Below are 67,231 nucleotides of genomic sequence, written 5' to 3'. Positions count from 1 at the left end.
ACTAACTGAAGAGTTTTTATAAACTTTATAAACTTAAACTGTTCAAAGGAGCTTGCTATGAAAAAAGTAAGCTTTTTTTTTTTTTTTTTTTTTTTTAGGTTTAGTTATAGAAGCAGAAGATTTCCTTGTATAACTCAGACAAAAAATCGATGCCTGGTCCAGAGTTTGCAGTCAGAATAAATGACAGAAAAAGCTCAGTAGAAGAAATGGAAGCTACGAGAATGGCAATAACTCACCACAGAGGAGATTTGTGAATAGAATCCTAAAAGATAGCTGAAGTTCTTCTATGCTACTTCCCAAAGCACCATAAAATATTATGTTGCTAATATTAAAATTCTAAAATAATAAATGCTAAAATACTGCGGCAAACTAATACCACACTAATCTGAGAGGTGTACTTGTGTATACTCTGTAGCATGGCCACCAGTCTTTCCATGAATGGTGTAGACGGCAAACCAGGTCTTGAGAACACTTTCACTCTACCCTAACACACTGTACAGCTGTATCAGGGATGTCTCAGTATCCCTAACAGCAAACTGAAGATAAAACAAATGAAGACACCGCTGACATACCGGGTGTTGGCATGAAGACTAATTTGTTAATGTTTTCTCAACACTTTGAAAGCATCATCTGGCTAATAAATAAGTACTCACATAAGCGAGTACTTAGGTTTTTCCTGCAAGAATCATACATCAGGGTATAGTGCAGAACCGCAAAAACTCTGCTGTGGAAGTATTACATACCTCATAAAAATCTAGGCATTTCAGAAGCAATAAACCAGAGTTAATTTATTTATTTCAAAATAGATGAACAGGAGGGGAAATATAGTCAGAATGGACGAAAAATGACATTTGCAGATGGATGCGAACTGTGAAATACAGTGAGGGAATGAACTGCAATAAAACAAGGTTTTATAAGAAGCTATAAAATTGGTTCAGATGATTCCCACAGGTATATTGATTCAGACCTTTTGAAGCACCTGTTGTTATCCCAGAATCCTCAAAGCCAAAGTTGATATCATTCCTTATAAGCTCAGTCTCATCCTGGACGTGTTTGATTATGACTGTATTTAATCCTGATCAAGAAATAGTAACAAGCCGCATGCTTATTTATAGTCTCGGAAAAAGCAGAGTTGGCAATATGCATACTTATATGAAAAGAGTTTCACTGTGTGAAGAATGAAGCCAAATGGAGCGAATATTGCTAATAGGTAGACTATAGGGTTGTGACTTCTTTCTGCTGACATACCAGAACAATTAAGAAATCCCATTTATTGTACAGGCAGAAGATAGCTCCAGCTTACTGCATCCAAGGATAAAAGCATTTCTAAAGGTAGATTAAGGTGCACTAAACCCTAAGGAGAGTGTTAAAATGAGTTAAGAATCCAAAGTTACAAATTACGGGAAATTCTTGGAAAGGTCTGAATGAAAAGCTGGGGACAGCTTGGATAAGTATGCCCCAACTGAAGCTCCCCTTTGGTGAAAGCTAAACCCAGGACAAGCATTTCACTTATGGATCTCAGCCACAAAGCTATGACACCATCTGTCAGCTGGATAGCTGGAGGAAGCAGAGAAAAGCTCAGAGCTGATCTGAAGCACAGCTAGATAAAAGCATGTTCTTAATATATTGCTTCCTGCCTGCCTCTAAATATAGGAGCTGTGTTGTTAATATATGGACTTCCATATGCAGTTTCTTCCTTCATTTTTACCTTCTCTTCATATTGCCTTAGGGATGGTTTCAATGTATTTGGTAAACAGTAAGGTGGTTCCCAGGTAAGGGCATGATATGGTGGTCCTCGAGTCCGCCTGAGTGCTCTATTGCACAGTGCCTGGAGCGACTTCCAGCTCTTACAGGCAGCTCCAACGCTATGGGCACATCGCTATGAAGCTTCACAAAGCAGTTTGGGAGCTGGTAATAGGTGTCGATGTGGAAGAGACGTCTTTCTGTGATTAAATTCAGTGGAAGCTCATTAGCATTCAGCAAGGCAACTGAGATGGTGCCTGCACGCTGAGGGATCACAGCAAATCTGAACCAATTGAGAATTAGTGAAACTGCAGAGGGTAAAACTCATTATTTACAACTGGACTTCTAGCACTTTTGTATAATGAACTATTGCACTAATAATGAGTGGACTTATTCTTTCAGACAAGAGATGCATCTTTTGTCATATGCCTGACCATCTTTCAGTTTTGCAGTCTTAAACTGACACACTTTTGCTCTTTGTTCAGGTTCACCCTGAAGAACCCTCAAAACTTCCAGTTACTTCTGATGTGTGGCCGTTCTTCAAGCATTCCAGTCCCTCAATAAAAAGAAACCTAAACTACACTGCAGCAGGATATTAAAGCTCTCTAGCATTATGCCCTCAAATGTCTGAGTTCTCTGTTTCCTAAGGGTGGCAGCTCTGGCCTCATTTAGATCCTTGCAGCTTTGACAGCTTGGCACACGTACATGAAATGTCTTAGCCATGTAAGTGGAATAAAACTATCTATAAAAATCCGTCAAGGCTACGCTCGCAGGAGATTTGCACTACGGCAGAGAAGTACTTGAAGTGGAATATGCATGGTGGTGAAATCCTGAGATTTACATATAAAATATCAGAATCGTGAATATGCACAAGTGCAGTGGTTAAGCTTATGGCTTACGATCAAAACACTGGAGTCAGCTACGCTCTGTCAGTTATGTACATGGAACTGTTAACAAATGGTAGTTAGAATTTAAAACCTCTAATAAAGTCTAAATAATAAAACAGGTTTCAGATACTTTTTCCTCTTTAAAGGTGTTTAATACGATTACAACATTGGAATAAACTTCACTTATATTGACAAGTACTTATTTCTTCCACCTGTAATAAAGTGGGGCGCAATTTCATAAAGACTATTTCTTGAGCTAAGATGTGTAATTATTAAATGGTCCTATAAAATGGGTGGAATCAACACTGAATGCTAAATAATCCACGTGCCACGGGGAGACTGACACCTGTATTTCAAATGGGAACATTGATGATTCCACTTACAGCATGCATCAGACTAAATGAAAGTGTCCCCAGAGTCATGGAAATCAAACTGAAACCAGAAGTCAGGCTAGAGGTTATAGAAAAGTGACAATACCCTACTCAGTCATAATTTGTAATCAACAATATGAGAAGGTAAAGAACACAAGGAGGGGAGTGCTTCACAGAAGTATATTAAGAGAAAATTAATGGGAAGAAATATGAGAAAAAAATGGGAAAATAGGAGAAGTTTGTGAGGGGAAGAAAAGAGAAACCTTCCCTCAGACTGATATAAAATTAGTTTTGACAAATATGTGCTGAAAGGTGCAGTCCTGATTTGGAGATACTGTTACACTTATTTCTTGAAAAATGTTAACTCCTATTATTCCTAAGACCTTACCTTTAAGCAGCTACACACACATTTGAGGTGCAGTGTGAATTACATTTTGCAGACAAAAAACGAGTGTAAATGAACTATATACTGAAAGGTATGATTGCATTACAAAATTGTCTTTTAGGCTTTCTTCTTAAAAATATGATTTTGTTAACATCACTACACAGACTCAAGCACAAAACCAGATTTTCCACGATGACTTCTCCTGTGTTTTGTAATGGCAAACAGCTCACATGTTATATTAGTATATTGTTGGCTGTTTTACAAGTTATTTAAAACGTATCATATTATTTGTGTTACAAATATCACAGGGCTACAGAACTATCCAACATCCTAACTAGAATGCCAACCACTGAAAAAGATTGTTTAACTTCCCACTTAATATCCACAAACACCCTAATTACCAGTGACTAATGATTTGAAGTATTTCCATTTTTGTTGATTCAAACACTTGAACAGAGCTGGGTAGCATTAACGCTATGCTAAGCATAAATCTCTTGAAAAATTGCACCCCATTACAATGTCTCGAAGACCGGCGAGAAAAAAATAACCCAACCAAAATTAGTAATTAAAAAAAATCCACATCTCAATGAAATATTATGAAGTCACACCGACAGCATATACAACATCATACATAATCAGCAGCATGGTATTTCTTTAATATTATGTGGCTGATGATGGTTTCAGCTTGCTAAGAGGCAATGAAGAATAATTTGATGACTCACTCATGTTTCTGAGGATTCCTTGAGCTTTAAATGCCTCAAGCATTAACATCTTCATGATGTTGTTAGTAAAGAGGCTTACAAAGTAATACCATGAATTTTCCTCAAATAAGGATAGTTTGTTTATGCTTTCCTTCTGTTGTTCTTCAATAGTTTTTTTTTAAATAAGTAATATAGAACAGCTAATTATTTAAACATACACTGAGGATCAGCATCAATATATGAACATTATATACTGTATGAACCTAAAAATAAATTCTCCTGTTTGTTAGTACTGAAAGCAGTGACTAGAGCAGATGGCTAGTCTACAGTGTTAAATGAAAAAATGGAAGATAACACTCCATTTACTCTTAAATGATAGAACATGAAAATAATTTTTTTCATATCAGCACATTTTCCAATAGAGCCTCACTGAGAAAGGAATTGCAAATGTATGTAATGCAATGCATTGAAAAGTAATCAGAGCATTCATTTAACAGCAAACACTGAATTCATTACCAGCTTGATAAGAGACTCAGTCCTGCAACACATGCTAACATAACTGTATCTTTAAAGATATAATCTGCAACTGTGTTTTTGTATCAGCATGAGAGAGGATTTTTAAGCACAGATCTACAGGGAGGGGAAAAACACTCATTAAAGCTCTTGCATGAATTAGTCTCACCAGAAGGCAAATTCTTGTAATTGTCGCAGGGAATTTAATAGGGCTGTGGTGTCTATGGAATGCTGTATGAAAGCTGCTAATAAAGATCGAGGAGCGAATTAATTCATGCATTTAGCCAACAGCCAGCAGTGCTGGTTTGATGAGTACTAAGATGCTCTAATCCTTGCAGCTTCTGGGAAATAGCAGGGGCACCATCACACCCCTCAGCACATCCCATGTTAGGGGATTTCCAGGTGCTAAAGGTATGTCTGGCAAAGGCTGTGGGGAATTCCAGCATTTCAGAGCGAGAAGGCAGCCAACTGATGCAAGCAAAAGCTGCCTATCAGCAAGGTCCACTGAGACCTACTGACACCTGAGGTAACAAATGCTGATGGTTTATTTCCTCTTGAGCATACCTAATGGCTTAAAAAAGAAAGGTGTTATCTTTGCTGTTTGTGCAGTCAGGATAAAATCGGACCTAAACTCATCAGGATGAACCCCATCACAGAACGATCCAGTAGATGGCAGTTAACATAACAAGTTCTGTGGAGCCACAAACCTATCTGGGTACAACAGCACACTTTCTTATAGCTCAAGGAAAGAGCACCTGAACAGCTTAGGGCAGAAGCAAGATCCTGTATTGACACGAAGTCATAGTGGGAATGCCTGCAGGTTTTACAGGCACCAGGTATGCTTGTGTTCAGCACGATCAGCGGCCCTGTTTGTGCGGAGGGCTGCAGAGGGCAGGATCACCAGAAGGATCACCAGCTGTATCACCAGCATGACCTGGGAGGTGAGGACGGGGCTTGTTCAAGCCATAGGGAGCAAAGGCTGAGGGATGATGCAATTGCTGTTTTCAGGTGGATAGTTTCCTATTTCTCAAGAAAGTGCTAGTTCCCTTTCAATTTTTTATCTTTATCAGGGAACATAGAAATACAAAATACTTTTATATTTCATGCCCATCAAATCCTTTCCTATCACTTTGATACCAAGTCCAACATCAGCACATGCAGAGTTGCGCACAAACCAGGTGACATTAAACTGGCCACATAAATTTAAAATAGGAACAACAGAAGTACACTTCCTACACAAGTATGATAATCACTGAGAAGAAAACATATACTTTCAGTCTACACTACACACTTTGTCCTTCTGTACTAAGAAATGACTTTCAGAGACTAAGGGCAGTATTGGAGAAAACACTTAGAAGTATTGTTGCTGGTTTTGCCTATACCATAAATGAATTTGCCTTCTCAGCTCTCCCCATCTCTGTGTTATCTTTCTTCCCCTGCATTTAATATATTTTCTTGTCCCCAGGGGACTGGAAGTATTAACTTTAAATACGAAGCAGATAGTTAAAAAGTCTGATATATTGACATTAATTACTGGCCATGCAGTGTCACCTAATTAACAGTTTGAATTTTAGAAGTTTCAGTGCTTGGTTAAAAATAAGCATTCAGAGAACTGTAACTAGGATACAGTACAATTTACATGTGTTTGAAATTTAAGTCTTGACAGTTAACAAACCTAAAGTCAAAGAAAAAAAACACAGCAAACTTGACCTGAGTGTATGAATGTCAAGAAGATGGAATGTAATACGTCAGCTTATTAATCCCATAAAACAGTCCTTTTATAAATAATACTGTGCCTGGTATACAACTCCTGATTTTCCTGGAAAATGGATAGAGCTTGTTTCTGCTTCAATGTCTAGACACATGCTGATTAAGTCAGGCTTCCGATTAAATAATCTCTGACTTCTACTAACATATGGCCTGGATAGCACCATACTATAACATGTCCCTCTCCACCTAAGAGAATTCAACTATTTTTCCTCTGAACTTCATTAGGCAGGGCAGGCACAGCACCGGGATCTTAGAAAATGCTTCCTCAGACAGCAGTGGTACAGGCACGTGAGGTTCTGGCCTAGAGGAGGCAGCAATGGGATTAGCATCAAAAATTCAGCCAAGCTTCGACATGAACCCAATTGTGCATTTTCTCCCTAACGTGACACACTAGAAGTTGGTAACGAACTTCTCACTGAATTCAGCGTAAGTGTGATTGCCCTTTAATTGTTGCAGGTATCGTAGTTCACTTGCATTCTGGTACCAACTCAAGATCCTTCCTAGGAAGGAGGGAATGCCAAGTGGGTCAGGTGTTTTAATAAACTATAATTAATCCTTGTTTTAACAAGTTTATGCATATTAATTTAGAGATAAAACACGCATAGTGAAAAGGACAAATGTTTAAGGTGTTAGAAATGTAGTTAGCATATATCTGCTGGAAAGCTGCCATGATGCTCTGATAGGACACCGGCACAGAACCTGCCATCCTCTGAGCTTTATGGCACTAAAACGGGTTCTAGCACTCTGTGTCAGACACCTGTGCTGGTATTGGAGTCTCTGCAGTTATGATGCCCATGCTTTCGGACTAGTGGCCTGTCCTCCCAACTAGCTCTTGCCCATATCCTCATTCCACAAGTCATCATCTTGATAGTCTGTAGTTTCCCAACAGATATGCTCTTCAGTTAAGTAATAAAGCACAAAAAGTGTTAAAATTTGCCCCCAGGCATGTTGCAAAATGCTTCTTACTCTGGCTCACCTTTTGTTTAGTGTCTCTGTGTTTTGCTAGCCTAGATGGTCTGCTACTAGACACTTCAGCAGCAATTCCTCTCAGTTTGATGGCAAAGACTCAAACCAGAGCACAGGAAATATTGCCATTTTTTTTCGGTTTTGTCTCTAGAACAGCTGCTACAGATGAATTCTTCCGTCCTCTTCCCCTGTCAAACAGAATAAAAAAATTACATAAACTTCCCAAATATATATATATATCAAATGACAAAAGAGGATGAATTGTTTCTGAAGCCTCACTTCTGGGGAAAAAAAAAAAAAAAAAAAAGGAAGAAAGATTCACATAAATCTAACAATTGGGCCTTTGTATTCAGGAGAAATTCACAGCTACAGATTCAGACTTGGCTAAATCATACCTCTTCTCTGAACCTGCAACTATCCATTTCTACAATAGCTTCCAGTTTCCCATCCCTCAGTTTGTCTTTCAGCTTGTTATCTCTCTGGGTTGTTGCTCATCTTTAATAAAGTCAAAAGACTTACAGTCACCTCCTAGTGAACTGAACAGACTAATACTTCGATTCCCACAATTGAAAGTTTTGTCTGTAATTCAAGATTAGGTTCTGTTTTCGTACTGAATTTTGCTGATATTCAGAGACGCATTTGTAGGTACATTAGGCAAAAGTGAATATACATAAATGTTTATTGCAGCAGATGGCTACACAGACTGCTGCAGTCATTCCACCTTCTCATCAGTTTTGTCTTCTGTTCTCTCTGTGCTACATTTTTAAGTAAGCCACAATCCCACAGTAAGTTCTTGTTAAGTGTTGTTTTAACTCTGCAGAGTTCCTGCAGGTTTGGTTCTCAGTTAAATAGATTGACAAGTTAATTAAGATGTGCCAAGGCTTTGATTTTTTTTTTAAATCCTCTTCTCCTAACAGACATCTGCCTACAAAATTACTGATATACATCCCTTAATTATTGCAGAATCAAAATGTGCAAGTCAAATGAAGGATGTGTGTTTGTGCCTCTTTGTTTAAGGCTCTGCCAGCACTTCCATTACCAGCCCCACTGTCAGGAGTTCACAAATTCATTGTTTAGAAAATATCCTGCCTGAAACTTTGCACGTGAAACATGAGCACAGCTGGTTTTTGCCCTATTGGAAAGTAGCTTACTAAGCCTAGGCTGAGTGTTTATAGACGAAATGATGCAAACCGTCATTTCTGTGTCAGCTTAGTTCAGAATTCCTCATAATTTTCCTCACTTATAAGAGGTCATAGGCAGCATATAGGGCAGGTGCGTAAACTGCTTATATCAGGAATAGTGCAGCCAGCAGGACCAGGGAGGTGATCATCCCCCTGTACTCTGCTCTGGTGAGGCCACACCTTGAGTGCTGTGTTTGGCTTTGGGCCCCTCACTACAAGAAGGACATCGAGGCCCTGCAGCGTGTCCAGAGCAGGGCCACGAAGCTGGTGAAGAGCCTGGGACACAAGTCCTGTGAGGAGCAACTGAGGGACCTGGGGTTGTTTGGTCTGGAGGAGTCTCAGGGGAGACCTTATTGCTCCCTACAAGTACCTGAAAGGAAGGTGTGGGGAGCTGGGGGTCAGCCTCTTCTCACAGGTAACTAGCAATAGGACTGGAGGGAAAGGCCTCAAGTTGTGCCAGGAGAGGTTCAGGTTGGGAATGAGGAGAAATTTCTGTCAGAAAGTGTGGTTAGGTATAGGGACGGGTTGCCCAGGGAGGTGGTGGCGTCACCGTCCCTGGGGGTGTTCAAGGAAAGGTTGGACATGGTGCCTGGGGACATGGGTTGGTGGGTGACACTGGTGGTAGGGGATGGTTGGACCAGATGATCTTGGAGGGCTTTTCTAACCCTAATGATTCTGTGATTCTGCAGTTCTATGAAAGCGCACTACTTTGTGTGGTATTTCATGATCTTCAGCATGGAGCTTCACCTGTGTAAGGCCGTGAAGCAGCAGAGGCTAAACCAGAGTTTACTCCAGCGTATTTGGGGTTAAAATCACCAAAAAGCCCTTTGACAAGCTCCGAACAGGCCAGAGGGACAGGCCAGAGAGGACTCCCCCGAAGCAAAGGCAGGGATTCGGAGAGACAGAGCAGCCCCAGCCCCACTCCTGGGGCAGCCATCACCTCACAGCCACCCCACCCGAGGGCCGGGCAGCGGCGCGGGGCTTCCGCAGGCCCCACAAGGGGCTGGAGGGCCGAGATCGTGAGCTGAAAGCACCGAAAACACCGTGAGGGGGCCATGTGGGGGGGACAAGGGACGGCCGCGGGGACTCCCCGCTCGCCTCAGCCGAGGCCGCGCCGCCAGCAGCGCCCCCCCGCGCCGCTCCCCGCCGCTTGAGCGGCAGCGCGGGCGGCCATTAGGGCGGCGGCGCTCCCCCACGGCCCGCCCTTCGGCGGCGCAAGCCGGGGGCCGGCGCTGAGCACGCGTGGCTGCCTGTGGGGCCGGGGCCCGGCGCATGGAGGCGATGCCGTGCCGCAACCAGCGCCTCGGCCCCGCGCCCGGCCCGCAGGACGAGCAGCAGCCGCCCGTGGTGTTGGCGGCGGCGGCGGGGGCAGGGGGAGGCGGCGGCGGCTGCTCGCGGTTGATCCGCTTCGCCGAGCCCGATGAGGGCGGCGAGAGCAGCCCCAGCCCGGACAGCAGCAGCGGCAGCAATAACGACGGGGGGGTGCTGGTGGAAGCGCGCAGCCCCGCGGCGGAGATCGGGGCGCAGCTGAAGCTGCTGCCGATGAACGACCAGATCCGGGAGCTGCAGACCATCATCAGGGACAAGTGAGCGCCGCGAGGCCTGCCCAGAAACCGGCGGGCAGGGAGCGAGGGAGGGGCGGGCGGCGGGCTCCGGCCGCGCTGAGGCGCTGGGGGGCGCTGAGGGGGGCTCCGAGGGGCTGAGGGGGGCACCGGGAGGCTGAGGGGGGCTCCGAGGGGCTGAGGGGGGTGTGAGGGGGCTGAGGAGGGCTGAGGGGGACACCGGGGGGCTGAGGGGGGCTGAGGGGGTGGTGGGGGGCTGAGGGACGCGGCCCCGGGGAGGGGGGAGCGGGGCGTGAGGGGAGCCCCCCTCACCGGCAGCCCCTGACAGACCGTGCAGTCAGAGAGGGTTTCGGGGTGGAAGGGACCTCAAAAACCATCCGGATCCAGCCGTGGAGAGCGCCCAGGTTGGATCCGGGAGCAGTGTGGTGCTGAGGAGGGTTTGGCTGAGGGGCCCTTAGCTCCGTGGGACGCTGCCCTTCCTGCAGGCGCTGCTTTCCGCGCTTGTCGCTCGCTGTCACCAAAAGCCCGTGCTGCCACCACACCTGGCGGGACACGGAGCTGTCGTCCCGCTTCTGCGGCTCTTAGGGGCAAAAAGCCTTTAAGATTGGGCCCTGCTGCTCAGCACCTCTGACACGAGGTGCTTAAGGCACAGGGAAACCTCAGGTCTCACACTGTGCGTCAGGAGCTCTCCTCCTGCCCGTCCTGTCGGCGTCCGATTGTTCTGCACGTGGAAGGTGATACTACAGCCTGATAAATTTAGCGTGCGACATAACACAAACGCATGTAGAGGGCATCCCTTAAAAGCACAGCTTGCCTCCTGTGATGCGAGGAGCCCCAGCAGGTACAGAGGTGGGAAGCAGTTTGTTGGTGGAGTGTTCCAGGATCCCAATAAACCCTTATTGTCCTGCCACACGCGGGCTTCCTAACACCTGCAGTAACCAACTTGATTCTTCCCCTTATTTCTTCTCTGTTCTACCTGCATAGGCTGCGTTTTGGTATTTCCCAGCTCTTGAGTACTTAACTTTGCAACTGTAATACCACTAATGTATTTTTGTGTAGAAGTAACCATCAAAGACAATACCTACGTTAATTGTACTGGCTTAGATGTGCCTTGTTACCTTAAATTAGGAATTTTTGACTCTTCAAAGTGTGGAAAAAGCTGATCTCATTGCAGGCAGGAGCACATGGAGCTAGTGCTAGCTTGCTGCAAGGAGGGCAGTTGTGGCAAGACCACACAAAAGATCTCTGCAGGTAAAAATGTCTTCTGGCAGCCTTCCTGCAGAGCAGAAAGGGCAGTTTTACCTGGGCCAAGCAGAGAGACAGCCTCCAAACTCTGCTTGTTGCATGGCCTACAGAAGGTTTTAAAGTTAGTGAAAAGGAAACAACATTTAGCTTTGATATCTAGGTGAATACTAGTAATGTAGTTACTGTACCCACCTAGGTATTTTTATTATTGTTGCAAGTAAATTTTTAACTCTTGCAGATCTATTGAACAAGTTTCTGGGTGTATTGAATTTAACCAGAAATCAGCAGCTGATATTTTAACTCAGAGGAGATTTTTTTTTTTTTTTAGAGTTGCATCAGGCCATTGCACAAGACTCCAGTAAGGCAAGGCGTAGAGCAAGCCTTGGAAATAATGAGTCGCTCCTAGCTGCAGTGCCAGCACACCGCGCTTTATTCTGAATGTGTCTCAGAAAGGCAGCAGCATTTCAGTGAAGAAAAGGCCTCAGATGGGACTACTTCAGTGCCCATCGTCCAGAAAGATGGTAAAATGTGTGCTCAGCTGCACAGGTGCGAGCATCTCTTATGCAGGGGTTAGAAACTGTTGCAGTAACCTTTCCTCGAGCAGGTGTAATCTGCCTTACAAGGCCTCTGTCCAACTGCGCCATTCCAACCAAGTGCTACAAGAAGCTCCTCCTCAGACGTTTAATAGTTATGAATAAGGTGCTATGGCTAAGAGGAATTACTGGTCAAAAAATCTGATTTAAACTGACAAAAGGCTGCTTTTGTATACGAAAAGAGGGAAAAGCTATGTCACTGCAGGGCAGTTAGATACCACCAGTGTAGCTCTGTTTCTGGATTAGAAAAAAACAGGCAGCCCCACAGCTGGGAAGGCTCAAGGAGGGCATTGGGAATGCCCCCAATGCTCATGAAGACAGATGTTCCAGGTACAGCAATCAAGGGAAGGGCAGAAATTACAAAGCAAGCTGCTGGGAGAAACACCAAAAGAAGGAGAAAACAGTCAGTTTGGGGCGATTCCTGTGCAGAGAAGAAGGGATAGACATTCTTGGTGCGGTGCCAGCTCACAGCAGGCACTTTTACATCAGCCTAAGGATGCACAGGCTGGGTGCAGAAGACCTTAGGGACTCTGTGTTGCCCATAGAATGAGCCGCACAGAAAAGTGAAAGGAATTCAGGATTTAGAGGGATGCAACACAGCCTTTCAATTGGAGTAACTGTCCAGTAAAAAACAAGACAAAAACCACCTTCATGTTGCTGGGCCCACATCCTGTAGCAGGTTCAGAGACGGCTGACTGAATCAGTGGTGAGCATTTCATAGGCTGAAATTACAGTTTGTGTAATTAACTGCATTTTATGTAGCTGTCACTGCAGTTAATGAGGTCTGGGAGCCAGAATTAGGGAGGCAGAGAGGTGGCCTCGGCTTGTGCGCGTTTTCCCCCGGCTGGCTCAGTTGTGGAGCCTCGGCTGTGCCAAACGGGCAGGCGGGTGCCTGCTAACACTGTCGGGCGTGAATTCTGGAGTCCTCTCTTAAACCGATGAGTTTAAGTACAGAGTGCCCGGGAGCAAACAGTCAGAGCCTCTTCTGAGGAGGGTGTGACCTCGCAGTGGTGTTCGGCCTGCGCAGGTTGGAACCAGTGATCTGGAAGCTGAGATGAGTAGCGTGGCAATCCGCAGCCCAGAGCGCTGGTTTCTGCAGGAGGAAGTTCATTAGCTCAGATGGGTAGTGCCGTTGGAGCTGCCGGTTTAACAACAGATTTAAATGTAGGTATTTAAGGGTTGGCGCGTCTTTTATGGGAGATCATCGTGCCGTGTTCTGCTGCGGCTTCTTACTCCCCAGGGAATGGAGCGAGCAGCAGAGAGGCGCAGGCAGCAGAGCAGCAGGACGCAGTCCTGGCTGCCCTACAGAGCGCGGTGATTCAACTGCCACTCAGCCCTGATGAGCAGAGGTGGCTTTGCTGCAGGCAGGGCAGGATCCCTTTCACATGGCACCCCCATCCCGAGTCCTTACACACAGAGCTCTGGTGCTCCCTCAGAGAGAGGGTGCTCCTGTTCCCAGCTGCCCATTAACGGCACCAGGTTCCGGTGCCTACACTTCTTATAAAGATCTTCTATGAATTCTTCTTTGGGGAAACAGCTTTTTTCCAGCCTTGCCTTCGCAGCAGCCTGCTGTCTCTGGACGATCTCTCGTGCAAGGTGAGCAGGAGAAACAGAAATTACCGAAGTGTGTCAGAGTAGGACCTGCCTCCAGCCCTGGCAGTGGTTGGAACCAGTCCCGGTTACTTTATTAAGAAGTTTGTAGGCTGCTGTAGATCATTGCTTTGTATCCTCCTGATCTGTAAGGTGAGCAGTTCCAGCGTTTTCACATGAACCTTTTTTCTGGCCCCTTAGAAATTAATTTTCTCGTGATGTGGGGCTTGAAACCTGGTCACAGCTTTCCAGCTGAAGGTGTGCACGAGGTCTGTCATTTTCAATATTATTATTATTTGTCTCTAATTTTTATGCATGCCACCACTATTGTTCTCCATCCCCTTAAAAACCAGACAGAACTGACCAAGGGTGTTCTGTGAACAGTGTGTAAAAACATCAGCCTCCCTGTGCGAGGACAGAGTAGTTCATTTAAAACCTCCTAATCTGTATTAATAGCCCACAGTATTCACTCTGAACTTTTATTGCTTTGCAATCAAAAGCGGAGTCGTGACACGGTCAGGTTTGTCTTACCCCGCTCTCATGAAATATGGGTAAGCTTTCTGACACGCCACGCTCTAGTCTGGAAAAACCTAAGAATACACCGCCTACACACTTTGCTACTTGCTGTTATTTTTTTTATATTTGCACACACCACAGTTGGGGATATGAATCCCTTTAAAAATCTCAACAAAATCAGGTTGTGTGATTGCAAGCTTGTTTCTTGGGTATTTGATGGGGCTTTCTTCAGTTCTGGTTTTCTGACGAACATCAAAGTAGCAGAGCACTAAGAGTATCCTGTCATTGCTAGAAAGAGCAAAAAACAAACAGCATTTTGAATAACAAATACCGTGGTGTTAGCACAAGGAAAGAAATCAGATTAGGCTGCCAGTCTTTTAAAACCTCACTTTCTTAATGTGGCAAGGTTGTACTAATAGTACGGGGAGTCGGCAGACAAACATCCTGACTGCCACTCTTGTAAACAGAAGATGTAGCAGAACCTTGGGGATTAAGTGCAAAACTATCCGTGGTATTTCAAGAGACATCCAGAGTATCATAGCGTGGAGATGAGAGAGGGGTAGGCCTAGTGTGATTACCAGAAAGTTTCACTAAAAGCGACCTGTCTGCGATAGTGATTCCTTGTCTGAGGATTTTTAAGGCTAACGTACTGGAAATGTTGTCTCCTTAGTTGGAAGCTTGTCCTGCTGCTGTGTGGTGAGAGTTGGTCTTGACCCGGGAAGCCAGGTGTTCCAACCTGACTTTCCGACGGCAGCCGTCCCCGTGGCGTGTTTGCACAGCAAGGAGCAGGGAGAGGCCAGCCTGCCCTTCCTGCCTTCTGGACGGGCCAGCAGTCGTGGTAGTAAAAAGTTCCACCTAAGCCACTAAGCCAGGAGAGAGGGGTTTGTGTAGTGCTGCTTGCTTGTCCCTGCTCATTTTAGGCTGAGGCTCACCAGGCTTACCACGCAGTGAGTGAATTCCCGATAAGATAGGAGACCCTGCTTGTCAGGTGCGCTGGGTCAGCCTCAGCGCCTGGGATCTGCTTCATCACTGTCCTGGGCTCCGACTGGTTTGAGAACGGGCAAAGCAAAGCTCTCCTGCTTATGGCTGCAGAGAACCCACCAGGCTGGCACAGCTCAGAGCTGCTGAGGTGTTCTGGAAGCGAGCTGGCATGGCGGCACAATGGAAAGCCTGCAGAATATCCTGCAGAATATCCTGCTCGTGTTTTCGTGCTTCAGTTGCTACGCGAGCAGTGCAGCGACGTGGCCAGTGGTACGAGGCAGAGCCCCATGTGAGCTCACTGCAGCTCAGGCTTCCCCAGCTGGTAGGAAACACGCGGTAGGATCTCTGGGGGATAAAGCTGGAACGTGGCAGGAGACCTTTCTCCAAACCGCCTCTGGAAAATATTGTCCTTCGAGTAACATTATATTTAAGCACTGCTCTTAATTATTACCCAATTTAAAATAGAAATTGTTACCTTTTTCAGGACAGCCAGTAGAGGAGACTTCGTATTTTCTGCTGATCGCCTGGTAGGTGAAGAATTTCTTCTTCTTGGTGTCGTGCTGTGTAATTGTTTTATAAAATGGTCTTATGAGCTACAATAATGTTAGCGTGAGGGCAACTTTTCTAAACAAAGGAAATTGCTGTTTGACAGCAACTTTCTGTAAGGGGATTCTGTTCTTTGTTACAGTGTTTTCATCTCAAAGGGTTCCAGAAACTAAGTTACTATCAAATACTTCAGTACAGTGAGAAGTAGCAACATGAGAACGCGATTTAAAAACAGATGCACAGAGGCTGTAGATAATTTAGTGTTAGTTTGAAACAGTACTTTCCATCTTGTCAACAATTTCTTACAGTCTAGATATCAATGACTGATTGCGTGCAGAGCACCTCCCGACACTTACTGCGTGGTAGATGAGCAGCTCTGGGTGCTTCCACCCAGGGAACGGGCCTTTAACCATGTGGTAGCTGCTAGCAGGGACAAAGCAATTAGAAACTTTCACACATCCTGGTAAGTCAGGACAAAGGCTGGTGGGAATGCAGCAGTTATCTCACGTAAATTAAATGCTTAAAGAAGCCCACAACACTTAATGCCACACATGTACTGGATACGCCCTTGTATTCAAGAGGGTGTTTCCTATTTGCGACTCCAGATTTGTTACAGAGGAAAGCCTTTCCTTCTCCCTCTAACAAAGATCAGTCCAGAGAGCACTCAGTCAGCGGCACTATTTGCTAAACCAGCCAGGTTTCCTGTGATGAGCCCAGTCTTAACCCATGCCTGATGCAGGCTTGCTCAGGGCTTACATACAACCCCGACCTGACATGTGACTGCAGTGCTTTTTATCTCTGCAGCTTGTTCCACTTTCCCCCCTGCTTTTCCCTTCCTGAGAATGTTTCTGCCTCTTCCATTCTCCAGGATCGGTGAAAGCCTGAGCCAACAAAACTCGTCCCTGTAACTATTGGGTCAAGTTTCTGACTGCAGTGTCCCTCTTTGCCTTTGTAAGGGACAGGCAGAAAGCCACAGTCCCCCCTTCTTTCTGTGCCAGCAGTTCTCAGCAGACGTAATGTCCTTCATAGTGCTGGACAAGTGGGAACAGCACAGGAAGCATCCACAGCCTGTGCTAAACCAGCTCAGCTGTGGGTCAGTCTTCGTTTTTTTTTTTTAATTTTATTTTTGGTGGTTTCAGCTTTTCATGTGCTTAAATGTGTAGATGAGATTCAGAGAGCCAACATCAGCAACCCCGCATACTTACAGGGTGCAGGTCTCCAGTCCAGTCAGGCCCCTTCCCCACCAGCACTCCTCTCTGGTTAATATTCTTGTTCTACCTTGTAGCAGCTTCCCGTCTTCTCAGGAGCATTCCTTCCGATCAACTTCCTCGAACTAAAGCGAAGCAATAAAGATTCCTGTTCTGCACCTTAAAAATGGGATAAATAATGGCTGTTCTGTCACAGACAGGAGAACCCTTACAGGTCCCAGCTGCACTTTATCACCATTAATTAGTGTGACGGCCTCCCCCACCTACCTTCTCACTCTGTTTGAAGGTGGTCTGCTGGTCTGCTTTTCATTTTGTGAGAGGAATATTATGAGAAACAGTGTGTGACTGCCCCATTTTCTGTGTGGTATCACAGTTGCACGTGGGACGTGGGCTCCAGTAGATGTACAAACATTGTTAAGACACGCTGTGTGTTTTTCATCTGACTAGCAGACAGCTGATTAATGACAAGATGCAGTCTGAAAGCAAACAAGAAACATGCAGAAAACAAGAAACTCAAATGTTGTAGAGTAGCAAAATCTCATTGCAGAGAGAAAATGAGACTGGAGTGAAGGTTGCTACTAGTTTGGCAGTTACTAGGGGCAAATATCTCACAAGGTCACAATAGGAAGAGGGTTCAAGGAGGGGTTTGATGAATTGATAGTGGTACAGTTTTTCCGTCTGGCAGCTTGTTTCTCACAGAAGGAGATGATAAAATAAATGTTCAAAGATATTTGTGGAAGAAAGGAGTTAAGAGATGGTAAAGGTTAGCAGAAAGTTCCTGAAAGCGACTGCTGATGGTGTGGTCCTGCAGCTGCAAGATGCGGGACTGAAATCATGAATAAGGTGACAAACCATCTTGTGTCTGGGAAGGAGAAGAGGCAGGCATGGCAAGTAAGCCTCTAGCACAAGAAAGGATCAATTGTTACAACTCGTGGTAGATATCTGAACAGCTAGAGCAGAAGGGGCTAGGGAGAGCAAGCTGAGAGCCCCCAGCAGAGAACTCTGCAAAAGGCTGAGGGTGAGCCCTTGTGCACGTGCTGCCCTGCGTGCGAAAGGAGACTTCCAGTGATGGCGCCCTGCAGCTCGTCTGTGGAATTAGTGAGGAGCTCACCAAGCCCCGGCATTCATACTGAGACAGCCTGAGAAGTATTTTAGGGCATCCCACTTGGTAGGCAGTACTGGATAAACTGGGTTCAGTCAAGCTGCACGCAGCTGGGTGGGCACCACAGCAGCTTGTTGGGGGCCCAGAGCCCAGGTGAGTGATGGGAAGAGGGGACATGTCCCACAGAGACGCCAGGCATCACGTGCCTCGAGTTTGGGCAAGGACTGAGCACAGTTGCCTTGCAGCCTGGGCTCAGGCAGGGGTTTGTCATCTCCACAACACTGCCCTGCGGCCTCAGCCGACAAGTAGGGTGAAGATAATGTCGGGCACTCTGGAATTTAGACTAGAAAAGTTGGAAGGGACTTTCAAAGATCATCTAGTCCAAGTGATTCTTTAAAAATTCATTTTTAATTTATTTATATTCTAGTTCGTTGGCATTTCATTGCTTCGCCTCTTTCCAAGCTGCAGGCAGGCACAACAGTTGTGACATGCAGCCGCTCGGGATTACAGTTACCTGCTCAGGGGTCTCTAGAAGGGCTCTCCCTTTTCAAGGTTTGTCTGCTCAGAGACGCCATCCCTAACTGCACCTCGGCTGGTTTCCTGAGTTAGTGATTACACCTCCTGTAAACGGGAGTGCTGGCAGCTGCTTTCTCCAGGTGCCTCTATCCTGATTTCTCTGTTCATGGACCCTGAAGGACTGGTCCAGCCTGATTTCTTCAGTGGTATTTGAGAGTGGCAAGGAGACTCGATCCATGAGCTTAACTGGCTGAGAAAGGGTAGGGTCAACACCTTAACATCCTCAAAGCACTTCCGTGGTAGTTAGCTACAGCTGCTCAGACTTGTATTAGCTGTGGCTTTTCCCAGCAGTTCTAACATACCTTGTGCTACTGAAGGTGCAAAGCAAACAGCATTTCCCTTGCTTACTGCAGGGGCAACCTTAAGCATGTAACTGTAATAAACGAGCACATGGACTATATAATTTTGCGTATCAGCATTGAATGCATAACCTGAAGCTTCAGCAGAAGTCTGCGAGCTGTTACAGTTTAACTAGGCCTGCTAGAACTTAACATTGTTTGCTCGCTCCCTCCTCCCAAAACCTCATCAAAGAGGGACATTTAGTTCACTAACTCCTAATGCAGTCTGTGCGTGCTAGGAACTGGGGCAGGATGGAGGAACAGAAAAACTTTCCAGCCTGCCCTGCTTCTGGAGTATCTGAAGCGAGCTCAGTCCCAGGAGCAGTCACCTCATTTCTGCCATCACGCAGTGACTTTTGCTTAATAGGTTTCATCTTGGCTTGGCGGTAGCTTTCCTTGAGCAGTCCTGGCCTTTGACTCTTTGGCTCACCAGCAGAGAGAATCCTGTCTATCTGCAACACCCAGAGCATCTGTCCTGGGCAGTCGTGCTGGGCTGAGATGAAGGCATTTCGTACCTTTGCCTGGGGTACAGCACAGGTTTCCTGCCCTCCGGAGGGACGTGTGACACGCCAGCCACACCTCCAGGATGTCCCCACTGTGGCTGGGCCGTCTGCACCCTGTGAACACACAGGGGCTGAGCAGAGCGTGTGGAGCAATCAGAGCTGCCAGGTGCCAGAGGAAGGGGGTGATAAAGAGAGTTGTAAATCCCCTGACATGTCCTTGGGCACTTGGTAGTGTGCTTACAGCGCTGCAGCTCCTGCAGCTGTTTGGGCAGCCCTGCTGCAGCTTCTTCTTAGAAATATGGATGTTAAAACAGGCCTTAGGGCCTAGCTGATGGGGAACTGAAAGAAGGGGAGTTTTCCTCTTTTCTCACTGATATTTTCTGTCAGCAACATGAAGTTAACATGGGTGGTTCACTTACTTATGAGAAACATTTGTCTCTGATGGCTTTATCTGCCAGGCAGAAGTTAAGCCAGTTTTATGGAGGCATTACAGATGTACCCCTGCCCCCGTTCTGTTTTTTAATGCCTTCATTTGACGTGTGGACAAAACATACACATTGCCCTATAAAAGGTCTTTAAAGTCTATCCCTAACTACTAGTGAAAGAGGATGTTCTTGGCTGTTAGGCATTCACCTAGTACTTGCAGAAACTCCTAACACATTTAGTATCTTATCTGGCTTGATAACAAACCCCTTCAAGCTGCTTTCTCTGGTTCTACAGATCAGACTTGTGGTTGAAGAGGGACTGAACCAACTGCCGTACACGGAATGCACGGTGACCACTCCAACAGGTATGTGGGAAACCACTCGGTCAGGTAGGACTGGGAGTGGAAGCTGATTTAATATAACAATGTGGAACTGTTTGTTACAAGAGGCCGGAACAGCTTAACATTCAGGCTAGAGTATAAAGTTAAGGTCCCCTCAAGGTATTTAAAACAAAAAGCTAGAAGATGTGTGATGACAGGACTGAGCAGAACAGTCATAGAGTTGTCACCTTACTATGGTTTTAAATTGGTCTTGCAAAACTGTGATAAAAACATTAGCAGTGTACGTGCGAGATCACCTTACTTGCCCCTATCACACCATCGAATTAAAACTGATGACATTTCATGTGCCCGTTACAGAAAAAAGTGCTCAGCACAAGGAGTTTTGTCATGCCAGCCTAAATCTGCCTCTGTTGCAACTGTGAGTGATGGTAAGCAGGAAATAAAAAGTGGCTGTGTTGGCGTTAGAGGAAACCCACTGCAGTACTTTGGGTTTGCTCCTATTAACCTTAAAAGATACGTAAGGTTGCATGGGTTACTCAGAGGTAGCGTAGTTGCTGCTCACAGTTGCTGCATCAGCCACGTCTGGGGAGCCTCAAGCACACCCAGGGCACCTGCAGTACCCCTGCAGGACAGGCACCAGCTGAGTCCTCCTCCCCTTGAGGATTTTGCTGGCATTTTCTGCAGCCTGAGAGCAGCTCTGTACATCCTCTCATTCACTCTACCCCTCTGCCCTTCACCATAAATCATCTGTACGTCTTCACCCTACTTTTAGTCACAGAAAAGATGGCCCGAAAACACTCGGTGCTGAAGCTAGCTGGAGTTTAGGAAGGCGCTCAGGTGCCGCAGTCACTTACCTTGGCTCGCTTTTAACTAAAATAGCAGCTGCTTCATGAGGCCTGGCTTCACATCAGTCCCAGGTCAGTCGGGCAGTTTGATGGCTGTTGGCTGTCTGCGTTACCCAGTTTGGCAGGTCCCCGGCGAGTAACGCCCTCCCGAAGCTCTGCAGGTGTTTCTCAGTGAGCCACTCGCCTGCCTGTGGGGAAAGAGTGCCTTGGGCCTGCCCCTCTGGGCACACGTCGCTGTGGTGCACAGGCTGCTGTCTGCTGGCACTGCCAGCCCTGCCATCAGAGCGTCAGCCCTTTCACCCTTACCCCTGCCCAAGGAGGGAGCTAAAACGGCCTCAGGTGCGCCCATTCAACAGGGAGCATGCCCTGAGAACACAGACATGTACCTATGAATCGTTGCTTATTTATACTGAACTCTCCCTCTGAGCATCTGGAAGCTGCTGTCAGCACAGACAATTTGTACTCCTTCAGAAGCAGAACATTCCTCGAGGCCAGCAATGCAATGCCGTGCCAGCTCTCCTTTAAAAGGAGCCTTTGGACCTTTTTCAGCCAGGCAGAATATGCAAAACCCAAAAAAACACTGCCACGTGTTCTCTGCAGTGGTACTGGGCAAGTTCAGGTTGGATCTGAAGAGCTATGAGTGGGCTTACCTTGCTTGGCTGCCTTCGAATCCATAAACTTGAGCTCGCAGTGCTGGCGATCTCTTCCGAACACATACCCTCGCCCACTTCTGTCCTTCGGCGATCAAGAGCGCAATTAGAGTAGCGTCATGCTCTGGCTCTGCCTCTTCACTTGCAGCTCTGGAGTGCATTTACGTGGTTACTTAGGGCACGTACCATTTACCTTTATTTTGGATAACATCCTTCATCTAAAATCATCACCTGAATGTTTGAGTTATAAAACCTCCAGGCAGGATCACGCCTGTACCTCTCTCCTGAAGGAACCGTTAGGAGTAAGTTCCTTCATGGTTCTGGTCCCGTTCCCATGGCTTGTTTGGGGAGTGCGGGATGTGGCGTGCAGGTGGGGCCACGCCACCTGCTGAGACACACAGAGCTCAGCACCGGTCCCTGTGTGGGGGAATCACGTTTCTGTTCACACCAGGGTCACTTAAGGCAGGATGGGGCAGAGGGGAGCAATCACTGCCGCTGAGCCTTGGTTTCTTTGCTTTTTTAGGATACAAGTACGAAGGAGTGAAATTTGAAAAGGGAAACTGCGGAGTCAGCATAATGAGAAGCGGTAGGCAGCTTTTGGTTGTTGAATGGGTGTGAATTAAATGCTTTTGAAACCAGTAACCAGCTTCCTTCTGAAAACGTGCAACAAACTGCCCTACAGCAAAGGTTCCCCCCAGACTGCTAGCTGACATTCTGTAATAAAGGATACCTAAAGAAGAATAGCAAGTAATACGTTTCTTCAACATTTCAGCAGACAAATAGCAGCAGCAGACTACATCTGACCTCTTCTTTAACAACCAATAGCTCTGAGAGGCCAGGCCAACTCTCCTTCCTTGTTTGCCACTAGTTTTTCCTCCTCAAAGATATCTCCCCAAATAAACCATGCTCAGTGGTGCTAGAGGCAGCACTCTTTTGTCCAAAACTATGTAAAGCTTTTTATGATATAAAATCCAGCGGCTCCTAAGGTTCCTGTACTATGTTTTTTACCATGGTGTGGCTATACAGAGCTCAGAGTTGTTTTTCAAACCACATACGAATTATGACATTAGTTGTTTTGATATTTCTACTTCTCTCCTTTGAAAACGTGCTTAGCACTAGAACATGAGAACACAAATACCTGGGAGCCAAATGACACAGAGTAGGCTTGTTTTTCTGTCTAAACAGAGATAAGGAAAATAGCTTAAGGTCTTTTTAAAACTTGAAAGCAAGGAAAAAAAAAAGCTCTGTTCAAGAACTATTCGTAAACACAGTATTTGGACAGTCCATTTAATTGTAACGTCTCGTTGTTGTGCCCTTTGTTATCACGTAATATTTTTTTTCTTCTGCTCATTTTGAGGCGAAGCAATGGAACAAGGTTTACGGGATTGCTGTAGATCGATCCGCATAGGAAAAATCCTGATACAGAGCGATGAGGAGACTCAAAGAGCAAAAGTATACTATGCTAAGTTTCCCCCAGACATTTACAGGAGAAAAGTTCTTCTTATGTACCCAATACTAAGTAAGTGTCTCTATTATTTCCGGTGACTGTTCTGTATTTAAATTAAAGCTTCTGAATTTCCAGGGTTTTTGTTAGATTTTGGCTTGATTTAGGTGACGTAGCAGGGACTTGATCAGGCTGCTCCAGAACATACATCAGTCAGCCCACATCAGCGTGAACGCAGAGCAGATCACTTGGGTTTGGCTGCACTTGTGAGAAAGGCAGCTGCATTCAAGTCCGATGGCAAAATTAAAAAAAAAAAAAAAAAGAACTTATATGAGAAAAGACTTCAAATAGTATTTTCACTATTAAAAGACTTTATGAGGAATAATTCGAAAGTAAATTATTTTAAAGTTAAATGCAATTAAAACCACAAAATATATCAATGCGGTAAGGACTTTGTCAGGATGAAGGAAATTTTCCAGTCTAAGATGTAATTCTGGTTCTGCACATGGAGCTCTTAATTGCTAACTTATTATTTTAGATGAGTTTTCTTGCCTTAGGGCTTTAATAAAATCCACTGACTTCAGTGTTTAAAACCTGGCAGAGTCAGCTATTTGGGTATAAAGATTAAATTCCTTCATCAGGAGACAAAAATTTTCAATAATTAATGCTTGCAGAGGTGACAGTCGACCAGTGGGACAGGACAGAATTGTCGCTCAGCCCCACACCAGGATTGGTGCAGGTATAGCCCCGGCTGGCTTAGGAAGAGTTCTTCCAGCAGGAAAACAAAAATCTCACTTTTTCCCCTTTTAGGTACTGGTAATACTGTAATCGAGGCTGTCAAAGTTCTTATAGAACACGGCGTGCAACCAAGTGTCATTATCCTGCTGAGCCTATTCTCCACACCGCACGGTAAGTCGTGGGGCTGTGCGTGGGGCAGAGGTGCTCGCGCCTCTGCCACCCAGCAGGGAAGGCTTCTGGCAGTCCCGCACTCCAGGCAGCTGCCAAGAGCACTTCCCTTGCGAATAAGGACACCAGCAGCACTCTGCTCAGGAAGGATTTATTTTCCCCTCTGAGTTTTGAAACTGAAAGCGAACACTGGCACGTGTGGCATGGGAAGGGGAGAGGGCTAGCAGAACAAAAAGGGCCTGTTACCCCTCACAGCAAAACTGCAACTGGTGAAGCATTCCTGTCAGCAGGAATAGGTAAAGAAAATGCTGCAACGACCCTAAGTCTTCCTGTTGCTCCAAAGCACAGCAGCCCATGCTGAGTTGGTCAGCCACCAACACCAGTTGTACAGAAAGCACGATGTAAAATAAGCTACAGAACTGGACTGTCTGCACATTAAAGATCTTTTAATTTAAAAGATGACCCTAAAAAGGAATATCTGTTTCTCTAAGTAGGAAAATGGATCTTGTATTTTTATTTTTAAATTGGCCATGGCAGAAATCACTATCAAAAAATCGACCATGGTGCAGAGAGTTATTCCTGGCAGTAACCAAAATAGTAACTGGATCAACTAGGGAATAGTTTAGTTTGGGAAGTTAAATGTATGGTGAAAAAATGAAAAATCCCAGTAAGAAAACCCAGAAGAACAATGTGGAATTCTGGAAGTTCTTCCTCACATGCAAGCAGATAAGCCAGAAATGAAGCAGAAGAATAGAGGCAGACTCAACTGCAGAATTCTGCTTACCTTGATGTAACACGAGGCGCTGAAATACGGCTGCGGTGCGGCATTGATTTCTTTGATTTCTCTTCTCTCTCCCCAAAGGTGCCAAATCGATCATCCAGGAATTCCCAGAGATCACAATTTTAACTACAGAAGTTCATCCTGTTGCGCCAACACACTTTGGACAGAAGTATTTTGGAACGGACTGATGCACTTGGAACAAGGCGATGTGACTGTATGATAGTACAAACGAGGTTTTTTCTACATTTTATTATTATTTGTAGCAGAGTTGGTTGAGGGCATGTTTAAAAAATCTTTTTTGGCCAAAGGGGGAAATACTTGACCTAGATTGCTTCTGGTTGGTTACTGCCTGAACACTGAACCAAGCGCAGTAACAAAGCACTCTGAATCATTGCAAAGTCGAGCATCTTCATGTTGTACTCGTATAAACTGCTGCACTCTCTGCTTTAATTTATTTATTCTTCCATAGCCTGTTTTGTGGCTGCTTGCAAAAGCAAAATAAAACAACTAAATCATGAAGGTGTGTCCTTCATTTCTAGTGCTGACGTTGACATCGCTTCAGGTTAGGCAGCACAGCCACTCTTACTGATTCCAGTACAACAGGTGCACTCGGTAGCAGCCACACTGCATTCCTGGCACAATTTTCAGTCTTGGGATGGTGGCCAAGAACTAAAGATATAACTCTCTGAATTTTGCTCTAAATAGATTGTTTTCAAATGGTAGAACATCTGCAGTTATCTTGATCCATGGTACTGAAGAAAGAATCTTCCTGTTGTAGTGTATGTACCCTGATGGGCTGGGAATTGAGAATGGGAGAAGTGCTGTCTACACAAATTCTGCTCACAGCGTGGTTGAGTTTTGCCTCTTAAAACTTCCGTGGATGAATCAGTATCACCGACCATTGTAAAGAAAAGGAAATGGCAAAAAGCTGGGCTCAAATTCTAGCTCTGTTCACAGGGCTGGAATGTAAGGCCTGGGCTGCTCCAACCAATGCCTTGTAAGACAAGGGGGCAGGATTTAATTAACTTATTTTTTTGGTACAGATGAAGAACCTTCCCCACTCTATACAGTAATTTTGATTAATTCAAGTTCTGTAAGGCTTCCAGAAAGAGTATTTTCCCTTGTCATGGGTTAAGTCATAGGAAATAATCACTCACAAGTATAATAAATTAACCAAAAATGGTTTTAATGCAGTCCTTGCCTGCAGTACAGTATAAACTGTGCAGGCTTTCTAGTATAAACCATAATAGAAAATGACAAAGCAGAATGTACAGTATATCCAGCTGTAGAAACCATACAAACACTCGGAAAATGCTAGTGAAACATACACAAAGCATTCATATTAAAGACAATGTTTGTCAGACGATAAAAACAAGTATCCAAAGCTTTTGTAAAAACCCATTTGATATCAAAAGTCTCAATGCTGGCAACAGCATTAAACTCCTGAACCCTACTAAACATCCCACATGTTGTCAGTGGACCGTTTGCAATGTTCCCTGGAAAACATTTCCTTCCTATTAAATTAAGGGATAAGAAATCAGTATTAAACAACCCAACACTGTGTGTCATGTCCTCTGCCAAGCAGAATAGTGTTGACTGTATGCAAAGTTTGCAGACTCAAGACGTTTATAAATACCAACACCAGGCCATCCTGGTTTCCTGAAACATAACTGAATATAATAATAAATGAAATTGATTTTACTATTTTGAATAATTTAGTAGTTATTGGCACAGAGACCACTAAGCCAGTCTTCCTTGATATGAGAAGCTCTTTATACTACAGTGGTTTACAGTCAAAGTTCTGACCCAGTTGGAGAGAGAGTGTATCGGCTCCCAAACAGAGCTTCCTAATCCAAAACCAGCCTGATTCTCAGCTGAAAAACAGCTGGACAGGTAGAATAATTTATAGCAACCTGATCCTTTCTGTTTATGTTACTAGCAAGAGGGAAGCCGCAATAAATGCTCCTGGCTCCTAACAATGCAATCTGGAATTACTGGGGATAGCTCGAGTCTAGATGATCAGTGAGCACAACAAAAGTTACACATTAACGTAATTATTGCAAAAGAAGAATGCCTGCACACGGAGTTAATTCAGAACAGCACCACACGTTCCACCTACCTCTTCACACAATCTCTGAGTCAGAAATAATATCTTATCTCCTCCTCGTGGAGGCCACGTCTGCACCCGCCTGGGTTTGTTACATCAGCAGGATGCCACGTGCCTATACCAAAACCTCCCGCTTGTACACATCCTGGATCCTCCAGGAACAGGCACAACAAAGAAAACAAAACAATGTTTTCAAGAATCCACTGGATTTTTGTGTCTCTTATAAACTTAGGAAAATGGTGATCTGAGGAGGTGCAGCACACAACCCTAATGCAGAACGGAGATGGGGAGGACAAAGCTTTTTTTTTTCTCCTCTCTCCGGGCTTCCTATGGGATTTAGCCCCAATGAAAAGTTTAAGTCTACTGAGTATTGAAATAGCAGAAATTCCATCAGGTAAAACACCTTTGTGTTACATAAGCTGTTTGATATTAGTGTTTGATGCAATCAGGTTTCTTTGTTGTTTTTTTTTTTTTTAAGCACAATTGGAATAAGCAGCAAGGATAATCCCCTTGTACCTTTTTTTCCTTAACACAAACCTTTTTTTTTTTTTTCTGAACAGTAGCTGTTATCCATTGAAGCTTTACACATGCTGCTGTAAATCTTAACCTTATACAGAAAAAAATAAATCAAGCAGCATGAAGGCGTAACCAGCTTATATGCTCACATCAGAAAAGTAAACTTACGTTGTACTTCACAAGGTTTACATTTCAAACTGAAGCTAGAACATGAAGAATTAAGATTTATAGGAAAGAGAAAAGCAATGCAGAAAGGTGGATCCCACTGCCCTGAGCAAAGCAAGCTGAACCCGAACGATAAAAATCACCAAGCGAAACCTGACAAACATTAAGATTGATTACAAACAAAATACATGGCCCAACTGTTTAAAATGACACCTACTCGCCTTGTTAGTATCCAAAGAAAACAGCACAAACAGCTGAAATCTGATACACTGGAGCTATGTGTTCGGGAGGAAGAGCGTAAAGGGAGAGGGAGAAAAGACAGTTAAGAATAAAACTGCGACAGTGGGTATGGTCTCAGTGTTAATTACCAGAAAAGGAACTAATGCATTAAGCAGGAAGAATACATAATAATGCCACAACCTGGAAATGCTCATCACTGCCAAACTGTTTGACAGACCATTACTTTTAATGACAGAAGCCACCCTACCATGAATATGCTTTAATTGATGGCTTCGGAACAAGTTTATTTTTACACATGTTCTATAACAACACAGAAGCTGATAGAATTGGAAAAATATCAATAAAATCCAGGTATGTTCAAGTCCTATGGATCGATTTCAAAAATTTGTACCACGAGAGTCACTGAAATGAAAATGTGACTCGAAGTTAATTAATTCTGGCTTAATAAACAAGGTCAACAGCACCTCCTTAGCCTGCTAATTCAACACGTTCAGGAATGAGCCAGCTATGCAAACAGCAAATCTGTTCTGCTGGCTTAGCGACTACATTGGAGGCAGCTGGTCCCTGAACACATCCCCACACATCTTCCTCTACATCTAACTACAGGGAGGAAAAGGTTAAGTTCTATTTTCCCAGACGCTTTACATTCATACTATGTTACAGACTTTATGCATCGAGTTTTGTAACTACTACTAAGTTGTGCTTTCAGTCCACGCCAGCATACAGAATATAAAACCTACAGTTACAGATTTTGCTGAATCACATCTCTGGTTTGTTCCAGGAAGTAAATATTCATTGCTACAGTGCTATTAAAAAGCTTCCTGGCCTCCATCAGCTACAGCACACTACATGCACTAGTACAGGCCTATGAAAACACAGTACTGCTCCTTGCTTAAAGGAATACAATCTTACTCTACTCCAAAACCACACAGTACCAATTCAGCAAGAGAAAAAAAAAATAAATTGCAGTGCAGTGATGCTTATTAAAGTCCTGATTCCTTGGACAATGTTCACTGGCCAGGGACAGGACTTAGCGCAATACAATCCACAGAGACATCAATGTGATGTCTGCTCCAAGGGAACTGTACCTGCATGTAAACGGGTGAGACGGGGAGAGGTGAGGAGGGGGCTGTTAGTGGGAAATTATTTTGGAGCATTATCCTCAGAGAACAGGGATATCTACCCTGCAGACTGCACCAGTGGATTTTACCCCTTAAAGGGGTAAAATGTTATTTGCATGTTAAAAAATCTAAATTGCACTCAGCTGAATACTTTACCTGTTTTGTTACCTGCAGCAGTGATTACAGGCAGCCTGAGCAATTTGTGTTCCAGTGCATTTACCCGGTATATCTGACAGAACCTCACGCATCCTGCATTTACCACATTCTTTGTATACAATTTTCTTGCAGAAGCTAAGCAAACAACAAGCCAATTTAAAAAGTAAACAGGAGTCCAGCCATAGGTAGCAGGGGGTGCAATGAAAATGACTGCTTTTATGCTGCCCTGCTCTCTAGTTAACAGTCTTCTTAAAGGTCAGAAGTGCCAGCTGAAAGCACTGTGTTCCCCTTAGTAGGTCATCAGGAATGATGTCTGAAGCATCAGCTGCACTAATGCACTGAGCAGAAGGATCTCAGCAGCAGTATGTGGAGGAACACCAAGCTTCCCCAGGGAGGCCCAGCTGCTCGCTCACAGGCTGCCCTGAAGAACAGAGGCTCACTGTGGCTTCAGCAGCCACCCTCCAGACTCCACTCCTGGGCACCAGCACCTGCACGGCAGCTTTCTGCACTCGGCTTTAATCCAGGGAGGCAGAGGAACCTGCCCAACTATTCTGCTGCGCTTGAGTTCAGCATACACAGTCCAAATACTGGGCTGTAGGAAGGGCATCTCCTCCAGCTCAGCAGAATAGAACAAAATGGAGTTTGTTCAGTCACCCAGACACACCAGGATTTGTCCGCTTCAGTATTTGTTTCATGTTTCACTCTGAAGCTTTCAAAATCTGATGGGTGTGAATGTTGACTTATGGCTCTGCAGCTATCAAATTATTTTTCATTTCCACCTGCACAAGAGTTTGTTCTAGCTAAGTGAGGTTGAGCAGCTTTTAAGAAAAGGAAAATGTGCCATTACTAACCACAAGAAAAATTACTTAATATGAGTATGTTAACGAAAGGTGTCAAAGCATCATTTAAGCACCTGGAAACCTTTTAAAGCTGCTTCTAAGTCTGAGCTGGAAAGCTGCATTATCATAAAGACAGCTGTTTTAATAATAATTAGAAGACAAAATAGATTTTACTGGCTAAGGAACAAAGCTGCAGCTAGACAGCAGGCAGGGATCTGCCTGCAGATCTTCTAGGCAGCTCTTCTGCTGCTGTTTGGCAGAGAAACAACCCTGCAAGGATGGCACGGCTGTGAACAGAACCAAATGCAGAACGGACACAAGAACCTGCTCAGAAACTCTTGTAAATCCACTTGGCTTCAAACGCAGCTTTGACATTCCTGTCTTAAAAAACACATTTCAGTTGACAGGATGGGAAGTAGAGTTAGCGATTTATCCTCCTGCTTATATAAACAAGGAATTTAGTGGTTTAAAGGCACAAATACACAAGTAATAGGGCTAAATTCCTATATATTTCCTGCTCTGTTTAACTACTACCTTCCCCTCTAGAATACATTTTGTCAGCCAAGAAGTGACCAATTCTATTGCCACCTTTGACAGCTTAAGATCCAGCACAGGATTTCTATTAGAAATGAAGGTTTAGATTTAATAGGAAAAAGAGTTTTGTTGGTTGACAGCTGTCTGATGAGAGCCACCCACCAGAAGTGGTAATATTCACAGAGCCTTCGGTAACAGCCAGAGGAGGAAGCAGAGTAACCCACACTGCGACTGGGAGAACCCGCCCCAATTCCCAAGACCTCAGCTTCAGCAATAACGACACATTCTACAGAGTCTACTGCCTCTTCTACACCTAAGTATAGAGTTTGATGTATAAAATATCTGTCCAAAGGGCACAGTTTATACCAGGTAGTTAAACTACTCTTACGGACAAAAATATCTGCAAGAGTCTCTTCCATCTCACTAACACATTTCCGCTGGTAACAGCGGCAGAGTAAATAGAGGAGAAAAGACAAGAATGTAGCCGAGGCCTTTGTCACCAAACAGATACTTACCAGGTAATTTCTCTTGACAACTGCTTCTGCAGTCAAAGTCAACACAAATGGGCTGATGAACAAACAAAATCAGGATAGAATACACTAACAAATGATCTCAGATGCAGTATACTAACACATTAAACATGCACCTAATTCAAACATGAGATGGAGTTGCCAGGTCTGAATCATGCAGATAAAAGAATGTCTCAGATCTAGAAAAATGCGTGTCATCCTGCCAGCAAATTCTCAGTTCTATTCCACAGAGTAAAAATAGCAATACATTCCTTCGACTGCCAATGGAGAAAAATAATAATAATAAAAAAAATCACCTCTCAGTGCTGAAACACCTTTAAAATATCAGTCAGTACATTTACTGAGGAAGAAGTTCGAAATAATTGAGTTTACCAAATGTCTCTTCAGCATTATGGGATTAAAACCACCGCTGTGGAGTGTAAACTCCAAACACTACTGTTGGAGGTAAACATTCAGTGCACATTTCTAACTCCTGTGTTTCAAATTTACTTCTTCCTTTCTTCCTTTCTGACTCCATGAACAAAAAATTTCCATCAAACACTGATCCAGGAATGAGTTGATAATGCTCTAATTACCATGCAAATTCTGTCATTTTAGCCCTAGTAATTAATGCACATTGTAATGTCTAAAATATCCATTTGCATTTTAGGTACCTGCAAGTAGGATTGGGCTTAAAGGGCACTGTAACTCAAAATCTAATGTAATTACACTTTCCTAAGAAAAAAAGCATCAATGGCCACAATATTCTTGAATCTTGATACTGGCAATGTGAATATTTTGTTTTTGTACACAGTTGCACATGTATATATACATGTTCAGCACTTTGTCTTTCAACAAACATATATCCAACTATCAATTTAGTGCCAAATCTAGATGAGTCTGTCTCTCATTGAGTTGAACTGACTCAGAACTTTAAGCATATTAGAAAATGCCACTTGTCAGAGAAGGTTAGAGAATCAGTCTCAATATAAATACCATCCCCAAGAATATTATGGCTTGGAAGAATTTTGAGAACTCAAGTCCCTGATGTTTGCAAAATGAAAAGGCCTTTGGAAATGCACTAGCATCAATACTTTTTACCTATTTTGAATAAAAAATATATATTATTTATAAAATAAAGAGAGCAGGCCAAAGAAGATTGGCCAGAATCACTCTATAAAACTGTTCTGTTCACTCCATAACTTAAACTTATAAAGCCTTGAAACATCTGGATAGCGGGATTTCTGGAGAAGCACTCTAGAATGCAGATTCCAATCAGATGATACTTCATGATGTTTTCTCATCTTGAAGATCCACTTATTTTCTGCCCCTCACAACTGAAGTCCATGCAAAGAAAAGGGATGTTGACTCCTGAGAGGAAAGCTGAAATTCAAATAAAGAAAAATGTATAAGTATAAAAGCACTGATCTGATCAGAAATATATGTCTAGTCTTGACTTTGAGCATCATTTTAAAACCATGCAGAGTAACAGGCAAAGTGTTGCTTTTTCACCCCCTCAGTGGAATGGCAGTACGTAGTCCTCATTGACTGTCTACAGAAGAAACACAGGTTTTTCTCCTCAGTGGCAGAAAATGGGATCACACATACAATCTTCAAGAAGCCCATTTATAAAAACTTTAAGTTGCTCTATTCTAGTGCAAAACTAAGCAATGGATCATAGTGCATTAACTCTCAACACAGTTACTCAACATCCAGAGCAAGTAGGGAGGCGAGTTCTATCTAACTACTCCACTTTCTGCACGTAGTTCAGCAGAAGATATTCCTTGAATCTTGTGCAACAATACTGCACTGTGAAAAGGCTTCGTGGACACCGAAGAGGACACCGCGTGCAGCTGATTGCAAGAATATACGTGCAGGATACCTCCCCCTGTTACGAAAGTCAGGACAAATTGTCAACCACTGAACATTCTGGTAGCAGCAAACCGTATCATCTGTTGTCGCACCCAAGTTTCCTCAGAATGAAAGAAAACTAAGTAAGAGCAATGGGTGATGTGGGTATTGCCAGCTACTTCCATTTACTCACAAGTGCATAGAGCACAGCGTGGCTGTTCTCATCCTCAGTTTCTTTCAAGACCTTATCTCCACCACCCCTCACCTTTCATAAGCCATGGAACAGGCTTTTGTTCTCATAATTAAACAGCGTAGGGGCAAGAATCATTCCTGCCACATTCAGCAGAGGAGCTGCCAGGGTTGTATCCTCCGCTAATAAACAGCGTTTTTGGCTCTTGTGTAAACCATGCAAACGTCCAGCCCAGGGCTACTAGAGAGACACTATTTTCTTTTAGATTCTCTTAAACAACATATTTCTGGACAAGATGGAGAAATATTGGTGAAATACTTCCACGCTCAGTTGCATCAACATGACATTCTGGTGGAAGGGTCTTTGCCCTTCTGTGAGGAACAGGCTGCCCACATAAGCTGTGGCTGCCCCATCCCTGGCACTGCCCAAGGCCAGGCTTAATGGGGCTTTGGGTAACCTGATCTAGTGGGAGGTGTCCCTGCCCATGGCAAAGGGTTGGAATTAGATTATTTTAAGGTCCCTTCCAACCCAAACCATTCTATGATTCTATCACAGCCCCGCCACTCTGAAGATTTTGGCATGTTAAATGACTGCCCAAGTGTCAAGTGAGATACGCCACCGTTAAAGTCAAAACCTGTCCAGGATTACCTACCAAATTCCCTGCAGAATGGCTTTCTGAAAATAACCAAGAAAGATATACTGACCTTTCTGAACAAGCTTTGTACTGCCATCATTTTCAAACCGCTATGTCTCCCTTTCTATGGCAAGGGATGAAGCTTCAGTGGAATCTATACAAGGAAAAACAAAGTAGTTAGAGATAAGTGAATCTGTTTTTCTCACTAAGAATGTATTTTTCACTAAGTATGGGAGCATGTCTTTAAGAATCATTCCAAACAAAAATAGACAACCACTTGTCAGAGCTAACTTAACAGCAGTATTTTAACTGAGATTACTCTATTATTGGCTTCATTTATTTCATAACCGTGTCACAAACTGTAAAGCCACTATGACAAATAAAGATCTTTCAGTTTTAATGGAACATTTCAGACCCTTCTGATTAGAAAATTATACTGGTTTACTTATATTGTGCAAGATGTAATCTGAAAACTCTAAGCTTAGAGCTTCATTTACTGATGCCTTACAAAACAAGAAAAGCAGTGGTGAGAAAACAAGCAAGAGTAAAACATCATCATTTGTGTCTACCATGACCTCTCCCCAAACCCTTCTGTCAGAAGCGAGTGAGGGCACCAGAGCTTACTGAACCAGGAAATCACGTTCTCTGAATACATTTGCGTTAGTCCAGCAGAGGTAGAAATACATGATAATATATTAATATATGGAATATATCATCATTCACGATAGTTTATTCCTAACATTTTCACGTGCGAAATAAAAACATCATGTTTCTATAAATACACACAGTGCAAACCCTGAAAAACTGAAAGCAGTGCAGGTCAGATGTAAGCCAGAGGTAAGCAGAGGAGAAATTTCTACTTTAAACCTATAAGGCTGAGGCAGTTGGGCTTGTTTAATGTGGTGAAGAGGAAGCTCAGGGTCAACCTAATAGCGGTCTACAATTACTTGCAGACTGTTTCAAACACCTGGTTTATCAACTAGTCTAAAAGCAGCTCATACCTCATGTTTACTGGGAATAGCATCCTGCTAATTGTAGGTGACAATCACTTTTTGCTCTAACTGTAGATCTGTGTTATTACAGCCACTAATGCACGAGAACCTCAAAAGCAGTCTATATGCATAGATCTATCTTCACAGCCTGCCTGAGAAGATTATCATACTGTACTTCTCGCCACCTGCAAAACACAGTTAAGTGAAACAAACTGTCCTATTAAAAAAAGGAAAGACACCCAATAAAAAAAAAATCTGCAGCAGCTGCAGGATAAAGATTCATTTCCCTAATGAAACTTACAGAATTGTTCCCATGCCTGTTAAAAACAGGATTGCAAAACTGCATTGTTCTGTAGACATCTTAATTGACCTGTTCAGTTTTAAAACCCAGAGCTCACTGTTACACGTGATGGTCAAAATGCAAGAGCAGCACCAAGCAGTGTCAAAAATCAACTTGGCACAGAACTTTCTTAAGGTAAAGGGAGAAAAACAAACAGCAAACACACCCCCCTTACTACTCAACAGTACGTACACAATAAATAAATTTGCCTAGGCCTTTTGTTTCTTTATTATGCATACAGGGAACCACTGCTATTTCCGTATTTATTAGCATAGATATCTATTTTATCATGCAAAATCTGTTTATTCAGATGGGAAATTCCAGGCAACAGCCTTTTATAATGCATTCCTTTAGAAAAAAATAAGTTTGAAGTGCCAAAGGGAACCGATAAAAAGATATATAGATCTGCTACCCAGACATGTGCCTCGCTGAAATTTCACTACCAACTTCTTATGGAATATCTTTTTTTCAAGTAATTCATTTAGCAGCTGCAGGTCTGATCCACATACAAAACCATACTGGTTTTACTAAATATATTTACCAATGCATTTGGTTAAACTGGTGCGGATTCCTGCAAAGGTACCCCTCTGTTGTTTGAAAACTGATCAGAATGCAGTCAGTGACGCAAGGTTTAGCACTGCTTTAACTTAATCCTTCTTCTGCCAGATGCAATTTAAACATTTATATCACGCCTGAAATCCAGAGATGCAAATCTAGTCTTTTGTCTCAGTTTACTGAATTGCACAATACACCATTGTACTGTCTGAGCAATCTCTGCTCGCTTCCAACATCTAAGTAGCTTTTTTAATTTCTCGATGGATAGAAATTTAATCCCTACAATCACAACAGATGACTTCTCTACTCAAAGGACCGCTACGCCAAATTAGCTGGTATCGCAGGACATGATGCTCCTTTAATTAGACTCCTACCAATCTGAATTGAAATTCCAAGCACATGCCTTCAGACACCTGAAGCTTCATCACATCAACAGAGATCACCAACTTCCACCTATTTCTCAGGATACGCTGGTTTCTGCTGGAAAGATGTTACTTAGTGCAGATGACAAATTTCTGAAGATGAGAACAATCGGGGAAATATTTGATTCATACTGGAGCCTTTTGTACAAGTTAAAATGAAACATATTATTAAATTATTAATCAATCTAAGAGATCAGACGTTGCTATAAATATACACAAATGGCTGTCCTACCCTAGGCTCCACGAGACAAAGAGCACAAGCATTCACAGTACTGACACATCCGCAACCAACGCGTCAAATGCATTATAGATGAATTCTTTGAAAAAACTGATAACCTTATAAAAGCTGCCAGCATGTGATTTGGGCTAGCTCGCTGGCTAGACAGATTAAACAGATGCCTGTGAATAAGGGATGAGCATTAATAAATCTGGAAAAGAAAAAAAATCACTTTACCATGACTTTGGAAGCAAATGTTTTCAGTTTCTGGCTAAGAAATGAAACAAAAGGTTCCTCAGAATAGTTTTTTGCCCCTAAGTGAAACATTAAAAGCCTTAGCAAGTCAGGATATACATATATATATATATATATATATATATATATACACACACACACATAAAATCCAACCAGTAAGGGCACACACATTTAAATACCTGTATCACAGAAAAAAAGGACAACCTTATGGGTAAGATGACTGAGAAGGTGGCCTGTACACTCCTGGGACCCCAGACGAAGCTACCTCAGCTTCTTGCTGTCAGTTGGGTTTGTCCTCTCCTCACGAATCTCCAAGTCCCCTTAACGACTGATGAGGAGAGCCCTCGTTACTATGCCCTGCTACATAACACAGGTGTGTGAGCAATTGTAGGTGAAACTCCAGGAGGAGAGAGACCCCACTTAAATACAACAGGGCAGCTATTACTCTGCTCTTGATGCAGCTGGCAGTGCCATCTCCTAGGACTGCAGGATTGAAACACCTGCCTTTCTACGCTTACTCAGCTCCTGCTTTGTCTGTGGGTGATTAATGTCCAGGTGATGTCTCCCCCAACATCTTTTACATTACTCAAAATGATAAAGAGACATTTGTTATCTGCACAGGCAAAATGGTACAGTGACAAGTTTAGAAAAAATGCTCTAAGAGATAGATTTATCATGTATCAGAAAACTACTTTAAAGTATTTTACATGCATTGTTATTGAATCAGTTGCGACCCTACCTGGTGGTCATGGAGTGAAGACTCAGGCATCCCTTGTCTGCTACAGAGCTTTTTGATGAAAGCTCTTGTGCATCCCTGCGCTTGTGAAACTAGATCGTTGACAGAGACAGCCACATGCACTCCCCCTAATCCCCTTGAGGGATTTTATCTTGCAAAATTCAGATGTTCAGACTGAGAGGTGAAAGGAGGATTTGGCTGTTTGTAAGAAGAATAGGGGAAGTGGATTCCTCTCAATGTTTGCACTAGCAGCTGAATTCCAGCTTCAAATCACTTATTTGTAGACACACAAGACACATTGTTCTTACCTAGGGCATTGTTTTATTTCTTGTTCCCATCTTTACTTCACACTCTCTACAGAAAGAAAACAAAAAAATCTTCTCCAGTCGTGGCCTGAGGTCCATATACTAACAGCTAGCCATCCCCTCATGGAAAGTGCTCAGCCTGTTTTCTCACTTTTGTGTTTCCCTGTGCACAGCCTCAGATTGGCTTTTGTAAGACAGAAAGATGTTCTATTCTACCGTCGTTACAGCTTTACAGGTTCTTGGATTAAAACTACAAACGTTTTTTTCACCAAGAAAGACTAGTAAAGGCCATTTATTTCATAAGCACTACAAACTGTGGGACTTCATGCAAGCTCCAGATTCAGATTCTGGGATCCGACTTGGCCAAAATTCATGTAAGTATGAAAATGTTTGACAGTGATGAATTAATTTTTTATTCAGAGAATTTTTGTACTTTGGAAAAGTTGGAAGAACTTCAGATTGATTCCTAAAGGAGTTATTTTAAGCATCATAAGCAATACACAGAGATGCCATATTTTGTTATTTTTACAGTCAATTTGTGTTACCTTATCACTGCCAAAATATATAGAACAAAACAGGAGGAACAGATAGTTTTCTACCCACACAAACACTAACTAATTAAAGCAGTTAATCTGAAGTAAAGCTGAAATGAGCCTCTTTAGCCCTATTCACAAAATCCTGGAGAGTACACTTTCCCAGCAGTACATGCAGCATGCCTTGGAAAAAACACAGGCTGTTTATTTTGCAGTGGAACAAATGGTTGCAAGTAAGACCTAACCAGAGACTGAAGAGCAAATACTGTGCTGCTCAGATTAAAGAGCTCATTGCATGGTATTTCACACACCTATACAAAAATTCACGTGGAAAGTTCTTGTTTTCCCTTTTGACCAAGACAACTGCCTTCCTCATGGGTTCCCAAACATACATTGTGCACCTATCATTAAAATGTATGCCATGAGAGGGGACATGACTGGCAAAGTTTCTGAAAACTGTTCTGTAGCAATAAACAAAGTGACTATGGAAACCACGTCTCTGAACAATAAAGCAGTGGTAGTTGGTTCTCCAAGCATACTTGCTTGATCCGTTAATTACAGCAACCTTAGAATTAAACAGGCTTTCACCATTCTGTAGAAATGAAAAGAACAGGGAGCTTATGACGTTTCTTTCAAGGGAATCTAATTGTCTTTCCTATAGCATGCGGTAAAGTTGCTGTCAGTTTTACTGTTACTATAAATGTGGATGACATCCTTGGTCTACAGAAAAAATAAAACAAACAAAACAAAACAAAAAAATATGAACTCTTGCTTAACTTAGCAGCAGGATTTCTGAATGCTGGTAACATGACAAATATGAACCCTTACATTAACCCTGATATTCTGCTACATACTGTATTCTCCAACGACCAAAGCCTGGTGATAAATATGTAAGAAAAAAACCCTCAAGTATGAGCAGAGAATAGTAGTAGTAACAAACCATTAAACTAATTTTGGATGCATCTCACAAAAATCAAAGAATGTATATATATATATATAAAGTCTTTTTTCTAATAGGACATCTATAGTATAAAAAATACGTTATCACTTCAGAAACTGATTAAATCTATTGTACAAACATGCCAGTTCACCCAGAATTGCTCTCAGCATATATATTTTATAAAGATTAGATAGCACATAGATAGGTACTGTCTAATCTGTAAGTGTTATAGTATCAAAACCAAATAAACTTTTATCTTCTTGTACTAAAACTGAACAAAGTATAAAGTAGCTTCCTAAATGTAACACTACATGCAGGTGCTTGCATGCACATTTTCAAACTCTCAGAGGATAAATGCATGTAAAAACCTCTTAGTCTTTTTACTTTTGTAGGCACAGCTTTATGTCTCCAGGAACTGCGCTGCACACAACAGCGTTTATATATAAATACGTCCAATTTGTGGAAATTTCAATTTCTTTCTGCAACTTGTAACAATCTCTCAGTCCATTTATTTGCAAGTATAAAGCTACTACTAAACAAACAAACAAACAAAAAACCACTACCACCAAAAAAAAAAACCAACACACACCTGATTTCAAAGTAGAGATTATTTTTCTTTTGTGTTCATTAGTCAAGTCAGAGCAGCCTAGCGATTTAGCCAACGCACTGTTTTTTATATTTGATTAGCTCTCATAATTCAGGAATTAGTCACTGTAGTTCAAGACACAACTAATTTCCTTTAGGGCTACCTTACCATGAGGCTCTTCATCTATTCCATCATCTTCCCACTGCTCTTCATTTGCTAGGAGAGGATTCTGAGCTTCACACAAAGCTCTCATTGGGAAAAAATGTCCATCACCCTGGCTGCATACAAAGATATAAAAATGCTGTAAAGAAGTAGGAAGTGATTCTGAAGGATTATTATTTCTACACATGTTCTTTTTGTTTGCAGAGGCAAACTGAAATATCCAATGTTTACTTATTATGCTTTAAAGCTTTGAAAAATACTGTGTTTATTTTTTGTAGCAACTGAGATACTAAATACTAGATTCAATACTAGATTCAAACCTTAATTCCTTCAAGCTTTTTGGAGAATAAAATTAAAACCTATGTCCTGAATGAAGTAATTTCTAGCAGAATTTAAATGTGTAACTTGATCAAGATATTTGGATACAACAGAAAACAAACTTAAGGACAGCTAGAAGTGAGATGGTACTAAGGAAAATATTTATGTAGAAAGAGCAATTTTATCAGTTTTTATCTATACCATAGACTCTTCAGAGCAGAAATTATACTTAAGTGTTTGAATGATGCCCAATAGGAAATGGCCCTAATCTTAGTTAAATGTACTGAAAGACAAGACCGACTTTCCTGTGACCTAGACCTGTAAATAACATGGGAAAAAAATACCCCATGCAAAAAATCTAAAACCGGAAAAGCTGTTTTTCCTTTACTCTACCAAATATAAATGTGTTTGTGTGTATGGATATCAAACAAATTACTGAAATTCATGTAAAATAAACTAACAAGGTTAAAAACAGGATGTTACAGATTGGTCTGCCCCATATTTCAATTCTTAACATCCAGCAGCCTACACAGAGGAACTGTAAATTAGCTGAAGTACCTTTCTCTTCTGATAATTTATCCTTACCCAAGGAAAATAACCTGGGTGTTGTCCCTAGGATTACTACACACTCTGTTAACGTGCCTCTGACTAGCATTCTGTGCTGCCTTTCATTAACAGCAAGGCTTCCTGTGCTAATCTTTTCCCTTGGACTATTCTTAGAAGCAGAAAACAGATGGCACTTGGGATGCAACTGGGTCTTAGATCTTATACACCACTACTTGAAAAAGTTTCAAGTTGCTGTGCAATGAAGTTATTTTAAATTGGGTGCAATAACTAAAGGAATTTAATTGGAGTATACTTTACTGCTGGTCGACTAAGTGCCAAAATGACACCTTCCCCTAAATTAAATAGCATAAATCATTTCAGCCACAGGAGTCTGAGGATGAAGAAATCAGCATCTTTGCAGTGAACACCCATCCACATATTGCCAGGAGTCTAAAAAGAAAGTTCAAACACCCTGTGCAGTGCGTTTACCTGACAGAAAGCTTTCACTTCCAGACTTCTTGTGTATGGGATTAACACAGGTGGTGCCTGCTGGTGCATTTACAGCGATGTACAATAGCAGGCAGCCAAGCCACACAGTAATAGACATAACATGTGAGGCCATACAAGAGATTTAGAAGTCAGTCCCTTTAGTTAATTCTATCAGCTTTTAGCACTGACTTGATTATTACTTACCTAGAGGCAATAGGCAGTAACCACAGCTTTTTTTCTTCTCCAAACACTTGTTGAAGATTCTTTACAAAGCCAAGATTGAATCCATTTTTATCTGGGCCATTTTGAAACACTGGAGCTGAGAAAGCCTCTACATACAGATGCAATTTCAGTGAAAAAATGAAAATCAATGCCAAACACACTGAAACAGGATTGTGCATGTTGTAGCCATCTAAGGACAACATGATTTGCCAGATTATTAGCTAGCATTACAAAGACACAAAGTGTGAAAATAATAGGTTTCTTATTTTGCAAGCCTGTAAAGACTTTCAAACTGAAGGCAGGAATTTGGTCTTGGAAAATTAACTTAATGGAATAATCAAACTGAACTAAAATCAGTCTGTTTAATCTACAAAATAGAGTTAGAAGATCTTTGAATTAAATTTGTTTAAAAAAGGGGGTAGAAATTTCTAAATCAAAAACCTGCAGAATTAAGTAGGTCTGTCTTCAACACATACTGCAGAAGTAGCACTGGAGACTTAAATTGCCTCATTCGTTAATGATATAATGAACAAACATATGCAGACAGGCCCTCTGTTATGGTGATAAACGATATTAAAAAAGAAAGAGAGGGGAGGAGAACCTTGAGTGCACTAGAAACAATTTTATCTACCTTCTAAGCTGCTGCAGAGGTCTGATGTTTTGGGCTAGATGAGCTTCAGTGCCCCTTGAAATTGAGTTTTAAAGTTAATAATTATACAAAATCTGAGTATTTGCTCAAGCTCTTGACACTGTTTTGTTATAGAACTTTATCCAAAAATCTTTAAAATTTGAACAGCTTATCTGAGGAAAGAAAAAGAAATCACTCCATAAAATCATACTGCTTCAGATTTTAATTTCAACAGCTTAATTTTACAGTCCTAATTTCTTTGCCTTTGTCACTGAAGATGGACATTGTTTTTCCCAACCTCATCAGGCTTAGGATGCACTCCAACATATGAGCACAAACAACCATTATTCCTGAAAAGCTGCACTCATTTCACAGCAAATGTAGTTACACATATGCATAACATTTGTATAATTGGACTCTTACACTTTAAAGCTCTAGTTTCCCTAACAAAGCTTTTGTCACATCAGCTAATAAATGCAGCTCATTTGCAGCAAGAAATTTCTGCAGCACTGTGCCAAGACCTTAAATCCTCCTCCCCTCACAAGCCAGCAAGAACATACAGTAGAATATATTTTTTCCCCTCTTTCTTGTTACAGCACTGCTTAATGGAATGTCTCACCTAAGCAAGACACAAGAGCCTTACCTAAAGTAGATCTGTTTCTACTGACAAGCCAGCAATGGTAGCCAAACAGAAACATAAGGCTTACAAAGAACATAACTGCCACAAAGAGAAGGAAAAGGACGTGAAATTTGGAACGTCCATTAGTCAGTTCTCCCTAGAAAGAGAAGAAACACAGAACAAGTGATAAGAACAAATAAAAGCTGATAATTCTTTCTTCCCAGAGAAGAAAGATATCCTCTAGAACACTTACTTTAAGTTACCAAACTATTATACAAAAAGTTGCACCTTACTATAAAAAGCAAGAAAAGACAAAGAAGTGATCTGATTCTTTTCCCCTCCCATAACCAAAGCTGAAGGAGTGGTATGCTACTAACTTTCTACATGTGACAGAGCCAGTAAAATCATGCCGTCTTCCCACCTGGGCACAAGACTGTCTTGTGTCCACAGGGAAACAGGCAGGCACAAGCTCTTGAATTCCTCCTTACACGTATACATCTACAGACGGGCTGTGGGGACCCCAAAGCAAAAAAAAATTTCCTCTAAGCGTTTGTACACCATACATATGCAAGCAGAGAGTTGAAGTCTCTGTGCCTTTCTTAGCATAAAAAATAATTCCTGCCAGTGTCTCATGAATATCTCAGGAGGCATTTTTTGTAGGTGATTAGACTTTATTTTTATTTTTTTTAATGAGGAATTAATAAGTTAATGCACAGCAAAGTTATGTTACTTAAACACTGTCATGTAGAGCTGACAGCACAGGGGACATTAAAGAAAAAAGACCAGAGACATAAGGTCTCCCTTAGCTTAATTGCCAGGTGATATTGCTTGCATATAAATGACCATTGATAACTGAATAAGAAGCATGTTTTATTTCCATCAACTTTTAAATCAAGAAAGGAGTCATATGGGGATTAGAAAATAAATTTTTTTTTTGACATTGTTCAGTAAAGATGTACGTATCAGTGCTAGGATGTTATGCTTTGATATCAGAACAGAGAAGGGAGCTGACACTCTTCAAAACACGAAGCTGCTGGAAACCATCAGTTAAGAGTGAGTAGTGTGGTGGCAACCCCAGGCTTAGTCTACAGGTCTGCAGTCTACACCTTCCTTTACTTGCTGTATCCCTACGGGCAAGGGACCTCATCCTTAAGATAGGAATATAGACAAAGATAAAAGAAATATGCCCAGGCGGTTCAGGAAACAACATAAAAGAAAAACACCCACCCACAATTAATGGTTTCCTGTAATAAGACAGAATTACGTAGGAGGTATTCTTGCAACCACTTTAAAGACATCAAATGTTGACAGCTAAGAATTTCTACCTAGAAGACAACTATTTCTATAATCAGTAGAAGTTGGTTGTTGTTGGCTTTTTACACCCATCCTTCTCCCTCCCCAATAAGGAGGTCTGACTGGCCAACAACAGCTGTATTTTGATGTGGGAAGATTAACCACATTTACATCTAAGAAGAGGCTAACCTAACTCAAGCTGTGTTTACCCCTATGCAACACCTCTGACTCTGGTGATAGGGCTGATGATATACTCTAATGTATATTGAAAAATCAACATTTTAGTAAACTGCAATCTTGGGCTCTCTTTCAGTGAAGTGTATCTTCTTTTGAATGATATTTGAGTTTTCTAAGCTAATAGACTTGTGATACATTCAAAAGAATCTAAGATACACATGTTCATATACATTTGTACAAGAAAGAACTTGTTTTCCAGAAGCTATCCCTGTGATTAGAAATTCCCAAAGTCTATTTTCTCCTCACTGTGTGGAGTTCAGACATATTGGGAGTTACACTCAAATACGGGTTCAAAAAAACCCCACACCTTATAGAACAAACACAAACCCTCCACTGACTGAAAACAAACAAGTAACTAGAGTGCCTAAATCCCACCAGCTCAGAAGATACAAAAAAGTAACCAGATTCCATGACTTACTGTCCAATACTTAATGAAATACTTGAAGACTGTTGCAGCAATATACAAGCAATACAACAAAGAATAGGCTAAGAAGAGTAGGAAGAACTTGTAGTTAGAGAATCCAATGCAGTTATTCACCCTAGAGAACAAAAGCAAAGTTAGAATCAGGATATGCGCAGCACAGTTATAACACAGCAAGTACTACATTGTGGGGGAGGTTATTAACCCTCTTCATTATACAATGTAATTTCATCAATAAACAGCTCCCCTTAGTGGTCTAAACGAAATGTAACTGAAGTCATTTTGCTTTTCACTTGAAGACTTACTCTGCCAAGTAAAAACACAGTTTGTATTGTCGAGAGCTGTTTTAAAGTTGGTAACTCTGGTAAATTTGTCACAGAGGCAGATCCTAATTGCTCGTGTCTGTTTCTGGTCTGCAGCGGTAATCAGATCTGGGATTTCTGTTTTACTTCTATTCATTAGCACAGCTCAGAAACCAGATTCACCACTTGTTTGATTACATATAAAACAAATCAAACAAATTTGATTCTAATTCTCCATGCACAGGGCAACTCTAAAATGAAACAAGGGAGTGCAGAAAAAAACATAGGCATTTCTTTCACAACTCATGTTTGAAAAAAAACCCTAAATTTAGGAATACTGTGGGTGTTCAGGTGGGGAAGTGTCTGCGTTGCTTATGATTTCTGAGATCTTCCTTTTTTAAAAAGGAGAACTCTAAGAGATTTAGTAGCAGCAATTCTCAAAAAGAATAAAGCTTAATGTTTCCATGCACCATTCTACACAAAGTATCTTTGACCACGCACAGGTGGCAGGCTTCATTTCACAAACAAATTGCATGCAAATATTATTATTGAAAGCAACCACCAACTGCATGCTCAAAGTACTACATAACCAAAATTAAGGGGTTAGTTGAAGTCCATTTACAATTTGAGTAATAGTCACAGAGAATTAGCAGATGGATTTTAAATTACATCTATAAAACAGCTTTTTACATGTAGTTAATAGAACAAACATGAATGATCTGTCTTTCAAAAATAAAAATGTTTCAGGCGATTTCAAAGTGTAATTATTTTATAAATCTCCCAATATGGTCTAAACTGAAAGAGGCATAGACGCTATTCTACAGAATAAATCTATCTAAACAGCCTCCTTTTTCAGAAAATTACAAACCAGTATCTAGGACATACCATGGACAGTGATGATCCATTTTTAGCACACATCTGCAAAAGGACAAAAAGGAAAAATGGAAGACTTATATTTGGTATATAATTGGCAACTGCGGATCAGTAGCAAAAGCCCCCCCCCTTTTTTGGGCAGATTTCCACATGACACAAACTCAAGATGATACTCTCGCTGAATTTTTTTTAAGGTAGGTATAATTTTAAGATGGAACATTTATTATTTGTTCAAGATCTGCCAATGTCTTTGGTATTCTGCAAGATGAAAAAATAAATAAATGGTTCCCGCCCCAGAGCACTTAAAACTTTTGCAAAACCCCACTTGTAAAGGCCTACTATATTAAAAAGTAAAAATTGCACTTTATTTAACCTGCTACAGGCAATCAGTTAATCTTTTATCAGACAGCAAGCTTCCTATCAACTTAACGCTCACAGATTTGTAGGTGTGGGAACTGCAAACACTTCAGGGCCACAAAGAGCAGAATGCAAACCTTCATGCTGTCACACACGTACATATGCTGCTGGCTGCAGCTGGAACGGAGGTACTTGCGTACCTTCACATCCAAGTATGCAAAAAGATACGTGAAGAACCAGCACATTCACATAACTTAGTGGGTACGTTCATTTCAGTGACAAACAATCCATTAACTTACATAGCACAAACAGAACAATGGTGACAACGATCTGGTTTTATCAGCTGGCATCTATCACAGAATCGAATACCTGTAATTAAAGACACGTTAATAGCAAATAATAGTTTTTTTTTTTTTTTTTTTTTTTTTCCATACTTGTTAATATTCTGCTAATTTTCAAACTATCTACATTCTTTCCCTTTATCTCTGTAAAAGATGAGTGCATTTGCAGCTGAGATTTGCTGCCAGGTCATAATCAGATAAGCAGTGCTCGCAGTTCTAGAGATCTGTACACGCAGGGAACTCTCCTCACTGCAAAGCATGCAATCAGCATAAAACCACTAAAATGGAACTGTACACTTCCTTCTGGCTTCTACATTTACTCAGACATTTACATTCCATGTTGATAATTGTCTATACAGCAGCTCCTTCAGAATTCTTTGGTTTGTCTGACAGAAATGAACAGGCCAGAACTTCCAGTCTGAAAAACGCTTGGAAAGGACTGCAGGATACATTTACTCACAGAACAATTCAATGAACAGATTTTTGGACCGTATGCCCTGCATCTGTAAGCTACACTCTTTTTAAAGTAAAAATCACTACAGATTTTGGTATATTATTATTACTACTGCAACTATTAAACTCAGACAATGTAAGTAGGCTGTTGAACTCTAAGTACAAAGGGTAACATATTGCTACTCAGAGCCAGAACTTGGTACTCCACTGAAGATGAACCAGGTGTTAAAGGCTTTTTTTGGTTTTCCCAAACATACAACCTGACAGGAAAGATATGAAAATTCTTAGTACAAAAGCTATGCAGTGTATGCAATGGCATCAGGATGTACTATAATCTGCATTGCCAGCATATGCTACTTTAGCCTGCTTGATTTGTATGTTTTAGAGAAACAAAACTCTGCTTAGCTGACCTCCATTCCCTGTTCTTGTGTACACTGGCAACTTCCTGGCAATTTCGGCGAGAATCTGCCTCTGCACCTCTGGCCTTTCTTCATTTTCGTAGCGTTCTTTGTCAGCATAGGACATATGATACTAAAAACAGAAGTCATGAGAAAACCAGTTACTCATGGGTAGAGGAGAGAATTTTTCAAATCTAGTCAAGTTTGGAAACATTTTTATCTCACACTCCTTCTAACAGGATTAATCTAACAGGAAAATATATTGGTTAAGGAGAGAGTAAGTGCTGGACGGGCAGAATACTACACAGTACATCAGGAAAAAATGCAGAAGTGAAATTAAGATCACAAAGCAACATACTCTAATTGCTACTACTGTTGCTGCTTTCGACTTTTTCACAAATAGCATTAATAACAGTGATAATGACATTTCAAGCACTTTCCTTGTGAGCAAGAACCTGTCCCCCAGCTATATTTTTCTAACACTGGAATTAGTTATTTATAAACTCATATTCTTGTAATTTGGATTAGATTATGGCCATGAATATTTCAAGAGCCACACACCTCTTCTGTTGCTCTAAACACAGTGTTTTATTGGTATTTTATAAAGCAGTAACACAAAATGCAAAATAGTTCAATCTGACCTCCACGAAAAAAAGTAAATATTTGGCAGAAAAACAATAGAAGCAAATGTCTACCTGATTGTCCTGCACCCTAAATCATACTCTTGCCCTAAAATAAGCTATCTACATCAAAAAAACAATACCATATCCTTAGCTAAAGTATAACTTCTGAAATAATGTGGTTTTGTCACCGTGCACCCGTTTCTCTTCACTATAGTATATTCTTGTATTTATGTTTTATGATACTGTTGACCAGGGAAGTAACAAGTCCTGGTGTTACTGGAGCTATCCATCACCTCGCATATGCTATGCACATAGCCACAGTCCTCACCGTCACAGCCATGTCACATCAGAATTTCATCATGTTTAAAATTAAATTGATTCTTCTATTCCTCACTGTCACAAGAACAAGTCTGACAAATGGGAGGAGCTTAACTGTTGTAAAGAAGCCTACTCCCAACTAGCAAAGGGCTACAGGCAGTGCTGAGCCTTGGAGGCACACAGAATATTCCCACCACAACAATCCAGCTGTGGAGATCAAGAAACCCCACTGCCATTAAAAATGCACCCGTTTCTACTTGTGCTGTGACATCTTCAAGGAAGACAAAAATAACGCCATAGCTCCTTACTCACAGGACTCCAGTCTGGCTAGGTTAAGCAAGGTTCTCAGGATTTCACTTCCAACTTGTTAAATGCTTAGAGATCAAAGCCACTATAAATATGTAAGGTAATAATCATAAATCCTATTATTCTCAACATTAAAAATCCTACCTGTTCCTGGACTACCTAAAAAAGTGTAGCTTTATACTTAACACCGTGTCTGATTTAAATCATGCTCTTTGGGGAGTCAAAGGATTCTCAGAACAGTAAACTACTCAGCTTTTATAGATAACTCTAGGTTATCTTCTTTGAGTTTTCATTAGTATCCCTGCTTCACTCAACAATGAATGTGAAGTGTTTGGATTCTTACCTTTTTGCCTGGCTGCACTGGGAGAGTAAAAATAGACTTCCAATACGTCCACACAAAGAGCACAAAGAGAATATGGAATATTATAAGATAGGCCACTAAAAAAAAAAACACAACAAAAAAACAAAAGCAGAACAATAATGTCTTAAGCAAAAGTTTCATTTACAATGGGCACAATTCCAATCTTTCAAAACAATGACAAAAAAAGAGGAAAAAAAGAAGGTTTGTATTTCAACCAGTATTATTGCACAGCTAAATCTTAGGGCCAAGAGTTCAGTAGAACTTGAGGGCTCTGCGGCTGCAGTGAGGGGACACCAATCTCACAAACCTCCCCATCTCCAGCCAGCCCACTTGTACGGGCAGAGAAGCACACAGCTGTGAGAGATGTCAACCCACAGGGCAGGCGACAACACTGCCACTGGGCATGGCAGGATTCCTGCCTCTTTTCCACATCCTGGGCACAGGCAAAACAGAACTGGCTGGTGCTGAGCAGCACGAAGGCTAAATACAGCGATACTCCAGCATCTCCAAGTTTTGGGTTCCATTGCTACTGAATGCACTTATACTCACAGTACCCTGTTATCCCTGTACTGCTCATCCATGCAATGCATTTTTCACCACTTACAATATTTGAAAGAAAAAGCATGCTCCAGCAGAGCTTTAGATTACCAGAGAAGTCAAATGTCTTATTCAACATCTTTTGGCCTGTCAGAGTTCATAAGATAAAACAGGAAAACACCCTCAAAGTAAGGAAAACATGTCTTGTGATTACTGAGAAAGAATTGTAATCCACTGGACACAACATGGCCACATGAAATCCAGCATGCCTCAGAGCAACCTTATTTCAATATACAAAGCCTCTGGGCATGCGCAAGGCATATTGTGGTTCAGAAAGTCACATTCAGAAAGGACAATTATCCTTCAGCTACATAAACTATTTCTTTAATAGTGAAGACTCACTAAGACATCTCAAACAGTTTTATTTAAACACACTACGTAATTACAGTAATATCTTCATTTCCTCTGTTTCTTTTAAACTTCAAATTCAGCAAACTAAGATTAAAAGTAACTACTACTAGTGGAAAGAGAAACCAAAAATCCAAAACATTCCTAATTTTGCAGGCTGTGTGAAAGTAGTTTGAGAGTTTCTGAAGAGATGGCACACCTCACAAAGTACACCTCACAGGAATGTGATGGGCTGTGGGACTGATCACGTGAATCAATGATAATTCATTACTGCGCTCTTAAGTTTGAGATGTAATCCTCATTCTATGTGTAGATGGAGCCCAATCATTTTTAAATCAGTATTTAAGGGGAAAAATCTTACAACTGTTTAATTGATAAAGCAAAACAGCATATATTACAGGAAGCTGACCTAGAGATGCAAGAAAATATTTGGCAACGAGTAACTTTTTTTGCTGAACAATCATTAACATCACACTTCCTGTATAAGAGTTTCAAGTACTAGGACAGCCCTCAAGTGGAAAGAGAATTCACTTAATGCAGGAATCCAGAGGATCCTTGAAGTGTTAGCTGGCACTGTTCTCCACGGAACAGTTTGCCATCTGAAAACGGCAACACCTTCTGCTACACTTCACAACCATGCCAAAGGAAATGGAGGTAAGAGGCCATCGATATCAGCCAAATGCCTAACACCAAAGAGAGCAGACGAATACTAAAATGGCCACTAACTCCTTACCCTTAGAACACATTGTGGCCTCCAACAATGCAGCACTAGAAAAGGTCTCAGCAAGCAATCTTGCTGCTCTGCCTGAGGCGTTTGGTGACCACCCGACACTGCGTCAGGGCTTTCAGGGGTGCACGACCAATTGCACCTGGGAAATGCACAGGTTGAGCAATAATGGCACAGAAACCTTTGCTCCAACTCCTCTGTGGCAGTAACTCAGTTACTATGTTCCTACTGATGTATGGTTATTGGCTAACTGAAACCAAAAACATTTGTTTTTGCAAAAGCCTCCCTAAACAAAGCATAAGAAATAGCTTTCAAAGCAAGATTAAATAAAACAAGGGAAAAAAAAAAGGCAAGCCACAGAACAGAATTGATCTTTTTTGTTTAGCTTGTAAAAGCAGCTCTGGAAACCTAAAATAGAAAGGAAGAAGAGACGTGTGGGCGTATAGGGACAGATGTGTATAGTTGTTTTTAATTAATTAATTTATTTATATATATTTTTTGAAGGAGATCATGGCCTTTTCATGTTGTTCATATACTGCAACTAAACTGGGGTATTTCCCAATATATCTGAAAGTTACAGCATTTCTAACAGCGCATGATGTATATACGTCATGATGATGTGTAATTACAGAAGGGAAACACTGCAAGAATATGTAAGTTGAAAAAAAAATCCCGGACTGTATTTTGGGCATTTTATTTAAAATATTGATGAATCTTTTTACACAAGCACTTAATATCACTTTATAAATTAAATGTACATACCTTTTTCCACAGGGTTGCTGAGAGTCACTGAAAAAGAAAAAAAAAATGCTTATAGAGCAAATAGTATTCCCAGTAAGGTTTGTGCCAAATGACATTTCTAACTATAAAAACTTGGATTTATTAAAAAAAAAAAAAAAAAAAAAGTTCATATTCAACACAGCAGACTAAAACATCCTACTGGTTAGCATTCAAAGTATCCATAAGAATTGTTTACTCACAAATGACACCCACAAGATGTTCATTCACTGCTACTTATGCTGCAATTTCCCTTGATATAAAACACACATACATGTATATTTGTTTGTGATACTTTTAATACACAAAGAAACAAATCCACTGGTGACAGTCCTGTCGCCCTGATACTGCCAAGATTATCTAGCAACTGCCCAAGCAGCATCTGTATGGATGTACTCATAAGCCTGCTTTCCACTGATCTCTCAGTGGTCTTGATCCTCCACAGTAAGCCATGTCCCAATTCATTTCTCCATCAGCATAAAAATAAATTAGCTGTTGTCTTGGCTTTGCTTTATCAGACACAAAGGATACGTGGTAACAACACAACAGTTTTCACAGCTCCTACTCGCGGAGTTTTTACAACTCTTCCTTGCCTGACTGTAATCCTAACAGTCCCTACTAACAAAGCTACCTAGAGCAAGCAGCAACGCGTGCACTGCTCCGCAGCTACTCATCCTGACTACTTTCAAAGTCAGTGAAAGCCATCATCCAAGTTTAACAGAAATGATAAGGACACAGTGGCCACAGCTCACTTCCCAGAGTCACAGTGATTTTAGAGAAACAAGGTGGTACTGTTAAATGACCCAAAGATTTTCACCTACCTGTGATTACCTTTTTTTTTTTTTTTTTTTTTTTTTAACACCAATGGGAAAAAAAAAGATTGAGATCACAGCTTTTCATTTCTAGCCTGTGGCCAGCACCTGCAGAGACTCTACCCCTCAAGACTCACTCTGTCATCCTACTTGAAAACAAATAACCTTGGAAAAGGTAAATCAGAATAGTAACTAATAAAAGTAGCTGTCCTCAAAACCATGCTAATAAACAACTTTGATCTGCAATCTTCGTGATACAAAAATGGAAATGAAAAGAGACCAAATATTTGTTGTGCCTCTCTGCACTCAATTACAGATGAACAAGAGTGTCAGCAAACTCAGTTTTTCCTTTCATTTGTTGCAAATCAACCTACAAAGAGCACATCAGATTTTCACAAATACTGTTCTGTTCCCTCCTGAAGTTCACACCATACTTGCTGCAGAGCTCTCCTGAGAAAAGAGCAAACTCCAAAGCAAAGATTACACGGAAGTTTTATCCCAGGACTCGAGGTCATCATGGCCACTGTGGCAGCAACCACCACGCAGCCACGGCCTGCTCCGAAGTGTCAGCTGCTGGCTGTACCAGTCACTCTGAGCATTTATCTATACTTCTGTATAGATAACCTCTTCCACATGCAAATAAAATACCTGAGAGAGAAGGGTGAGGCAAAAAAAAAAAAAAAAAAAAAAAAAAAAAAAAAAAAAGCAGACAGCTGTGGGTAAAGCAGTGATTTCCAGCTGTGAGCCTAGGCAATGTGCTGGGCTCCTGCCAGTCTAAGGCGTATTTTCAGAATAACACAATCCCAATCCAAATCCCACTTAATTCAGCAGTCTCGTCTGACGGCTGCACTGAGACTTGGAATTAAGCAGTGTTAAATAGTACTGTATTTACACAGTGTTTCAGGAGTGTATCTTAATTTTTTTTGTCACGTGGTTTAGTCAATGGTTGTAGAGCTGCTGGATGTTGCCGTGCGTTTTGGAGAAATCGCTCCATGTCAATCCCCAAAAGAAAAAGCCCCCAGTTTTAGAGATGGAGTGAAACGTCACGGAGTACTTGGGAGCTGCAAATTAAACCAGATGAAAGCTTTGCTTTTTATTTTTTTTGTCCCCATGGAGAAGAAACAATAGCTCTCACTGCAGCACCACCCCTGTGGTCACCTCCTTCCAGGCTGCTGTGCCAGACACAGCCCAAGGTGCCCTTCCCAGAGCCTCTGCCCCATTCCCTGACCGTGCCCTGCCCCAGGGGACCCCCCCAGCTTTTTGCCTCCCCTCTCTGCCAGCCCCTCCGAGGGAAGGCTTTCTGCACCCACCCCGTGCCAGGGCGCAAGAACCAGCAGAAAGTTCACAACTTACTCTGTGGCTTCAGGGCTGCGTTAAGCTGCAGACTGACCCGCAGCTCTGCCTGTCCCTGCTGCCCCCGTGCTACCGCCGCGGCTCCTCAGGGCGCCCCGCATCCCCCCCGCATCCCCCCGCTTCCCCCGGAGGCCGCAGCGCTGCCGGCAGCCCCCGGGGGACAGACGACAAGGAGCGGGGGGTCCCCCCCGACACCGACAGACACACAGACACACACAGACAGACACACAGACAGCGGGCCCGCGGCTGACAGCCCGGCTCGGCCCCCTTCCCCCCGCCGAAGGCCGGGGCCCGCTGAGGGCCGCTCCCTCCCCGCCCCGCCCGCCCCCAGCGCGGCTCACCCAGGCAGAGCTCGCAGACGTAGGCGTAGTAGGACCAGAGCACGACGAGGGCGATGATGAGGACGGGCAGCCAGGCGAAGGCCCGCTGGCAGCAGCGCAGCCCCCGCGACAGGGCCATGTTCCCCGCCCGAGCAGCCGGGGCGGGCGGCAGCGGGCGCTGAGGCGCAGGGCGTCCCCTGGCGGCGCGGCTGAGGCGTGAGGGGAGCGGCGGTAACGGCCGGGCCCGCGCTGAGGGGCGCTGAGGGACGCGTGGGGCTGGTGGAGTTACACGAGTCGCTGCACACAGTATTATTATCATTATTATTGTTTTTGCCCTAGTTTAAGGCCAGGCGAGGAGGCCAGAGCGCGATGTCTGCGCACCCGCGCTATGTCCTCGCTCCTGCCAGCAGTGCTGCGAGGAGAGCCCCAGGAAGCAGAGCTGCCTGTCCTAGAGTCACAGAAGCATTCAGTTTGGAAAAGACCCCTAACATCAAGCCCGGCCGTCAGCTCACAGAATCACAGAATTTCGAGGTTGGAAGAGACCTCAAGATCATCGAGTCCAACCTCTGACCTAACGCCAACAGTCCCCACTAAACCATATCCCTAAGCTCTACATCTAAATGTCTTTTACTACCAAGTCCAACACTATGCCATGTCCCTAAGCACCACATCCACATGCGGAAAGGGGACTCCACCGCCTCCCAGGGCTACCCATTCTGATGCCCAACAACCCTCTCTGGGAAGAAATTCTTCCTCATATTCAATCTAAACCTCCCCTGGTGCAGCCTGAGGCCATTGCCTCGTGTCCTATAGTTTATCACCTGAGAAAAGAGACCGGCACCCTCCTGCTGCAGCCACCCGTCAGGCAGTTGTAGAGAGCAGTAAGGTGTCCCCTCAGCCTCCTCTGCTGCAGGCTCAACACCTCCAGTTCCCTCAGCAGCTCCTCGTACATCTTGTTTTCTTCACACGGCATCCCTGTGGCACTTCATAGGCCTCATACACTCAGGCGTCGTTCCTCTGTGTTGTGGTGGATGAGTCCTTATAGTAAAAGCTCTTCTTATTGGTAATTACACAACTTGTACTTTGTTCGTCTTGTTCATCTAGTTTTTCTTGTGGAATACCTTATGCTGACACCACCAACTCTGTACTCTCAGACTTCTCAGCACAAAACCGGGTTACACAGTAACATGAGATTCAAGATAACCTGTGGAACAGAAGTAGCATCCTCTCTACAAGCTGATAACATGGCATTTGATGTAAAAAACAAAACCACCATCTCAACTCCCCACATTTCACCCAAGCCTGTTCCACAACCACCTTTGAACTCCCATAGGAATCTGTCATTTCCACATTCAGCAATGTGTTCTGAATTAATGCTTCAAGTCAATTAAATCCACTGCATTGCCCCTGTTAAGGAAATTAGTTTTCTCATCAAGAGAGATTTATCGAATAGAATGTACTGCTGATAAAGCCCTGGTGCAATTTGCCACACTTTCCCATCACCTCTTTATTTTTTCCCCCTTGGAATAGACTGCCTATTGTTGGTATCAAGCTTGCAGTCTGTCTCTATCAAATTTTCCCTCTTTTTGAGTGTAGATACTGCATTTGCCATTCTCCTGCCAAAATCCTAGTTTCAACATCAATTACAAATCCTTGGACCACACTTGTAGTCTCAAATTTATTTCTTTTAATGTTTTAAGATGGAGATGATCTACAACCTTTGTTAAAAAATTTGATCAGTAATGAGGTGACAGCTACCTTAATCTCCTTCTCTGCCCCACTCAGAGTCTATAAGGTCATTATTCTTTTCTTGTCCAGGCTACTAAACTTTGTGTTCAGTACAAACCTGAACTTTCTGGTATTTGTTTTAAATTTCTGATTGTGGTCCAGCCTAACCAGCCTTTTGGATAATCCCTACTATCAAAAATTATTTGAAGAGATCATAATGTTCATTGGCCTGTAACCCTAAACACTGAATCTCAGGCATCCCACAACTGAGATCCACAGTCTAGGTCCTAGCTAAAGTCAGTGGAAAGAGAAATGCCCCCTTCAAGGGCATTCAGGAGGAGATTTGGGATAAGCAAACAAGATGCTCTGAGGATTCTGAATCATTTGATGTGAACACCTGCTTGCCTCCTCCTCCTTCCACACACTGCACAGAGCTGAGAAGCCAACAATTTTGCCAGCAATATACTTTTCCAACAGTAAGACTTAAAAACAGCTTTTGTGAGCTAAATCTCTACCTTAAGCAACACGTTGAATCTTTCCTCTCCCAAAATCTCAGAACTACCGATCATATAGATGGGAGGCACAGCACATCCACGGTTCATTTTTCATGCCTTTGTGTTTATGAGGCAGGAAGGCAACCTGCCCAACAGATAGCAGTGGAACTCTGTAAAAGTGAGCAGACATTTTCAGATAATACCTCTGTAAATAAAATTAAGACTATTTTTTTTGTTCAACAGCCAGTTTCTCTATGTGTTCTAAAATCCACATGGATCGTCTTCAAAATTCTTTTGTTTCATGGGGTTCCAGGGGAGACTTAGTCATATAAACACAAGCTCATCTGAGGTTTGAGATTCCCAAATACAGCTCTTTAAAACAAAAATAATAATGCGACCTTGAAATCTTGCAATTTTTATACTTTTTTTTTTTTTTTTTTTTTTTTTTTTTAATGTGTATTTCAAATAATAGCTCTCCACTTGAAATTGCCAGCTGGAGTTGCTTATAACTGGTACAAGCTACCTTGTGCCCTTTTCAGAAATCAACACTAGAGATGTTATTCAAAATAAATGTTGAATCTGAAGTTGAGTTACAGCCAATTTTGTACAGTAAAGAAAGCACTCTCTGGATGTGCAGCATAATCAGGCTCCATAGCAACTACAACAGCTACAAGTAGCCTGACTAACAAGAGTGGTTTAGGAAACATGGAATTATCCTAACCCATATTTATGTTTAATCTATAAAGTTGCATTCTGACCACGAGCAGTTTTCTGATAATATACACCACACAACTCTTTAAACAGGGAAGCAAACTTCTTGAGAGTTCAAAAAGCTGTGATTTCATCCACCTGCATGACTAGACTATTTAAAACTAGTGCCAAAGAATCCAGCACTAACTAATGAAGATGAAAAAATCAAGTACTAGCAGCTTTAGGGTAATTTAAAACAGCTTTAAACTTAAGTTTTCTACTGCAGAAAACTCTAAAGGACTATATGTGCCAATTTCACCAAAATGGCTGTTATTCATATGAGGAAAAGCTCCAAGGAAAACCTACATATGGAAGAAAATCCTTAATTGTGTTGCCCTTTTAAAAGTCATGACTACAAACTGTAGTTTATATTTTCAGTGTTGAACATGAAATTGAGCACAGACTACAGCAGATATTTCAAAATGACACCAACTCCAGAAAATCAAAGTCAGGTAAGTTACTTCCACCACTGTTAATTTCAAAACCTTGCATAAATTTCTAATTTAAGCTCTGTAGGTATGTGAAAAGATAGCTAAAACTCAGTCATAAATAGCAATAAGCCAAGGCTTGTGAAGATCTCACTTTTCAAACTACTTTTGACCTGGTGTGTGTAAAATAAACACAAAATGTTTGTTACTGTCAGAGGGATTTATATCCAGGTATATTATCCATTGCTTATCAGTAATAGAGACATACAAGAATTTGTGATAATCCACGACCTTAAAACAGAACCAACGACAACCCTGGCTGTCAGCTGAGAGCCCCACATTCCCACCTGCCCTTGTGATCTGAAAAGGGCCAGCGGGCCTGAAAGCTGGCCCATTTTATCATTTACTGATGGACCACAGTAACTAGATCAATCTTTCAAGGCACGCTAACACCAATCCTATCTGATCTGGGCTTTATATCACAAATGCTGCACCCCAGCTTCCGCAGAATAGTTAGACTAGGATTTTTCAGAAAGAAATGGAAATGAAACAGCTGATTACAGAGAGGGAAAAAAAATAGTGTTGGTCCAGGGCCAGCCCATACAGGCTCTGTAACTGCTAATTAACATCTTGGCTGCTGTCCAGACTGTTGTGTGTAGTTACTGCAGCGTGAACCACAGCTCACATGGTTCACAAAGGCAGGAGCAGCTTTTTGCCATGGTTGGAGATTCCTGGCAGCCTTCATGGTTTGTTGCAAACAGGCTGGGACTCAGCAATTCCGTCCGACTGCTGTCATATGAAAAAGTTCAAAGGTCTAATGGGCCAAGGAGACGGGATTACAGAACACTTTTAAAAAGAAAAATTGCACGCAACTGATCATCTTCAGACTTCAAAAGAGATCCTGTTACTTGTACTGGTGAATTCTCGGAGAGAGTCACATGTTACAAAAGCTTTCCCTTCTCTTTCCCATTTTTCTAGCTAAGTAGTGGGAGAGGGCTAAAGTTTAATGAGAATTGATTGGTACTAATCTACCAGAAAAATGCACTTTGCCATATTCACTAAGAACTCTCCACATGTCCTAAGACGTCATATTTACACATCAATGCCCTCTCCTTTCCTGGAAATCCTGGGAAAACCTATTTTTCATTGCATTTGGAAGGACTCTGCAGCTCTGTACTGTGACTTCTGCATTTTATGTGAGTTTGTGCACACATACAACGGTCTCATCATACATTTATCCACATAATAAGATAGCATTCTGATACTATCTTGCAGTAGATAAAGTAAATTAAGGAAACTGTTAGGAAGTACTCGCCTAATGTAAATCTGAAAAGTTCTGCTGAAGTGAGTAGAGCCGTGGTTGTACATTCCAGCTTAAGATCTCTCTCTACAGCTCTGGGACAACAGGCATTTGGACAACTAGCCTACCACTAATATTAAAACCAAAGTGGACTGAATCCCCCCACACCCCATAGGTTTCCCAATTTCCTTTGTCTGGCAGGGTAGTATCTGCCCTGCCTTTGCATGGTGTCGTTGCTCTGAGTCATCACCAGCTTCCTGCTCTCTCAGATGCCTCAGCCACCACTTCAACATTTAATCACAACGTGATGTGGAAATACGTGCAGGGTATCCGGAGCACGTAACAGGGTCTATCAGCCCAGATTGCAAGCAAAGCCGTTTCGAATATTACAAAACTCGTAATGATCACCAAGTGAAAAAGCAGCCATTTGCAGCAAAATCTGTCTCGTTACTACAAATGCAGGCATCTTGTCTGCAACTATATAGGAACATATGGTGAACGAGTGCTTACACCATTAGAGGGTGCCGGAGTCCGCACGATACCGATCTGCATTGCAGGCCAGCCAGTTCTGTAGCTGCTCGTTCTCCAGAGGGACAGACAGCGCTCTGATATGGGTCTCCGTGCTGGTGACTACAGAAAGATAAGTCGTAAGAAAGTTTTCAAGGAAAAATCATAAGCTGGTTGTGTCACATTTAGAGCCTTGCCTAAATATCGTTTGAAATATTTTCCCCTCAACTCTTCTCTTCAGATAACCCAGAGAGATCAGAAATCTTAATAAACACTTTTGTGCTACAGATTTAGGTAAAAAGTCACATGAAGTGCTACAAGTGCGACATTCCCTATTTTCGAGTTCTTCATTTTGTACCCTAAATAGCATCCTTTTAATAGGACAGTTAATACATACCATTCCTTATCTTTTAAGGGCAAAATACCAAAACAGATTTAATTCCAGATACTTACAACAAACCTGTCTTCCCCATCCTCCTTCCTCCCCTGAAATTATCAAGTGAACCCTAAACTTTTATCACAGACATTTACTATTTGACACCGCAATGACTAAATCTCTGCATTTTTCCAGTATATGGAGTCCTTGTGTGGCACCCTCAGAAGAAGGAAAGGGAGGCTGGGGACAAACCCTGGGTACGGACCTGTTGTACAGCAGTTCCAGCAATGCCAAGAGCACGGTGTGCTGCTGCTGCTGCTGCTTTAGTGCTACGCAAACCTTGGACTTCAAAATGGGCGTGCACGTAATAGTTGCAGCACAGGTAATTTCCCAAGGAGAATACAAATAAAAGAAAGGCTTCCTTTTTGGTGGCTTAAATCAGTTAAGTGTCAGTGCAGTTCTTAAAACCAAACCAGAAGCATTTCCCAAGCCAAATGGCTTCACTGGTCCTCAGCCATGATGCACGCTGAGCAAGCTCCTGAAGTTTCTTCATGGCTTCTTACAATGTGTTGGCCCACACAATCCCAACCAGCAGCCCTACAAATCAGACCCCAGTTCTGTTCCAGGATGTGCAGATAGAAATGGGAACAATGTCATCGAACCTCCAACAGAAGTACAGTCCTTTTGATCCTTGATTCTTACATTGACCCAGTTCATACATGAGTACTGTAGCAGGACACCAGTTTCTGGCTTCATAAATAGCTGTATTTTATGGTGTTTGTTTTATTTTTTCATTTATATCTCTTTCAGTCAACCCCGGTACCTATTTTCCCCCTCACTGCTGAGCTTTGAAACCAGATAAACACACTTGTAGCCAGTTAATTATTTCCTTATCTTTTAAAAGAAAATATTGTGAAGTTTTGGGTCTTCTGAACACAGTGAAGCTTCGGCAAAACTTTTTTTTTTTTTTTTTTTTTTTTTTTTAACTTAAATCAACGCCATCTTTCAAGAATGAGATACAGGAAATGTGTAAACTCACCAGGTTTTGCAAATTGATTGTTTTGCAGATCTTTGGCCATGGCAGACACGATTTCAGACCTGCACAGCAGTGCTGACTGTAGGCAGGCAGCATATGCCATGCGTAATGTTTTAATTTCCTGGTAGCAGCAATTCTTACAGGCACAATAGCAGGTTTGTTTGTTTTTTCTTCTTCATCAGGTCTTTTATTAACATTCTGTTGGATCTCTTGACTGCACCTGGCCTGTTGGTGACTGAGCATAATGGCATCTTTGCCCTGGGCTCTTGCAGACAGTGCATATGGATAGGAAAGGCAACAGATAATATGGATGCAAATTTCAAATTACTACTTTTGTCCCTGGGGCAGTTAAAAAGGACAACTCTCAAGTAAATAAGGAGAATAGCACAACTGTGTTTTTAGTTCATACTGAAGGTATAGACTTGAGTACAGTATTCATGGGCCTTGCAGTATTTTCCTTTGCAAAATGCAGAATACAAATTTATGTTGGTCTGGGGTAACTACTCTCCTGATGAAAGCTTAGTCTAGGGGAAGATCATCAAGAGCATCATGTTTCCAGTCAAGGCTTAAAGAAGAGCCAGTCACTTGCACAGGATCGAGATGCCAGAAATCCAGCAATGTGGATTTCAAGTCTGATGACCTGATGAGCGCACATTAATGATCACTAGCACAGAACACACTGTTTTGGACTAATCACTGCAAGGAACTGTCTATAATGAATTGAAAGGGGGGCATTTTTAACACTCAGGTCAATGTTCTCTAGTCTACAGAACTAGTTACATGAAAAAGGCAATTATCTTTTTCTATTTATGTTATTTTGTCTTACTGCACTTTTTTTTTTTTTTTTCTTCCTCCCTCTCCCCTTTTCATGGTTCTATACTGATAAAATACCTAGATATACCACAGAACTGATCTGGTGTGACCCCAGCAGCACACTGGTATTCAACCTATGAAAGAAAAGCACAACCTGAACCTCTGAGCTGGAAAGATTTATCAGGTTTTGCCATTCCTGAGATAGAGCTCTCTTGAGCAGTAACGTACATACTTGCCTAGCTGGCTGCCTCACATCTTCCACTGCATTCAACTACATGATAAATGCCAGTGCTGTAGAAACCTCTCAAACATACTGCTACCTCCTCCACAAACTGCCAAGAGAGGCTTTGTAAGAAAAATGAGCTTCATTTTTAGGTATTTTTTAAAAATCAGTACCATAATTACTGACTTGATGTGTTTTCTTACTCTTTTCTCCATTAATGCATACCCATCTCCTGGAGGAGGCTCCAGCCTCATTTGCATCTGATGTTTCTTCCCAGCTTCTGAACATGTGTCAGTCTGGCAATCAGTTTGAAGACAGAATTAATTAAATTAGATTAGTAGAATGAATTCCATAATACCCCGGGAAGTCTGATATTTGTAATCAGCTATGTAGCTATTGCTAGGATACCGGAATTGCTTGTTTTTTTGTTTTGTTTTTTTTTTGGGGACAAAAGGTCTACTAAAAAGCTTGCCTTTCTAAAACTACAATTCCGAGGTATACAGAAGTTTAGCTGGTCCTAGAAGCAATTTTGTGGTGCTTTCATTTAAGTAATATATTAACTACATTAACTCCTCATTCAGAAAATGCATGAAAAAATCCATAAGCATCTACTAATATACCTATCAGATAATTCCTAAAACAAAACATAACATAGCTTATGAATGTTCAATTCCACGAGCTTTTTCCTCATCTACAAGCAGCATATGCATAGGAAGCATTGCAGACACACATAAGACAAAAACCATCCATTAAGTACCTTAGGATTACTCTGCATGCCAGGCAGCAACAGATCATCCTCTACAATATAAAAAATATACAACATTGAACTATAAAGGACTCAGTGATGAAGTTTGTGCCACCTTAACTAGATTGACTGGAAAGGGCCAAATTTCTGATTTCACCCTCAAGTTCTTTTCTCAATTTCCTACCTGTAGCCCCATAGAAAATACTGAAGAGTTCTAACTCCCTCTGCGGAGCTCAACTGCAATTACTTCTAGAAGTCTTTTTCCTCCTTAATTGTCATTTATCCAAGTTATAATTATTTAATCCTTTAATCTCTTTCAAAAGTCAATCAATCATGAGCTCTTCCCCACTGTTTTACTTTTCACAATGCTCAGCCACCTCAGCAGTAACAGACATACTCCAGCAATGACTGCGATGCGTGCAGGGCATCATTTTCTGGCAGTAACCACCCAGAGGCACCTCTTCCCAAATGTCCTTAGCAGACTCTAGTTAACTGCACTGTTCTTTGTCTCTTTCTCTACACAGTATTCTACCAGATAATTAATTGTAATTATGTTATGAAGATAATGTCCATTTTCTTTATTATGTTGCCTTCAATTCCAGTGTACATCTCCTTCACTTTGGTTATCTGGATAAAGACTTGGTGGTAGAGAAGCTATGGGTATAGAGACGTCTATAGCTGATGAGATGTCGTCGAAGCAATCAAAAGGAAAGACCACATTATCCACATTGTTTTATTCCTGTTTTTTTCAACTGGCAAAGTGCTGGTGAAAGTCTGCTTGCACTGCAGCTCATTTTCAAACTCAGGTCTTAATTCCTAGCAGACTATTTCTCTCCTCTACACTGGCATACAACCCAAAGTTACAAAGTAGCTTCAGCCCGAAGTTACAGCAACTTCTGTTCACTGGGACACAACCGAGTCCTGCTGCAGCTTTATGAAAGCAATAAAGCTGTATCAGGGTCAAATGACCTCTTCACCCTATCATTAATCTCCAAATCTATTCCATCTAAAAACAGGACATGAGAAAATACCTACGATTACCACCTTCTGTCTTCAGTGTACAAAAAACAAGTGTAGCGGTTAAGCCTGCTGTTGACCATCCAAAACATTTTTCTTCCTTATGCAAGCTCTGCCTAGTCTTGATTCTGACTGCTACGGATGTAATGGATGTTGTGAATTATGGCTGATGACCCTGAGAAAAATGCAATTTATTGTCAATTGTCCATTATAATCTGTGGGAAAAACAAAATAATTTTCTTGAAATGCTGTGTGAAAAACAAGTTTTGGCCCAAATTTTTCGGAACATAACATAACCACTAGATTCACTCTTCTCTTGTAATGCCGATGAGCCCCAGGAGTGCTTATAAATATTGGCAGACTGAAGTAGGCAGTATTTTGCCAGTTTTTTCCTGTTGAATTATAGTTAGTGTTTTTAACATAGTGATACATAACAACGCCCTTAATGCTATTCCTTGGAACTTCGTCCTGAAATTGTGTTTCAACTCGCTTCAATCCTAGGACACGAAGATCAGCTAGCACTGTTGCTGCCAAATAGTTAATGAACTTGGTGATAGACCCTGAGAAGGGGGTCTGCATTTCAAACAGCTGCACTTCAACTGCAGCAGCAGGAAGCAAACTCATTTTTGCACTTCCAAGTCTTAATCACTTTTGTTCCATGTATATCAATGAGATTGACTTAAAAGTAGCATTCAAGGTGTCCTGTTTCTGAAATTCTTACCAAAACAGTTTCTGTGTCTCTATCCGGCTCTATTCAGACTGAGATGAATGTGCAAGAAGACAGCTGAAACACACTGTAGACAAATCCTCCTGAGACTTCACAGGAGGTAAGAGCCTGTTGCTTTTCTTTCAATAATTAGCTCATACTCAGTTGATTATTATCTTGAGATCTAAAATTTCATTTCATCTCAACTGGTATTTGCCTCTATCTGGACACTCTCTAGATTAATGCTGTCACATTATTTCAACAAAAGTCTTGTGAATGAAGAAATGAAATGCAAGCAGGGACACAGAACTCATTCGTCATCATGGCTATGTTAATCAGAAACTCTGCAGTCTTCCCAGTAATGCAGTTTGGGTTATATTTGTCAAATCTGTTCCTGTAGTATCTATGGAAAGTTTGCTTCTTTACAGTTTCTGCTAAGAAACCAACATATTTAGGAATGCTTCTGGAGAACCAAACACAGAGTCAGTGGCTACGCTGCACCAGGGATGACAGATACATTACCAGTGCATTGAGCATAAGTTTGTGAGATGCTAAATGCGGTGGAAATGGCACAATATCATAACAGACTGAAGCATCAAACCTGGCTGGATCCGTAGCACGTTGAATCACGAGTTGTATGTTTTAAAGTATCAGACTTCTCAGGGTTGCTGTTTTGCTCGGGACAACAGCCCACACATGGAATATTATCCTGTTTTTCAACCTTCTAGTTTGGTTGAAGTTATTTCTCCTAACAAAACCTTTTCATCCCAAATTGAAACCATGGCTAGCACGGCCTTCTGAACCACTAATGAGATGTGGCTGTGGGAATCCTCAAGACCAGTAAGTTTGAATCTTGAAAGGTATTTGTGTTTATGTAGTGGAAATATGAGAAAGCATATTTTGACTAATGGTATCACCCTAGAGGGAAACATACTTGTTATAAATATGTTCCATTGCAATTGCTGGAAATCTAACAAGATTGCCATAAACAGGACTTACATCAATGTTTCTGCTTGACCTTTCTGGGAGAATAAAAGTACCTTCTGGGAATGCAAAACAAATGAATTTTTTGGAAACAAAATGAGTAACACAGCCCTTCCTCTTTATAAAATGGAGCCCCGCTATAGCTGCTGCTGCTTAGTAACAGTTCCTCAAAATGATTCATAAAAGCACCAGATGTAAAGGTGCACACGTGTGTTTAACTCCAGGCTCTGATGCGAAACTCAGAAACACTCATGCTGTGGGTATGAGAATTTCAGATTTTAGATGAATAGCATTTTCAAAATGAAAACCATATCCTTCTAGACATGGATAAGCTATGCAATCAACTCCCCTGACATTCTTGTTTCTGCCAGTTGATGTGCTGTTGGAACTGCAATAGCTGTTGCACAGCATTTCCTGGTGCTTCCCTAAAACAGCTAGATTATGCCTTCGATAGCTCTCTTCTACATTTTCCCCTTAGAAGAATATCTTGTCTAGGACAGAAAATCAGCTAGAAATAATGTGATGAAAACCCAGATTTTTGGGAAATTAGTTAACCTACAAAAATACTATCAGCACCACTGAAGATGGGTATATTTAATAGGACTAGAAGGGTACTGAGACACTTCATGCTAATAATACTTAGTCCTTCTGTCCATAATTAAATATTATAGCCTGAACCCATACCCAGCTCAAGCTGCTGAGGGAAGAAACATGAATTCCTCAATGCAACATCCTCTTCATAAAGGATCTTTAAAAGAGAATAAATAATTTAAAGCCAGTTAGAACTTCTGATGCACTTACTGCCAAGCAAACACCAAAACCCCACCACGTTTCTCTTATACGATTCTATGATTCTTGCAGAGCCCGATAAGGTGAAGTGAGCAGTTCCCCACACTGCTCGCAAGCCCTCCTGAGCAGACCTCTGCTTGGCAAGGCAGGCTTAAACCCAGCCAGGAGCCCTGCCAGCAACAGCACAGACCCAGCGTATTTCTACGTTGGCTCTTCTCCGGTGGCCTCTGCCAACTGGCTCCTGAACCGTGGCGGAGCTCAGAGTGAACTCCTTCGCTTAACCCCCTGCCACAACCCGGCAGAGACCAAAGGCTGGCTCCCAGCCTCTCCACGAGAAGATCTCACCTTTCTCAAAAAGCCCTGGAACTAGAGAGTATGGATTGCACAGCAGCACTCGTGCAAGTGTTAGCAAATACACGCTGTCCGGCTTTTCAGAAGACATCAGTAGATAGAGTTATTCCCACTCACCCCATCCTACACTTTTCCTCTCCTGCCTCTCTCTCCACACACCCACGTGTTAAAATTAAGTGGGTCTTAACAGATCCGTAAGTGGGATATACCCAAGTGTTTCCAATTTACCCTCAGTGAACTTGAATGAAAAACATTTGAAAATGAAATTCTGGGTGAAATCTTACAGCCTTGCTACAGCATATGGAGCTAATTTCAAATAGCACTTTGATAATGTCATGATCTGTTAGAAAGTGTTCACCTTATACTGAAGATATTATAAACTCGGTTGCATCACTCAGTGTATGTTCATCTTATGATCCATAAGAAAGCTATTTAGTGGATTGTGAAATACGAACTTTGGCCAGGGCTAATTTAGAAAGCTCGGTGTACTGTGGATGGTGGAGCTCGTTTTTTCTGTGAGCTCCGTATTATTCAACTGTTCACAGCTAGTAAATTCACATCTAATAAGCTGCAAAAGTTATCGGATGAAACCCAGCCTATTGTAATCCCCACATGAAGCAAATAACTGCTGAAAAATTAGTTCCAGCATGTGTAACATATTTTCGCAAACAGCATCTGATAAAGGAATTGGCTTTATTAACAACTAACTTACAACTCACACAATGGAGAAAATGCAAAATCTGTTCTATCTCTACAGGCCACAGCATTTCTCAAATGCTTACCAGGAAAGAAGAGGGCTTAACTGGAAACAAAAGCATGTACAGACCACGTCTCCCAGCGGGCACATAGCTTGGCATGGGCAACACGGCGGTAGAATGACGGTGGAGTAGAAGGGATTTAGTGGAAGGGATTTGCAGGACATGAAACACAGGCGAAAAGGTGCTGGTGCTAATGAAAGCCATGCTGTAGGGCTGCTGTAAGAGGCATTGACAATGCCGAGGAGGCCATATTCATAAGTTTAGCCAAACCGTTCCTTTCTCTGGATTTAGGATTAATAGGTTTACAGCTCGCTTCTCGAGACAAGGGCCAGAGATTCCTACTGTGAGTCCAACTACCTCCAGGTTCTCCCGAACCCCAACAGGCAGTACAATAACCCCGAGCTGTGCCAGCAACCGGGGCAAGTGCCAATGTAAGCACAAATATGTGCTTATCTGGGGCTTTCCCCTCTGCCTTTGTGGGGACAGAGGGTGGTGTGCAGTAGATTCGTGCTCCCCAGAATATCCCCAATTTGCAGGCAGCTCTTAAGAGCCTCTTGACCCCATGTACAACAAACACGGGGTGGCAGAGCCTACAGATCCTTGGATTCTCCCT

General features: G+C 42.1%; 2 protein-coding genes across 3 annotated transcripts; one reads left to right on the top strand and one right to left on the bottom strand.

The window, feature by feature from the left end:
- Positions 1 to 9,782: 9,782 nt before the first annotated feature.
- Positions 9,783 to 25,177, top strand: UPRT (uracil phosphoribosyltransferase homolog). Its single transcript, XM_084294320.1, has 7 exons — positions 9,783 to 10,103; positions 15,489 to 15,531; positions 19,998 to 20,067; positions 22,062 to 22,124; positions 22,896 to 23,057; positions 23,793 to 23,891; positions 24,751 to 25,177. The coding sequence occupies exons 1-7, from the start codon at positions 9,790 to 9,792 to the stop codon at positions 24,855 to 24,857; spliced, it is 858 nt and encodes a 285-aa protein (XP_084150446.1). The 5' UTR covers positions 9,783 to 9,789; the 3' UTR covers positions 24,858 to 25,177.
- A 688-nt stretch (positions 25,178 to 25,865) lies between these two features.
- Positions 25,866 to 53,767, bottom strand: ZDHHC15 (zDHHC palmitoyltransferase 15). 2 transcript variants are annotated; one of them, XM_084294028.1, is made up of 12 exons: positions 53,635 to 53,767; positions 51,114 to 51,140; positions 48,662 to 48,756; positions 47,084 to 47,204; positions 46,179 to 46,248; positions 45,535 to 45,567; positions 44,345 to 44,465; positions 42,421 to 42,553; positions 41,132 to 41,309; positions 39,581 to 39,690; positions 33,602 to 33,685; positions 25,866 to 32,239 (listed from the first exon to the last, which is right to left on the bottom strand). In XM_084294028.1, exons 1-11 carry the CDS (start codon positions 53,750 to 53,752, stop codon positions 33,642 to 33,644), a joined length of 1,050 nt encoding a protein of 349 aa, XP_084150154.1. In that variant the 5' UTR covers positions 53,753 to 53,767; the 3' UTR covers positions 25,866 to 32,239; positions 33,602 to 33,641. The 2 variants fall into 2 exon arrangements, with proteins under 2 accessions (XP_084150154.1, XP_084150155.1); XM_084294029.1 differs by having other exon boundaries at positions 41,132 to 41,258.
- Between the last annotated feature and the right edge of the window lie 13,464 nt (positions 53,768 to 67,231).

This window comes from Netta rufina (genome assembly GCF_964035555.1).
Source record: "Netta rufina genome assembly, chromosome: 12".
NCBI classification, from domain to species: domain Eukaryota; kingdom Metazoa; phylum Chordata; class Aves; order Anseriformes; family Anatidae; genus Netta; species Netta rufina.
The sequence above is the reverse complement of the archived record's forward strand: the minus strand, read 5'-3'. Positions and strand labels throughout refer to the sequence as shown.

Coding starts and splice junctions, on each gene's coding strand:
- UPRT (XM_084294320.1), top strand. CDS start 9,790: ATGGAGGCGATGCCGTGCCGCAACCAGCGCCTCGGCCCCGCGCCCGGC. Junction 10,104..15,488: donor CAGACCATCATCAGGGACAA/GTGAGCGCCGCG, acceptor TACCTTTTTCAG/GACAGCCAGTAGAGGAGACT. Junction 22,125..22,895: donor AGTCAGCATAATGAGAAGCG/GTAGGCAGCTTT, acceptor GCTCATTTTGAG/GCGAAGCAATGGAACAAGGT.
- ZDHHC15 (XM_084294028.1), bottom strand. CDS start 53,752: ATGGCCCTGTCGCGGGGGCTGCGCTGCTGCCAGCGGGCCTTCGCCTGG. Junction 42,554..44,344: donor ATTTCATTAAGTATTGGACA/GTAAGTCATGGA, acceptor TTCTCTTTCTAG/GGAGAACTGACTAATGGACG. Junction 33,686..39,580: donor AATAGATGAAGAGCCTCATG/GTAAGGTAGCCC, acceptor TTCCTTGTATAG/ATTCCACTGAAGCTTCATCC.